The sequence below is a fragment of the Jaculus jaculus genome, chromosome 14, assembly GCF_020740685.1.
Source record: "Jaculus jaculus isolate mJacJac1 chromosome 14, mJacJac1.mat.Y.cur, whole genome shotgun sequence".
NCBI classification, from domain to species: domain Eukaryota; kingdom Metazoa; phylum Chordata; class Mammalia; order Rodentia; family Dipodidae; genus Jaculus; species Jaculus jaculus.
In genome coordinates, this window is record NC_059115.1 from 71,316,668 (window position 1) to 71,388,756 (window position 72,089).

The 72,089-nt window shown below is 40.5% G+C and overlaps 1 long non-coding RNA gene across 1 annotated transcript; it reads right to left on the reverse strand.

The window, feature by feature from the left end:
• Positions 1-8,025: 8,025 nt before the first annotated feature.
• LOC123454869 lies at positions 8,026-35,046 on the reverse strand. Its single transcript, XR_006633531.1, has 3 exons — positions 34,999-35,046; positions 31,929-31,989; positions 8,026-8,500 (listed from the first exon to the last, which is right to left on the reverse strand). It is a non-coding gene; the product is annotated as an uncharacterized LOC123454869 (long non-coding RNA).
• Between the last annotated feature and the right edge of the window lie 37,043 nt (positions 35,047-72,089).

A 72,089-nucleotide genomic window follows, 5' to 3' on the forward strand; every position in this document is an offset into this window, starting at 1 on the left:
TTCACCTAAATATGATACATTTCACTGGAGGAGTTCTATGTCTATGTTTCTCTGTCTAGTTTTCAGAGAATTAAACATAAATGCGATTTTTATTTGTTTGAGACAAGGCCTCATTGTATCCCAGGCTAGCCTGGAGTCTCCTATGTAGCCTAGACAGTGTTCAACTTCTGATCCTTCTGCCTCTATTGCCTGAATGCTGGCATTACAAGTATTTGCCACCTTGACCAGTTTTATGAGATGCTGGCAAGAGAATTGCACAGTAGGAAAGATCTGAGCCTGAGAAAGTCTTCTAGAAAACAAAAATGAAACAAACAAATGGGAGAATGAAGGACAATCATGACACCCACTGGCAACTTCTGGCTTCCATTAATGTGCCCTTGCACTCACGTGCTTGTGACCCTGTATACCAGCTGAACGTTACACCCAGCCTTGGACATGTGTGGCCTCTGCCCAGATAGTTCATCCCTGAAGAGTTTACTATATAGTTCATATATTCCCAGCTTGTGGGTGAGGTCAGAAGATAGCAAGATACCGGGATCTTTTGTTTCTCTGGGGTTTTCTTGGTTCTATCATACATATATGACTTTACGTTTTACTTTTTCCTGTATTGTTCGTATTGAAGAACTTTCTGGCAGCTAGTAAAAATTAAAGCATTCTTCCTGTTACCTCTGGTTGATCATATCATCATTTTTATAAGAGTTCAATCTCTGCCATTTCTCCCTCCTTTTTCTCCGTACTCATGTCTGCAGAAGAGGTCTTTGTTTGGGGCTCTCAAGTAGTTGGGGTGTGTCGGGGAGGAGCAAGAGAAGAAGCACTGTGTGGTCAGAGTGGCTGTTCACTCCCAGGGGCCCGGCTGCTCTGCCAGGCTGACCTCATTCCATGGTGTGAAGATCAGTTCCATGGAAGCCATGTGTAGCCAAGCATTTTCAAAGGCCTGGACGACAGTGCTTGCTCATTATAGCTCTTCATTGTCTCAGCTGCTCCCCTCCCTTCAACCCTCCCTTCCTCCTTCTCTTCCTTCCTTCCTTTCTTTTCTCTTCACGTTTTTTACAAGATCTCCTCAAGCTCAGATCTCTGACCACCCGAGAGAGCATTATCCCAAGAGCTTAACCTCACTTAGCCATTTAACCAATTTTCTCCTTAGAACTGCAAGTGCTCCCATTTGGTAGGCAGAAAATCTCAGAAATTTATTTAAGGTTAAGCAACTGGGAAGTGATAGAGCCAGGGCTGGAAACTATCATTATTCACATCCTATGAAATAAAAAAAACAAAACAAAACAAAACTATATGTCGTGGAACATAGTTCTTGCTTTGAGCTGCACCCGCAGTAGGAGCAGAACTTGGAGTCAAGCCCAGATCCATGATTCCAGTCCTCTAGCTGTTCTTACTTACCGTACTCCATATGCAAGATCAGTCTTACAGGAAGACCATGGCCAGTTGACAGGGGTGTGGCCTCATCGTCTGTTAACTGTGATTCTCCTTGAAGCCATCTCTTCTGGCCCCAACACTAGGTGGGAAATGCTGCTTTACCTCAACTGAGCAGAAAAGCCAGCTGTTGCACATATGCCCAAGCAGAAGGCGCTACGAAGGCATTACCTATATTTCATATCCCCGTTCAAATCTCCACTCTCCCATTCACCTGCCACCATATGGAGTGCAGTTTTCTTTGCAAAAGGGTAATCTGACTGCTACTTTTGCATTAGAAAAACTAAGAGGTTCATATATTCCGCTGGATGGGAACATTTCTCAGCCTCAGAGCCTAGAAAAATATTGCGGCATGAATGGTTCAGCTGAAACAACAGAATGCAGGGAAAATGAGTCTGCAAAACGCGTTTGAGGTATTAGTCGTCAACATGGTATAAAACACCCTTTTTCCACAGAGCAAAGCTTGCACCTGAGAGCCAAGTACACGCTCTCCTGCAGGACCAGGTGGGGACTGTCAGTTTCTGTTCTGCAAACTCTTAGCCACCCAAACCTGTCTACTGATATGAAGATTAAAGACCAAGGAGCGTATCTTATTCCACTGCACTTCCTGATGTTTTCTTAGAGGAACAGGAGACATAGAACTGCCCTTATACTATAAAGACATTCGAGTGCATGTGCACACAATTTCTGTATGAAAACATTGCACGTGAAGACAAGATATATTTTATGCTTATCATTTCATGATGTAGACGTTTTCTTTAAATTAACATGCAAATAGTTTCTTTGATTCCTCCTTGACTCAATAAAAATAAGAACTAAACATGTAAATGAAAGGAGAGAGATAGTAACACTTTAAAACCACCTTGGCGGTCTTACTTTGGGTGTTATGTAGTAAGGTGGATTTCAGGTCAGGAGATGTGGCTTTCATTTAAGACGATGACTAAAAATCTTTTAAAAATAAAATTAAAAAAAATCCCCTTGGGGCTTTTTGTTGAATTCAGCTTCAAATTGCCCAGTAGTTTTACCATCAGGATGATTTCTCATCCTAATCTGTTTAGGTATGTAGTGGTACGGTTTCCAAACCTTCCGCGTGTTTGGTAGGAGACTTCAGGTTTTATAAGCCAGTGTGTCTAATAGGCGGTGGCCCCACTTGTATTTTAGGAGAGCTACTCGCTGTGAGGGCCAGGCTGGACAAGCTATAGTGCTGAGAACCTCCAGGGCTATTGTCTGTCTCCCATGAAGCTCCCAGCAATGGCTTTGAGGCCCAGTCAGCCAACATCCACAGCATGACTTGAAATATTTTTGCAATAATGGATTCAGAGAGCTTGAGTGAGCTGACGGGCGTCGGGTTTTCAAAAGCGTGCTAAACACGGGGGATTGGTACTCTGCCTTAATTAGCAGCCTCATTGATCCTCCCACTCCCCCACGTGTTCCCCCGTGGTGGGCGCACACACCTCGTTTAAGGAAACGGCTCCTTTGCAAGTCGCTTGTCAGCGCAGCACATTTCCCCGGATGCCGGCAGGTTGGCCATTCGTCAAGGCGCCAGCATTCGGTGACTGCTGGTAATGGATTTTCATGTTTGTTTTATGAAGAGCTTCATTCAAATACTCTAAGAACTTTGGCAGCACTTAAGTGAACACAGCTCAGCGTGTGACATGAACCTCGGAGCAGCGAGCGAGAGCCCTTGGTGCCAGCAGCCTCTTCCTGGTGGCTGCTGAAATTCCAAGAGAACTAGCTGGCCGAGCCGAACGAGACACCGCCCCGTGCCACCCGGGGCAGGGCTGGCTCCGAGACATTATTCTCGGGCATGTGGGTTCACGTTATTGTACGAGTTTTGGAGATAAGGCCTGGTACAAGTGTAGAGTTGCGGGGGGGGGGGGGCTACATTTTTAACCACAGAGATCCCAGAGCTACTGAGGCCAAAATCATGTCCATCTCCCGGAGGGTTTTCAGTATTTTGAGCTAAGATTTTTATGGCTAAAAACCAGGGCCTTCTGTCTGGTTCCTATGCGTATGCAAGCCTGATTGAGTTGGATGAGCGCTGGACTGGGACTCTTCCCAGGAGATGGGAGGGCCAGCTCTGCTTCTGCCTGGCCCTGTGACCTTGGTTAACCCTCTGCCGGGTAGCACTCCCGTGCGACTTAGACAGAAGCTCCTCAGCCTAGATGACTCGGGGAAGAGGGAATGCAGTCCAGGGATGCGCAGACTTCTCCATCCAGCAGTGCGCAAACCAAGGAGCTGTCCCTCCCGCTGCAGCCCTTGCGGGGAGTGACTTGCGGTGCAGTGGAGGCAGGAGTCTCCTCGCGGAGGGTGACAAATGAAAAATTTTGAAACGACATTTACTTTTACAAGTCAGACATTTAAAGCGGGTCTTTTTATGGGGCATTTTCAATTTTTATGTCACCTAAGAGACTTTTGCATTTCTTACAATTCCTCTGCACATTAAAAATGAATTATAGTCTCATCCATTTTCAGAAAGAATTTTGGGGGAATTTTTTAGAGCAGACAAAGGCCACGCGGGCCCTGAGATACTCCAATTATCTGAATGTTTCTCTCTTTGATTGATAGATGGGTGCTGGCGACAGAGGGAAAGAAATAAAATGACTAAAATTTCATATAAATCTAGTGTTTGGTTCTTTTTGTAAATATTTTTACTGCCCTTCCCACTGGTTAATGTGTTTCCCAATGTTTGTTTGGGGAAAATCATGGGGCTAGGAATAAGTAAACAGTGATAAGCCAACATTCCAAGCCGGAGTGTCCTGGCAGCTGTGGGATGTATCCCGAGGCTGATATCCACTGTGTAGCATGGACCAGGCACGGGGCTAACTTTGCTTATTCCCACTCACTGGACTGTTGCCACAGCCCGGGAGAAGACGATGTTTGGTCACCTGCATTTCTCACAAGGGTATTAGAGTCTCTGAAGGGTGAAAGAGCTTGCCTGAGGAACAAGATTATGAACCCAGGCCTGGTGCAGAGTCTGAAGAAATGGTGTTTTCCTCTTACTGCCCCACGGCACCCAGACTGCTTCGTAGCCTTCTCTTCTGGTTTTTATTATATAGGGTCATGACTGAGCAGGCTCTGTAAACCATGCTATTAAGTTTTCTGAGGACAGGATTCAGATTTTGTTTTATATCTAACAGGGAGTAACTTTCTTTTTGTTGGATGACTGAATTGAGCTTACTTGTTAGGCCACTGTGAATTCTGCATTTGAAGGAAGAATTTGAAAAAAAAACCCCCAAATAATGGCGGGGGGGTGCAAGCCATTCTCCGTTGTTATGACTTTAAAAAATATTTTATCTATTTATTTGAGATATTTGAGAGGGAAAGAGAAACAGCAATATACATGTACACACACACACACACACACACACACACACACACACACACGGAAAGAGAGAGAGAGAATGGGCATGCCAGGACCTCTAGCCATTGAAAGCCAATCCCAGATGCCTGTGCCACCTTGTGCACCTGGCTTGTGTGGGTCCTGGGGAATCAAACCTGTGTCCTTAGGGTTCACAGCAAGTGGCTTCACCACTAAGTCATCTTTCCAGCCCGCCATTCTTCTTTGGCCAAGAGGAGGAGAGCGGATCCCAGGATTTTGTCATTGTATATCTGATCTGGCCCATAGCAATGGCTACAAGCCTCAAGGCTGGATTTATTTGGGTTGGCTCCTACAATAAATGGTTCCTACAACCTGAGGACGAGTTAGTTCATGAACTTAGATAGTCCTAGAGGCTTTCTCTCCCAGAACCACCTGCAAAACATCCGGTGGCTGGAGACTGTGCGGGGGGGGGGGGGGGTGGCGGGGGGGAAGGGGGGACACTGGAAACATGCCCCATGAGGAATAGAGCAAGGGACGGGAACGTACTCCTCAGAAAGAAAGCTGTCATGTTCACGCGTCCGCTTGGTCACCTGTGTGGCCTCTTATGAATGAGAAGATCCACGTGTGGAGTGACTTAGTGAGGAGGCGTCTTCCACATATTCACATGAAGTCCTCAGGCTGCAGCCAAAGCAACCTCAGCACAGACACTTGTAGAAGCTCAGCAGCAAACACCATGGAACCTCTACCAGTTTTCCAGAATGCAGGCAGGAATTTGATGCCCTTACCCATTGCAATTTTGGCAGCCCTCAGCAACAGGCATCATCTCCATGTCATTTGTTAAGTGATTGCGCATGAAGTGTGTAGATCAGCTAAAAATACTTGCGCAATCTCATTACCTTCACCATGGATGCTTTAATCTAGTACTTTGACACCTGCTCTCATTTTTAAAATGTAGTATTTAAAAGTGGGAATTTAGGGCTGGAAGGATTGCTTAGCGGTTAAGGCCCTTGCTGGCAAAGCCAAAGGACCCAGGTTCAATTTCCTAAGACCCATGTAAGCCAGATGCATGAGGTGGTGGTGCATACATCTGTAGTTTGTTTGCAGTGGATGGAGGCCCTGGCACACCCATTCTTTCTCTCTCACTGTCTGAAATAAATAAATTAAAAAAATTTAAAAGTGGAAATATATATGAGATGAACATACAAGTAAAGGATATTATTTATTTGTAGTTTTAAAAATAAAATTTAAGGCAGCCTTGTGCTAGGCTAGGCTGTCTTTGAACTCATAGTTGTTTTATAATTAGTCAATGGTAACAATGAACAAACAAACAAATTTTTCAAAATCTAAGCCTAGCATTAACAGTGGCAGCCATATCATAGCCTCAAAGTCCAATTTATGACTTTTATTTTGATGTCCCATACAGTATCAGGAAAATGTGGCTTTAGGTAGATTGTCTGTAGTTTAAAGGCACTCTTCAATGCATCTGACTCAGGAGATTGAGAAAACTAATAGAAAATGTTTTCCAATTGAATCATTAACAATAATATCTATTTACTCGCAAAGAACATTGTCAATGTCAGATCAGAATTGCTGCAAATGTTTGACGAGCCCTCAGAGGATCCACAGAATGGGCATGCTAGGAGTTCATCTGTTACTGACCCTTAGTCATAAGCTAAAGAGGGATGGGGCTTTGCCTGATTCTTGTCCAAGTCCTTACTATGAACCATGTTTGATTTCTACACCTCTTTAAATGTCCTCTTGTGCTCTGAATTCCAGCAAACATTGGTAGGAAAGTGGCAGGAAAACCTCATCAGTGAGTGAGACTTTGTCTGAACTATGCACTTACTGATTTGTCCATTTGCTTCACCTCAAAGATCTGTCGTGGGATATCTATTGTCAATAAGGGTACCCCTTTAAAGTGGAAACTTAAATCCGGTGGCAGATGTAAAATTTATGTTGAGCAAAAGGGTGAATCCTAGGAGCTGGGTATAAATCATTTTGAAGAAATTGAAAGCACCTGACTGGTGTGGGGAGGTGGTGGTGGCGGTTTCTGTAGATGCCCAGTCTGTGAGTTCAAAAGCAGGAACACGATTGGCATCCATCACTTGGCTGTGGGCACATGTACCTCATGAAGACAGTGTTTTCCAGGGAGGATTTGGTTTTGCCCATTCACACAGAAGGCAAGACTAACATGAAAAAACAACAACAACAATAGAACATTTCTTGGTTCAATTCTTTTGGGTTGGCCTTAACAGCTAACTGTGACTCAACTCAACCCTGAGTCAAAGAGGAAGCGTCAATGGGCTTGGTTGCTCTTGCAAACTTTCCACTTATTGCGAGTACTTGCAGTTATGGGCATATTTTTTTAAAAGTTTTTTAAGGTTTTTTTTTACTTATTTATTTGAGAGCAACAGACAGAGAGGGAGAGGGAGAGGGAGGGAAGGAGGTAGAGAGAGAGAAAGAGAGAGAGAGAGAGAGAGAGAGAGAGAGAGAGAGAGAGAGAATGAGCACACCAGGGCTTCCAGCCACTGCAAATGAACTCCAGATGTGTGTGCCCCCTTGTGCATCTGGCTAACATGGGTCCTGGGGAATTGAACATCCAACCGGGGTCCTTAGGCTTCACAGGCAAGCACTTAACCGCTAAGCCATCTCTCCAGCCCAATAGGGCATATTTTATTGTATCTAGTAACTGCAGGTTTATTTGAACTTGAACCGGCTGCCTAGTAAATACGTAAAACTGAAGTTGCGGGCCAGCAATGCTCCCTGTGGCTTGCATGCAGCAGCAGTGTCCTTTGCTTCCTCCCTTGAGGAAGTGGACATTACAGGAAACAAGAAAGAAACAATAGCCCGAAATGTTTACAGTTTCGAGACCACAAACAACAACCTCTTCTATTTGCGGGTGTTATCATGTTCCCACAGGACAGAAAACACTAGAACACAGCTTCTGCCTGACCCCATTCCCTCACAGGCTACGATGGTATCACTATAGCTCAGGGTATCGTTGATTTCCAGGCTTTAGAAAAAAAAAAAAAATCCACAATCATTTAATTATTAACAACCCGAAACTGGAGCTGCAGATGATAAAATGTCAAGGATGAGGAGTGAGATGAGCTGTTCTGACATCAACTCTTTCACAAAGCAACGGCTTCAAGCTACCTTCACAGCTGTGGCTCTGCACGTGACTCTCCTGGTGCCCCTGGGCGGGCAGGAGGGCAGAAGTCCAGGTCAGCCTCATTCAGAACAGGGCCTGTGCTTCCTGGTCTAGCTGCAGGCCCGACTCCAGCATCAGGTAAAAGGTCATGTAAGGTCAATACAAACCAGCCTGGAGCAACGGCAGCTGCTCCATCGCCTCGAGTGCTTTTCGGTTTGGAAGACAGGAGAAGAGCTGTGTCTCTCGCAGTCGTTGCTTTCCCAGGCGTATGACTCTCAGAAGCTCTCGTACTTTCCATTGCTTTCCAAATATGGCCTTGTTGCGGGCTTCCGTGAACACAGATTGCAGCAATGTGGGCAAACAATTTTGACAGGACAGGGCAGATTTGAGGAAAAGTACTTCAGCCATACGTGGCCGTGCACTGGTGATGGTGTCTGGGAGGGTCGTAGTCCGAGCCATGATTTTCAGCCCCTGTGAGGGAAACCCAGCAGGGAGTACCTCCCAAGCTGTGGGCCCTGAAGGTCACCGAGCACACAGCTGGGTCCTCTGCAGAGGTGGGCCTTGTATTCGTGATCAACAGTTGGTCATTTTTAGTCCCAACTCTAGGAAAAACGAAACAAAACAAAAACTCATTCAAAGCTTTAAAAAAAAAACTTATGATTATTGTATTTGAGTTCCAACAACATTGATTAAAACACACGCAGAGTCTTGCAGAGGGATGAGGCAGAAGGGGAAGATGCTCATTTTGTCTGTGAGGAGCCACCATCTACACTGGAGGTGAAAGCCTGGGGAAATGGATACTGCTGATGAGATTGCAAAGAAAGGATTGATGCAGCATTAATGAAAAGGGATGAAGCCCGGTGTGATGGCACAAACCTTTAATCCCAGTACCTGGGAGGCAGAGCTAGGAGGTGAAGGACCCAGAAACTAAATGACACCATGACAGGCTTCAGTAGAGCGCTGCCCTGGTTAGGCCTAAATTACAAGTTTCACTTTGAACAGAGAAACAAAGGGGCAGCTGCCCTGCCCCCTGCCCAGGACACCTGAGACTGGCCAAAGACTTGTCCCTCCTGCCTCCCTGTCTCGGCCATTCAAAGTACCTACAAATGTTATTTACTGCTTGTTGCTTAGTTACCTAGCTCCCGCCCACCAACCCTGCCACCGATGAAATCAACCCATCATGTACCCATTCCCTACTTCTTTCTTCAAATCCCTATAAAAAACCTGCCCCCCTGCTGCTCGGGGCTCTTGTAAGGACCCGCTGAGTTGGTGAAGACAAGAGACCGGAGGAGCTTAAGCCCAAAAATAAAGCCCCTTGCCCTTGCATACGCGTTTGGTCCTCCTTGGTGGTTACTGGGGGTGCCGAGAACTGGGCATAACAGACGATCAAGGAGTTTGAGGCCAGTTTGAGATTACATAGTGAATTCTATCTAGGTCAGCCTGGGCTAGAGTGAGACCTACATGGAAAAAAACAAAAATAAAACAAACAAACAAACAAACCAAAGCAAAAGAAAGAAAGGAAGGAAGGGAAGAAGAAAAGCGATAAGAAGGACCTTTCTCTTCCATACCACTCATTTTGGAGGGGATTGCATTCTATAGCAAGCGCCTCTGATGCTTTATTCTTAAATAAACCTTTTGGCTACCTATTAATTTCATTTCTTTTTTACACTTGATCTTAGCCAAAAGGCTGAGAAGTGATCTTTTTTGTTTGTTTTTTTTAAATTTTATTTATATATTTGCAAGGAGAGCGTGAGAATGGCCATGCCAGGGCCTGCAGCCACTGCAAAGGAACCTCAGATGCATGTGCATTTGGCTTTAGGTGGGTACTGGGGAATTGGACTTAGGTTTTTAGTCTTTGAGGGCAAGTGCCTTAACTGCAGAGCCATCTCTCTAGCCCTAATTTCATTTCTTTATGGGCAAAGATGTGGGTCTGATCACTATCTCTTAGACTCCAATTTTGTAGACTTCAGAGATTAATGCTTGCCACTCAGGTGGGGAAAGAAATCAAACATTATGAAAGAATGCAAAAGTAGTGATGAAATTGAATTCAGGCCTTTGGAATTAAAAAAAAAAACATGATTGTTATAAAAGTTCTGCTGTATGCGTTTATCATTAAGGCTCTACAAATAGACACAGGAGTTTACCGAGGACATGTGACCAATGACAGGACCAACTATCAGGCCTACATTTTGGCCTGCGAAAGAAGAGAAAGCTTAGATAGAGGAAGACCTCGTATTCAGTTCTGAATGTTTCCCACAACTTTGAGCCACTCTGATGTCTATGGATGGACCATGGGCTCAGGGGCTCAAGAGAGCTGCGGTTAGCCTTAGGTGTTTCGGGTAAGTTCTAGCAAGTTATGTAGCTACTTTCAATTCTGGTTACTTTGCCTGGTTATCTACAAGCAACGAGAAAAATGTGCGTAGAGATTTCGACACAAAATTAACTCTAAAGGTAGCTTAAAAACAGTCTTATTTGCTTTATTTTAATGTTAATAAGCATGTCAAGGGTGAAAATTGCAAGACCTTAAAAGATTACTTTCTTACATAACATCACCATTTAAAATAATCTTGCAGGTTATCTTGCAGACATTTTTCACTCATTCCCTCTCTCTTTTTCTTTCTCTCCCTCATTCTCTTCCTCCCTCTCTCTTTGTGCTTCTGGGGACTGAACCTCCAGGCTCAGTCATGCTGGTCAAGCTCTCTCTCACACTGAGTTATATCGCCAGCATGGAATCCATTTTTGACTAAAGGAATGAGGTCGACCTGGACAGGGACTAAGTTGGGTTCCCTCAGGCCTCTGCTTGTGGTTGCTGAAGGTCCAAGAAGCCTAAGCTTTGGAGTTAGACCCACAGGCGTGTTCTGCCTGCCTACACTGCTTTCCTAGTTGGTAAAGTAGGCTACCATCTCCAGCTTTCATGGTGTCTGTAGAAAGACCGATGATAGAAAAATTTCAAAACTGTGTTTTGGCGTATCCTAAATGAAAACACTCTGTAGCTCTGATCACATGACTTCTTTCTTGTTGCTTCCAAGAATAGGAACTTGGCATTCCAAGGGCGAGAGCACCAACTTTGCAGAGTCAGTGCTGACGTTACTGGTGAACATGAGATAATGCCAGAAGGGATTCCATTCTGCAAGCAGCGTCCACTATTTTGTCATATGGAGCCCGTTCCTGTACAGGAGCGTCTCTGGCTATGGGGATGTGGGGGCTGACTATCTTCGAAGGCGGTGAATTTCAGTGTTAGGATCACTTTCACCGTGGGGTATTGCCTCCCAGATTTTCCTTCATGTGAACTCGGCTGTGAGGATGTTGGGAAGGAGGGAAAACCAGGACTGTAAGATGCATGTCTGCAGGAGAAGTATTTTAGCTGTGAAACTCGGCTGTAATGAAGAATGGGAGCTGAACGCCTGTTAGCCGTTGTGAGACTGTTGTTGTTCCGCTAATTGCTCCAGTGTTGGCGAGGGGGATGCTGGGCTGTAAGGTTCTGGCCCGTCAGGTGTTCAGCCTGCGCATGGCTTCATTTACAACACTTTGGTTCCCACCAATATTCTTCTGTTTTGTGTACTCCATCTTATTCTTCCTTTCATGTCTTTTGTGCGTGTTTCATTTGATGCCTACGACCACACCTATTCCTGGCCCGCAGTTAGAGGGTATTCTTTCTTCCTCTTAGGCCCTGACCTCATGAAAATGTAGTAATCTGAGCAGGGGGTGTGGCTCATTTGCGAGGGACTTGACTACATGCAAGTTTCTGTGGGTTTGATTCTAAAGTACTGAAAGAAAGATCTGAGATTATTCTCTGCATTAGGGTCTTAACCCTTCTGGGTTTCATTTCTGTCATTTTTCAGGCATCATTGAGGCATCTTACCTACACAGGGGTCCAGAGAAATGTTCTCCTTTTACTTGGCCTAAAGGCTTACAGATTCCCAGCGCTCAAATGGACCTTACAGTTTGTATGTGTATGACTGCATTTCAGAGTGTGGTAACTAAGACCGATGTTTTAATTTTATTTTCTGTCACAATAGCAAAATTTCCAGACTGGGCAATTAACGGGAAGTAGATGTTTATTTGGCTCACAGTTTTGGAGGCTGGAAAGTTCAAGAGTATAGGGCTGACATCTGCTTAGCATCTGGCGAGGGCCTTCTTGCTACATCGTACCACGGCAGTGAGCTTGGCCTGGGGAAAGAGCAAGTATGTGTCTTAGGTCTCTGTCCTCCTCGGTACATACGTCCACCAATGTCATCACGGAGACCCCACCCTCGCAGACTCATCCACTCTCATTGCCTTCCCAAGGCCCTGCCTTCACATGTGTATCGTTTGAGGGATTAAGCTCCCAGTGCATGAATCTTGGTGATTATATATCAACCATCATGGCCAGTGTTGTTTAATGAGGTACCTGAGCCCTTTGCTTACTTTCTTCTGCTAGGCCCTTTTCACAGCATGAGTCCTGACTGGAAAGGGACAACCTTTTCTTTCCAGTCTCTTTAGGTGTCACTGATGCGCTGTGGTCACCACACGATGTACATCTCAGTTCTCTTTCACTCTATCACTTGCTCCTCAAAAACTTCAGATACTGATGTGGGGCCCATCGTTCCAGCAGCTTCTCACTCATGTGCAATCAAAGTGTGTCTTCCAGTGATCGTCGTGCCTTCCCTGAGGCAGGGGCACTGCCACACCTGCAGACATAGTCCTCCTTCTTTTTCATACTTGCCAATCACATGACGTTCATTTTTTCCCTCGTATCTATTTTCTCTGTTTTCTGAGGTATATTTCCCCCAGAGTACTTTCCTTCTGTCTAATAAGCTAAAGGTAGAGAGGGAGGTTTAAGTTAACCACGTTCCATTATAAATACTTGTGAGCTGCGTGCTTCTGGAGGTTGACCACGTCCACTGTGGGGTTGCTCCACTTGTTGAGGTACGGCAGTGGCAGCCAGAAGGCTCGGACTCAGGTGGCATGCATCTCTGCGCTGATTATAATGCTCGCGATAGGTGCCAGAGTTAGGTGTTCTGTGTTTTCTAGGAAGCATAAGAGCGGGCAGTATCAAAAATAATGGGAGGATGCTGGGCGCGGCAGTGCACGCCTTTAATCTCAGCACTTGGCTGGCAGAGGTAGGAGTATCGCTGTGAGTTCGAGGTCACCCTGAGACTCCATAGTGAATTCCAGGTCAGCCTGGGTTAGAGTGAGACCCTACCTCAAACACACACACACACACACGCACACACACAAAATAATGGGAGGTAACAGTTGCTGTTTATGGAAGGCAGAACAGTGGCTCCCCAAAAATGTTCATATCTGAACCTCCAGAATATATGAACAAAGTAGGTTACATGGCTACTTTGCTCTAGAACTTGGTGTTTTCTAGGTAAAAAACAAAAACAAAAACAAAACGAAAAACAATAATCTACCCAGCGAAACCTAACTCTTAAGATAATGATAGTAACAGGTCAGGCCTTGGGCTTTGATGGTTGCTGGCCCTTAAATCTGGACTTTCCATTGTTTGAATAATAAATTATTTATGTTACCCAATTTTAGGTAATCTTGTAGCAGAGCAAAAGGACTAAAACCAGCAAAGGAAGATTATGTTTGCTGTTGGTAACCAACTCATCTTAAAATGGAGAGATTATTCTTTATCATCCAGGTGAGCCGGCTGTAATAAGTTCTTAAAAGCAGAAGCAGGAATTGGCGATAATCAGGGAAAGGACATTATGAGAAAAAATTGGCCTGATGTTTCTGACTTCAAAGATGGAGAAAGGAAGTCATGAACTAAAGAAAGGGAGTGGTTTCTAGGAGCTCAAAAGGAAGGAACCAGATTCTTCCTCTAGTCTGTGGAAAGAAGCCAGCCCCACTGGAACATTCGTTGTAACCCAGGTAGCCTCACTGTGGATTTATGGCTCCCAGCACTATCCAACAATAGCTGTGTATTTCGTTAAGTCACTAAGTTCGTGGAAATTTGTTACAGCAGCCATAGAAACGTAGATATTCTGTCCTAATAGTTAGCAGGGGGGATTGTTGGTTCTTAGGCACAGAACACTCAGATGTTGACAATTTTCTGAAGGTAAGTTTGGAAAAGAGGTCAAAATAAAAGAGACAGGTCGTAACTGTTCTGAAACAACAGTGTCCCAGCTCTAACTCCATTGTTACAAATAATTGCAAATATAGCTGTCTTCCTGACTCCTGCTTCTTCCTCTTTATTCATTCTGCCCTTTCCTATTTTGAGAGTGAATCATAAAGCTTTAATCGCTGTGACCTGTTTGCAAACTCATTTATACAAGCATTTGGACAAAAAAGGAGGGGGTTGAGAGTCATTGAAATATTATGGAAAATTATTATAGCAGAGGTTACTACACAAAATAAACCGTGAATAAGTCACTTACTATAAGAACACAACTAAAACAATAGAAAAAAATGTCAGGTAATAGGCTTAACTTCCAAACACAATCATTTAAATGTATTTATGTCATTAAAATCATATACATGGAACAAAAAAAGAAATCAACTATTGAGTTATGAAAAAACATACACATAAAGACTGCTAATTTGAGCATCTTATTTGCATGTTTGTGTCACAAAGTTAAGTTTATTCCTGATTTAGTAGTGAATGTTTAAATGTATAATATGATATCTGTTAATTTTTAGTGCTAAAATAGATGCTTGATTCAAAGCATAGCTTCTATTGGCTAAGGTTGCTCTTATATCTTAAAACTTCAGTGTTTAGGGAAGCATAAGAAATGAAATAGCATCACTTGCTTTTTTTAAGTCTTTTTTAAAAATTTTTATTTCTTTTATTTTTATTTTCAAGGAAAGAGGAGAGAGAGAGAGAGAGAATGGGTCTGCCAAAGCCTCTACCCAGTGTATATGAACTTCAGATGCATGCACCACTGTGTATCTGTCTATACATGGGCACATGGGCACTGGGGAGTTGAACCTGGGTCCTTAGGCTTTGCAAGCAAGTTCTTTAACCACTAAGCAATCTCTTCAGCCCCCAGTTTTTTAAATTTTCTTGGTATTTTTATTTATTTGAGAGTGACAGAGAGAGAAAGAAGCAGATAGAGAGAGAGAGAGAGAGAGAGAGAGAGAGAGAGAGAGAGAGAGAGAGAGAGAGAGAGAACGGGTGCGCCAGGGCCTCCAGCCACTGTAAATGAACTCCAGATGCATGCACCCCCTTATGCACCTGGCTAAAGTGGGTCCTGGGGAATCAAGCCTTGAACCAGGGTCCTTAGGTTTCACAGGCAAATGCTTAACTGCTAAGCCATCTCTTCAGCCCCCCACCCCCCGGGTTTTTCTAAGTGTCAGACCTTTTAGAAACTAGATAATCACTGAGGTTATTACATTGTTAAAAGAATCAAATGAGAAATGCATAAAAACATAAGTGGTTCTAAATATCTTGGGAATGAAGTTCAGAATTTCAGTCAGAGATGTGTGTTCAAGAATAATACTAGTAAAATCTAACACCTTCTCTGAAAATTTTATAGCAGCTTAAAACAAAGCTATTTTTGTTGTACGAAATGAAACACGATTATTCTGAACATCTTCTCATAGAATGCTGTGCTTCACAAGTGCAATAGTGGCACACAGCCATGGTGGGGAGCCAACTGCTCTTGATTTGGCTAACTGATCCCCTCAGTGGTACAGGACCCATAGCTGGAGCTGAAAAACAAGTCAGAATCATATCCAAACATAAACCCTCTCTCCAATATCAAGCTACCATCAATCATGGACTACAAGAGGGCCTACACTATTAAACTCTCTATTAAAAAAAAGTAAGGGTTAGTTCATTTGTCCTGAAACTAACTTACTCTCCGTTGGAGAATCTGCTTCTCTTTTTCAGACAGATGCAGATCCTAAGGAGAGAGCCACCCCATCATACCTCAAAAGGCCCTGGCTGCAACTAAGGAAAAGTAGCAAAACAAGCAAGAGTGCTGATTTCCTGATAAACCAGATACTAGCACAAAGGGGAAGGAGACCAACGCAGAGAAAAATCAACTCCTACCAAATCAGAGAGCCAGAGCCTCAGAGGCCCCCAACACCTCAGCACTGAAGCAGACCAAAAATGAATCCAACATGGCTCAGGGAAATTTTACGGAAGAGGGGGCGGAAAGAATGTCAGAGCCACATGTTGGGTCATGATATGCAGAGACATTGATCGTACCAATAACTGTGGGCTAACTCCACAAGGCATGACCCATACACCTCAACAAGGAGGGGCCATTGGGGAGGGGGTAAGTCATGGATGAGCCTAATAATGGTACCAAACTGCCTGTATTTGCTGAATAGAAAACTAATTAAAAAAAAAAGAAAAAAAAATGAATGCTGTGCTTAATGACAATAGACAATAGGCACAACTTTAGGTTTTCCAGGGTATGGAGTCTTCCCACCTCTGCCCACACTGCAGGAAAAGAAATGGAGAGATAAATGACAAGCACACATTTTGTAAAAAGTACTGTACTTAGGATAGTAAAAAAAAAAGATGATGCCTAATGTAAGAAAGCATGAAGGGAATCATCTATGGCAGTTCAAGACATACTGTTTGTTTCAGAGACATAGCAAAAGCAAGAAATCCCCAAATTCTCAGTTCTGTGATTGTTTTAAACAAGAGCTCATTTTGAATTGGTGGCAGCTTTCTCATTTATCTGTGATATCAATTGAATTATGTCTGATTTCCACATTTCTAGGAATAAATAAATTTTCCCAGGTCAGGGAGACAATGATCTTCTACATGGGATACTGGAGTCTGGAAAGCTAGAGTTGCTTCCCATGCTCCTTTGATCTCTGCTACAGCAGTTAATCTGGGGTTCATGGAGGGATATGGGGTGGCCTTAAAACCACCATTGCATTATTTCCATCAGCCTAGAATATTAAACTGAACTTTTCCAGGACATTTAGGATACTCTTTATATGATTATGGTTTCTAAGAAAGGATTTATATTCCATAGATTATCCACTGTAAGAGTTTTTTTTCCTGTCTATTTTATATATAAATAGCAATAAGAAAACATTCACTGGAGACATAAAGGATAGGCAAAATTATTTAAACTTTAAAAGGATATCTTTCCAAATCAGACTTCCCAAGCTCATTTCTTTACTATTTCTGTTTAAGTATCATGACTATTTCTTTCTTTTTTTAAAAAAGTTCTTCATTTATTTATTTATGACAGAAAGAAGGAGAGAGAGAGAGACAGAGAGAGAGAGGGAAAGAAAGAATGAGAATGGAGCATGCCAGGGCCTCCAGCCACTGCAAATGAACTCCAGATGCATGTGCCATGTGCATCTGGCTTACATGGATCCTGGGGAACTGAACTTGGTTCCTTTGGCTTTGCAGGAAAGCACCATAACCACTAAGCCATCTCTCCAACCCACTGCAACTATTTCTAATGATTAAATTTTAGCAGTAATGTATTTTACAGAGTTGTTTCTGTCTATATGCATGCATGCACGTATGTGTTTACATGTTCATGTATATACACTTGTACGTAGAAGCCAGGGGACAACACTGGGTATCATGGCCAGGAACACCATCTATTTTCTTTGAGATAGGGTCTCTCATTGGCCTGGAGCTAAGCAACTGAGCTAGAGTAGCTGGCCAGTGAACTCCAGAGGTCTTCCTGTTCCCACCTCAGCAGCACTGTGATTGCAGGTATACATGCCTCCATGTCTGGCATGTTACATGGGTACTGTAATGGAACTCAGTTCCTCATGTATATGAGTCACCCACTTTACTGACTGAGCTGTCTCCCCAGACAAAACTTCTTTTACTCAGGCAGTGAACAATAGCCTTACTGGGTCTTCTGCTAGGATTCTCATAGGGATTTCAACCACCCTGTTTTACATGCTGGTTCTCAGTAGATCTGGTTCACCTTCATGCACTGACCTTGCTGGGTCGCCACCCAGGGATTTCAACCCTACTTCATTTTTCCCACCCAGGGATTTCAACCCTACTTCATTTTTCCATTTCCCAAATAAAAACAACATTGTGTTGCACATCCAATAACCCTTTCTTTCCAGCCTTGTTCTACTTCCAAAACCAATATCATGTAGATAGCCTAGCCAAATTTTCAACTCCAGGGGAAAATAAATCTTGACCTTGAAGAGCAACATACCTCTTAGCCAGTCTTCCTTCAAGCCCCATCCTTTCCAAAGAATTTTTATTTGTATTCACTTGAGTGATCTGTGACTCATGCTCAGGGAATCATTTCCAATGTTTCCATGCAAAACAGTTGGTCCACTCTTGGTGGTGGCAATCTGCTCAACTGTCACACCTTCAGTAACCTAAAACCAGTGTCTGTGCCAGCAACTTTAAACTTTCTATAATTTTTCCTGTCATAAACAATGCACCATTCACATCTTCCTTTTCTGCGGGGCTCCTTCCTGCACAGGTAGTGCCAAGGGAAGGACCAGGCCTGCTGGTTCCTCCCTAGGGGTTGAGGGGATGATGAGCGTCGGATGACTCAGAAACCTCTCCTGGCCACCGGAGAAAAACCACACTGAGTCGGGAGTCTTTGCAATGCAGGAACAACTCGCTTTATTACTCTGCGTAGTTGCTTATATCATGTTGGGGATGAAGGCGGGGATTTTAGGGTGGGAGAAGAGGTAAGGGCCAATAGTAAACTTTAACTATTGAAATGGTAATTACAATTACCACGAGGAAGTACCAGGCCAGAAGCCCTTAGGCATCCTGCTGAATCATAGCTGGCCAGAGACAGGTCGCCAAACTTTAGCTAGGCTCAGGAAGTTCCACTAGGCCTCACGCCTGGGCCTTTCAGGGCCCAACACTTTTCTAATACCTCTGCCAAGCACACCAGTCCATTATTTTTAAATTTAAATTCAATCTTGATAAAACTCTTTTGTCATGAGCAGAAGAATGTAGTCAGTCTTTACACCAATAACAACAAAGGTCTCTCTTTCCTCTTCAACAGATCATTCAGGCAAGCCTTCACAGTCCACACTTCTCTCTGCATTTAGTTTTTCCAGATTCTCACTAGAATAGTCCACCAAGCTCTGTTTACAATAATGCAAGACAACTCCATTCCACAGTACCCAATTCTTCCACATTCTTCTGGCACACAAGTTCCAAAAGACAAAATCCCACATGGTGAGATTCATGACAGCAGTGACTCCACTCTACTGCAGCAGTTACCTCCAGGTTCCTAGACAAACATCCAATGAGAAACAGCTTATCGGGAAAAGGGTTTATTTCAAGCTTACAAATTCCAGAGGAACACCATTAATGGTGAAAGAAGCTGACTTACTCCATCATACATCAGAATAATACAGAGAGGAAAAGCAATGTCCAGGAAATACCAACAGTTAGGGCTCAAACTTTCTTTAGGGCCGGACTTAAGATCTGCCCCTAGTGACACACCTCTTCCCCAGAGGGCTCTGCCTATTGGGGTCTCAAGACTCAATTCGTAAGCTTAATCTATTTTTAACAGTTTAAAAATATTTATTTATAATTGAAAGAGAGAGAGAGAGAGAGAGAGAGAGAGAGAGAGAGAGAGGGAGAGAGAAAGAGAGATTGAGAATGGGTGCAACAGGGCCTCTAGCCACTGCAAATGAACTACAGACGCATGCATCCACTTGTGCATCTGGTTTATGTGAGCCCTGGGGAATCCAACCAGGATCCTTTAGTTTTGCAGGCAACTGCCTTAATGGTTAAGCCATCACTCCAGCCCTGTAAATTCAATCTTAATTAAAGAAATGCTTGAGTCCATGGGACCATACCTGCACACACACACACACACACACACACATGTGTGTGTGCACACCAAGACATCTGTCCAGCCACATATATATTTTAATTTTGAAATGTCATCTTTCTAAATTAACCAGTTTGGTCTTTAACTCTGTAGTTAAGTCTTGCCTGGAATTTGTGATGCTCCTGCCTCAGCCCTTTGTGCACCTGGTATTGCAGGCCTGCCCCACCTGGCTTAGCTTCAGTGCATGGTTTTGCATCTCCGTCCATTTGGCTACCCAGCCTGAAGCCAGCAAGCCTTCCTTGTGCCCCTGCTTCTTTCCATGCCAGCGGATTGCAACGCCATCTTATTTCCCATTTTTTTCTCCCTTTCTACCCTTGCTTGACTAGCTTCTTTGTGCTTTTTGACGCAAGTTAGCATTTGTCATGCCTATGTTCAATTCCTGGCCTTCTTATTTGTCTAGTTTCAATTTAACTCCCATCTATGAAGTCATATCACTTCAATTTAAAATTCCTCAGTAACTCACTATTGCCTATATGACTCTACCAATTCTTTTACAGAGTAAACAAGGCTCTTTAGGATTTTTGTTTCTATTTTTCCAGCTTAGTACCAGCAATTACTGCTCTTTAATTCTAAGGAAGCCATTCACTGCATCAACAAAGCCATCACCCCACTCTTAGACTTGGCTAACCTTAACACTGCTTTTCTATGTGAGTTTAGAATCACCTTTTAAGTTTTACCAAACCAAAACTCAAAACAAAAACCTTTAGGGAGGTCATTATAGTTTCTCTCAGTTTATAGGTTAGTTTATGGAGAATTGGCATCTGTGTAATATTGAGTCATTTCTTCCATGAATATGGAATACCTTTCAGTACTTGAGATCTTATTTTTTATCTTCTGACAAAGCTTTATTGTCTTCCTCATAAGAATTTTATGCATCTTTATTTAAAATTGAGGTTGCATTTTCTATAGTATTTGGGTTACCTTTTCACCTAATTATCTTTCTTCTCATGAAATTTTTTATTATTACACTAGTTTTTTCATTTTCTGTCTGTTCATGTGTGTGGTTTCATGTGTGTGGTTTATATTTGTGTGTTTATATGAGCGTAGGCACACATGTATGTAAGGGTGTGTCTATCCATGTGTCTGTGCATGTGTAGACCAAAGGTTGATCAGGTGTCTTGTCTTTTGCATTGCCCCCCATCACTGTTGTTGGGACAACATCTCTCACCGACTAGGCTAGACTAAGCCAGCCAATAAGCCTTCAGGATCCTCCTGTCTCTGCCACCCAGTGCTAAGAGTACAGGTGTATGCCACCAGACCTGGCTTTTACATAGTTGCTGGGCTTTTAAATTCAGGTTGTCATGCTTGTGTGGAAAGGGTGTTACCCACTAATCCATCGTTTCAACTCCCAGAGACTTTTAATAATAGTTTTAGTGTCCCTACGTATTGGGGAGAAATTTTCCATACTCTTCTGCCCTCTCTTTGGATGTATAGCACTGACCATTATGGACATCCTCCACCAAAGCAGTGCATTTGATGCACTTGATAAAATTAAACTGTTATAGAATTTTCACACAATGGCTATAGTTTACTCTTGGTGTAGCATATTGTATGGGTTTAAATACATGTATCGTGACAAGTAGCCACAATTATTACATAGCACAGAGTATTTTCACTGCCCTGAAAATTCTCTACATTTGTTATCGTTTATGACCTGAGATGCAGTGGTAAGTGGAAGTGGAAGTTTTCAAACTGGGAAACCTTATCATATTCTTCATCTTCTGACTCTGTCAAGATTTTCTGTCCTTGGATTTTTTTTTTTTTTGTAATTTGAATATAGTACGCTTCAGTGGTTGATAATGTCCCGTTTAATGTAAAAAGAAAATATTGCTTAATATTTTTTGAGTGTACTGGCTCTGTGATTTCATTTCTGTCCATTTAAAAAAGGTTTGGGCTATTATTGGTTTAAATATTTCTTTTGCTTCATTCTTTGTTTTCCTTCTGGTATTCTTATTATGCATTTTAAAAATAATATTTGAAATGGTCTCACAATTTTTGAATTCTTTTGGTTGTTTCACTGCTCTGTCTTTATTTTAGTATGATGAATTTCTGTTGACCTATTTTTCTCATTTTTGATTGTTTCCTCATCCATGTCCAATTTATTGAGAAATTAATCAAAGGCAATCTTCCTTCCTTTTGCTTTGCTTTATAATTTCTAGCCTTTCCTTTTTATTCTTCCCTATGGTTTCATATCTTAGCTTATATTACCTATCTCAGTATGCATGTCTACTTCTACATTAGAGCTACTGACATGTCAGTCATAGTCACTTTAGATCCTGTGACTAGAAATTCCATCTATGTGATTCTGGTCTTATTCTGATGACTGAGCTATTTCTTCATCTTCTGAGTGTTTCTTTTCTATCATCTTAGCAGGTTTTCCTCCTGAAAGCTGGATATATTGCATTAGGTAATAGAAACTTGTTTACTAGAAATTTAGTGTGAGGGTTTGTGGTAATCTTGCTAGATGATGCCTGTGCTTATGACTGTGGTGTTTGTAATTTCAGATGCTTCAGGTGCTCCTTGTTTCCTTGTTATTTTTTCTTTTATTTATTTATTTATTTGAGAGGGAAGGGGGCAGATAAGAGAGAGAATGGGCATGCCAGGGCCTTTAGCTGCTGCAAATGAATTCCAGACTCGTGTGCCACCTTGTGTAGTTGGCTTACTTGGATCCTGGGGAATCAAACCTGGGTCCTTCAGCTTTGCAGGCAACTGCCTTAACCACTAAGCCATCTCTCTAGCCTTCCTTGATGTTGTGTTTCCCATATTTCCTTTGGGAGCTTAGTATACTCTGCTCCACAGAGAGCCTGTGTCCCACAGCTCGCTTAGTTGTAACCCGCTGTCACACTGATAGCCTGTTGGTGTGGTGGCACCGGTCAGGGACTGAAGCATGCTGCCGTCTTCTGATCAAATCTCAGACTTTAGCGGGCCTGTTTCTAAGCCTTGTGGGCTTCACAAGTGCTTCAGTCCTCCCGTGGCTTGCTTTAATTTCCTCTGCCTCCCCCTAACGTAGTTTCCGTGCTTCACATCTATTTCCTGTTCCCTGGTGGTGTTTTTCCTTTTAGGTGAAACAGGAAGGCGGGGGGGAGCTCAAGCAGGGAGAAATTCCTTCCTCCAGCTCGGATAAGGTCATATATTTCAGTCAGACACAGTTTGTTGCCCTGAAGAGCAAAACTTTGTTCAATACAGATGTCTCAGGATGTGTTTTAGAAGAGTTTACTCTTCCATTCTGCTTGCCAGAGCCGCAAGGAAACCTTTCCATGATCTCTAACATTACCGTGTCTTGTGTTTTGCTTGTAGTTTCTAAGAGGGTAGTGGGAAGGAAGGAAAATCAGTCAATCAATCATCAATCTGTGGTGCCTGGGTTTCTCACACTAATGTTAATTCACACTTAGTCTTGCAAAATTATTAAAATTACTGTTTAATCTTTCCCACAGAGCATGGCTCCAAGAACTTCTGCTCTAGCTAAGCAATTCTTAGTTGCCCCGTCTTTCTGGATGTGCCTTTCTCTTGATTTTCTGTTTTTCATTTGCCAACAACCTTAGTTATCTGATAGGCATGAGAAAATGTTTTAATTTTTCATCTGTTCAGCTTTGTACTGTTGTAAAAAGTAATAACCTGCAAACTTAAAAAAAATATTTTATTTTTATTTATTTATTTGACAGAGAAAGAGGGAGAGAGCAAGAGAGAGAAGATGGGTGCACCAGGACCTCTAGCCACTGCAAATGAGCTACAGATGCGTGCGCCCCCTTGTGCATCTGGCTAACGTGGGTCCTGGGGAACTGAATCTGGGTTCCTTTGGCACTGCAGGCAAATGCCTTAACTGCTAAGCTATCCTTCCAGCCCAAACTTTTTAAAAATAATGTTTGAGATGAAACTGCATTCTTGATTAAAACTTAAGTGATGATAATGCATTTTACATGTAGTGAGGGGTTAAATTTGATAATGTTTTATTTAGCCATTCTGAATTTGTGAACATGAATTGGATTGGCATGTATTTTTTTTTTTTCTTACAGTTTTTGTTTGGCCTTAACATCGACATTTAATATAATCACATAAAATTAGCTGTTCTTCCTCTTCCTACATACCTTGTTCTCTGTAATAGTTGGTATAAGATTGGAATTACTCATTCCCAGAAAGTTTGTACAATTCCTTGTACAACTGCTGGGGGCGGGGAGGGTCATTGTTTTTGCTGGGGGAAGGTGTCCCTCGGTGTCTGCCATTACGATGGAGCTGCTCACACGCTGAACACTTTCCAGAATCTTTTAGTAAGGTGCTGTTTCTACAGCTTTACTTAGTCAACATTTTACAGTGATGGACATAAAACCATCCGTCACATTTTCCTCTTGTTTTTTACTCTGGTGTCTTTTCTCTACAGAGAAGATTATAGCCAGGGAGGAGATCATTGTTTTCAGGAAACTGCTTCAGAAACCCAACATGGGGTGAGGTCAGGGTTACTTTCCAAAGCATTGTCTCCCCGCTGCACTGTAATCCGTGGTGTCTGTCACTGACTCCAAGGGTTCCGCGAACCTCCAAATATCCTGTCATTCTCTAGCATATGTTGGGTGTTGTCCTAGACTATGGCTGGGTATATATGTTTGAAAAGGCTTTAATAATTGGACGTTTATGGTATCTCACCGCTTGATGAAGATTTCTGCAACCAATATGGCTGGATTCTGTCTGCAGCCATCCAATTCTGAGGCTGCATTTAGACACAGCCTGTGAATCTGAAGTAACACGAGCAAAGTCCCAGTCACGCCACCGTGCATGACTGCCAAGATGTGGACACGGAAGCAGTTATTTTAAAACTTGATAAGCAACACAGCGTTTTACAGAACTGTGGAATAAAAAGAATACTTCCACTTGACCAGTTAGAAAAACATTTGCAGGATTATCGACGTTTTGTCATTGAATGCTTTTTACCTGGGCATGGGATTCTTGTTCTAGGTTAGAATGATTTTTAGGGCATAATTTATATTTTAGGTAAGATTTTTTTTTCTCAAGCATAATTTATGTTCTAGAGACTTCTATGCTTGGTATTTTATTCTGGTGAGATTTAGTAACCTTCTTGTTAAAAATGAGGATATATTTAACTTTTATTCATTTTAAGTATAATTTATACTCAAATATAGAACTATCTATCAATCAATCATATATTTAGATTTCTAGATGCCTTAATATAATATTCCTGTGTTACATTTTTTTGGTCTTTTTGAGGGGGGTATAATTTATACACAAGTTAAATTGGGAAGTTGGAAACTTCTTCAGTGTTCATGTAATGTTTAATTTAAATTATTTCCAACCACAGCCCAAGTCTCATGCTGCTATGGACAATCTGTGTTTCTTGGTATATGTCCCAACATTTTATTTAACAAAATAGAAATAGAAGAACAAATATAAAAGCGCCAAATGTGAAGCATAGCTGGAAGGCTTTGACAGACATAACAGCAAAAGCGTCTTCGTCTTTACAGCATTGGATTCAGGGACATTGCAACTCAAAAGTTTTCATCTTTGAGCGTTTAATTATCTAATTTAAAGAACAACTTGATACAACATAAAATGGAGAAATGTCCAGTTCAGTCTTCATGACCATAAATCTGACAGTATGAAATGACAGTGACTCTGGCAAGTTCAATCTTGATTTGATTCTAATTATTGCAGAGGAACCTCCTCTTGACCTCCTCATCTTCCTCATATAGTGATATTCAGGAATACCAACTCAGGTCAGAGGAGCAATCATTAATAACTAAACATATATACCGCATGGATAAAATATGATGTTGAGATTTTGACAAACACCTTTGTAAATGAAGTGAACCATGCAGAAAGCTAACATTGCCCTCCATTCAGAGGATAAACTTTAGACAATAAGCATTAGGAAAAAAGCTACCTGAGTAATGGGAAGAACTTGACCATGGTATAGATTTCTTTAACATCCTCTCTCATAGTCTCAACCACTTATAAGGAAAAAAAATGTGTCTACAGGATGTACTGGGTAAACATATTTCAAAAAAGATTTATTTTTATGCACTTATGAGAGAGAGAGAGAATTGGTGCACTAGGGCCTCTAGCCACTGAAAAGGAATTCCAGACATGTGTGTCACCATGTGCATTTGGCTTATGCGGGAACTGGAGAATCAAACCTGGGTTCTTAGGCTTTGCAAGCATGTACCTTTCTTTAACAGTTAAGCCATCTCTCCAGCCCCGCTCAACAAATTTCTATTTGCTTCTATCTATCTATCTATTTATCTATCTATCTATCTTTCATGATCATAGCTCCTGAGGCATTTAATTAAGATTTAATGAAATAATCTCCCAATCTACCTTTATTCATATATGTGGCACAAAGTTAGAGGGGATCATTTGAGCCGGTGCATAGCACAGTTAAGAGTAGAATCTTGGGGCTAGGCGTGGTGACACACTTCTTTAATCCCAGCAATCAGGTGGCAGAAGTCAGAGGATCAATGTGAGTTCAAGGCCAGGCTCAAATTACAGAGTGAGTTCCAGATCAGCCTGGGCTAGAGTGAGATACCACGTCAAATGTAAACAAACAAGCAGGCAAACAAAAACAGAAAGAGTAAAAACTTGGGCAAATCAGACTACAGAACTCCAGTTTTTCAGTATACCTACCAAAGCAAAGCACAATTAAACACGGAAGTAGCTTATTAATTATGATAGGTCTCTAGGAGACCATTTATTACTGAAGTGGGAATGAAGAAGGCTTTGTGATATATTCAGCTAAGCCTAAATGGGCGATCTATGACAAAGGGACCCCACTTAAGGACAAAGTAGCTGTACTAGATGATTCTTGAAAGCCGAGTGTTCTCTGGATATAAAGGATGACATGCTTTATTTCCACTGTTTTTGTACAGATTTCCTAGAAAACAAAGCTCACTGCTCATGGTTTGTGGAAAGGCACAGTCAGAGAAGTAATAGTGAAGAAAAAAGTGGGAAGTGGTCAGGGAAGGCAAAATGAAAGAGGGCACTTTACCACGGCAGCAGTCAAAGCAGCCCTGATCACCAGGTCCCACGCACGTGTCCATGGAAGCTCCACGAAGGAGCACTACAGAAGTCCTGCACTCCTCTGCTTCTTCCTTCCCACTTTCTGATCCCATTAGTCTGAATCAAGGGAATTACTGCCGGGGAACTTCTGGAGCACATAATCTGGGCCTTCTGGATAGCTGTTGGGAAAATGAAGGTTTCTCCCTGCCCACTGGTGATGTGGGAGGTCCCCGCACTACCTAACCTGTGAAGAGACTATGGGTGAGTGTGCACACATTTGTGCAAGTGATAAATTCCAGGATGGATGCATGGACGTGATACTCCAGCACACTGTTATTGTAGAGAAGGTCATTACCAAGTGTGAAAGAAAAACTCGACTTATGCCAAAGCCAAGGCACATCTAATTGAATGGGAGCTAAAGAGGTTCAGTATGTGTGAGGCTGGAGTTGATAGGAGGCACTGACTGTGCTGGCATGAATTGAAGAGTAAAGCTCACATATGGTTGTAGCACTGAGATTTTTTTTTTCTTTTCTAGAAATGGACATTGTAAAGAGAACATGTGGCAGTAGTGTAAGGAACTGAATCCAATATTGAAATTCCAACAAGCTGTGGCAAAGTCCCAAAACCCTAAGGTCTTACTGGGTTGCAGTGTAGACCACATTGTGATTTATTTTTTTAATCGTTTCTGATGGCTGGCTTTTCAGTTCGGCATCTATTCTTATTCATCTCCCCTGTAGAAATTACAATCCAGTGAAAACTTTGAAAAGATGGAAGAATTTCTGATGGACCATCGGTGGGTAAAAACAAAGCCTACCTGAAGGGTTCAGGCACGGAGGGACCGTGGCATGAGAGAGGCGGGATTAGCAAACTGTTAGTGTGGCTTTAGAAAGGCCACCTACAGACTGACCAAATCAACAGCTTCTCCTGTTTCTTCTATCTGGTCTTTGTCACGAAGACATATTTGACACCAAGAATGTTATGAGGAACTATTATTGCACATACTGACTTTGGAAACTTCCCAAATGTTATGCCTGGCTGTCCATTTTCCTTTGCAGCGATCAGACCAGACAAGCAGATGTTGCTATTTAAGCCACTGAAGGGCCACCCTCCTCCATGCCATTTCAGAATTAACTCTTTAGGCATTCTTTTATAATTTCAGCACATACTATGTGCTGATTTATATGCAAGCCATCATTAATTATCATCTGAGATGCTCATTAATTGCTAATTTACAGTATATTGAGAAGCTGTTTTACTCTACTGAGTCTCCTTGTGCCAGATAACTTAGAATGTAGTTTATTCCAGTGCCTATCAGCAAATTTTTTTTTTTTAATTTATTTGAGAGCAACAGGCACAGAAAGAAAGACAGATAGAGGAAGAGAGAGAGAATGGGCGCGCCAGGGCTTCCAGCCTCTGCAAATGAACTCCAGATGCGTGCGCCCCCTTGTGCATCTGGCTAACGTGGGACCTGGGGAACCGAGCCTCGAACCGGGGTCCTTAGGCTTCACAGGCAAGCGCTTAACCGCTAAGCCATCTCTCCAGCCCCCTACCAGCAAATTTAAAGCATCCCATTACGCTAAAAAAATTAATTCACATAGTAAAGTGCTTTAGTAAAAAAACTTTTGGAAGGAAGTAATTTGTATTATTGCAAAATAGTTTTTCAAAGTAAGATAAAGAATTTTATGTATGAACGTGACGACATTGTCATCAGTGGTGATGCCTCCATTTCTGAAAGACTGAGCGTTTCAAATTGAAATTTTGTATAGTGTGAAGCTGAGCACTTGTTTTTTATTTTTCAGAGAAAAAATTTCAAGAACCCAATTACAATTACTGGTTACAGAGGCTACCACTTTCACCTTCTGAGGATAGATTTGGAATATAATGGTAATTGCTCCTTGAGACAACAGGAGACCACAGGAAGCCTGGTGAAGGTAGATGGTGCTCTCTGTCCCTCTGTTTGGTCAAAACTTCATTGGGTGATGGTGTTTTTTTTTTTTTTTTTTTTTTTTTCCCCATGTGAATCAATTGCTAGGTCACTGGATCCCTGACCTCACTGGGCCATGCCTCTTTCTTCCCCATCTAAGTTGAAGTGAGGAGAAAGATATCTTTTCCCTTTCTCCAGGCAACAAGATAAAAATCCCACCATACTTCAACACCTTCAAAGATATTCTCTTTAATGGCTTCTTCGATCTCAAATCTTTTGCTAGTCACAAACTTGGCTTTAATTACATTTTTGGCATATCAGATGTAAATAGTACAAGACTTCAACATAAAAAGGAACTTATGGCATTCCTCTTGCTTCCACCTCCATCTCCTGAATATTGGATGTGAGCCATCAGGCCTAGTTTGAGAAGGCTCATTTGTGGTCTAGTTTGGAGTTTCAAATCCCATCTGCCCTTGCCCTGGTTGCAAAAATGGGGCTGGTCCTGGAGTCTGAAAAGATGAGTGCATTAGATATACTCTGAAACCAGCAACTTGTTAAACTGAAATGTCTGCGACAGAAGGCGTCTTTCTGGGTCACATTGTCTACTGTGCTCACTGAGGACACTGGAGAGAGCAGACGAGCCGGAGTCCCCGGGGTTGTGTGGGAGTGTGTGATGTAGGGAGATTGTGTGTGTGCGTGCGCGTGTGTGGATCTGTGTGCTGAAGACTGTCCATAGTAGAAGTTTATGCGCTTTTGCCTTCCAAATCCTGTGATAGTTTTTGTGATTAATGATTTTTTCCCCCACATATGTACATAGAGAAGTTTTGAGCAAACCTTTAGAAGGTTTCTGAAGTTCATGAAGCTCATCTATAGACCTTTCACTATATTATAAAAAGAAAACATTCAAACTGTTCTTATAAAAGAAAGCTTATATAACTATATCTGAGGGAAATATACTAGAAAATGTAAAGGATAAAAATTTAACTATATAAATACATGTGTGTGGGTGTGTCCAAAACATATAGTTCAAACATAGAACATGGGAGTGATGTATGAAAAAGGACTAGAGGAAAAAGATAATTAATTTAAAAGTAGCACTGTGAGGAAAAATAAGTCTACTTGCAGATGATGTGTTTAAAATGAGAAAAATTGACTCTTAAATGTATGTCTCTAATGAGAAAAATAAAGGACAGGAATGCATATAATAATAGTAACAGAAATTTCTGTGGTTATAAAGACAAGTTTTTAAATGTATTTATTTGTGTGTGTGTGTGTGTGTGTGTGTGTGTGTGTGTGTGAATGTACCAAGAGGGACTCTTTCCTCTGTGCAAATGAACACCAGATGGTTGTGCCACTTTTTGATTCGGCTTACATAGGTAGCTTAGGAATTGAACCAAGACTGTCAGGCTTTGCAAGCAAGTGCCTTTCTCTGCTGAGCACTCTTCCTAACCTGAAACAATTTTCTAGAAATTAAAAATCCAAATTAGCAGGTCTGAATTAGAGAGTAAGATGATTGGGCATTATTTTTACAGAAACACTAAGAATTGTTTTAGACATCATTTTTAAATGCTAGACAAGTGAGACTTGTGCAAATGATTTCATTATATGGGGAAATATATACATATACACACACACACATATATATATAATATATAATATGGCATTTTTTCTAGAGCTATATCATATTTTTGTGTATCCTTATGGAAAACTGTGACATAGTTAACATTGTTAGTAAGCATACTTAAATCCTGGCAGTATGATTGGAAAAATGAGGTGGTTGATTTAAAAATTTAGAAGTTTAATTAAATTAGGTATATGATATGTACATCAAGTTAGTGCAAGTATTTATGCACTTCTCTTTACAGTGTGGGTCCCAATGAATAAAGAAAGCATAAGTAATGTTGAAAATAGGCTATAGAGGGATTGCTGCCCGGTTATGGATTTATAGGAGACACCAGACATCTTCAGAAGGAATACTAAAATGTGGCCAGTTTGGCAGAGAAGCATAGTCAAGTGCCCCTCTATAATATAATTTCATCACTGCTATGTAATATGACATGTAATATTGAAACCTGGAGTGATCAGGAAGGGCTAACTTGATAGGAACTTACATAGTTTTTATAGATCTGAGTGTTTTTGGAGAGTTGTTTCAGTTGAACGTTGAGGAGTTATTGGAGGTTAAGTTTTTACAAAGCAACATGCCTAGGTGTAGGTAGGACTGTCCATCATGGGGAAGTACGTTGGGAAGAGGATAATGGCAGAATTGATACTCCTTAGTAGGGATAAAACTGGAGTTAAATCTGTTACCAACCATTATTTGCCATGAAGTAGAAAGAATAAACAAATATGTTTTCAGTCTGATTGGTACTAAAAGATCTAGTCACATTTCTGAAAAATCTTAAATACCAGAGTTTTGTGTTTAAAGCAACATGTCCTGATATTTCTCAAACATGATAAGACAGATTATGAATGTTTATCTTTAGTGCCAACTGTCCAACCTCGAACTATAAACATCTGCCACATGATTTCATTTTACATTTTAATATTATTTTTAATCTTTTAGTTTTGTTTCCACCAAATACAATATGACAGTGGTTCTGAAGGTCAATAAGAAAATTCTTGACCAGGATCATCGGACTTCTTGAAGCAGCTATTAAGCATACAATCAGTTTTTTTTTTTTTTACAAGTGTTATGGTTGGTGAGTTACATATAGTAGCTTTTGTTCCAAACATTCTAAAATATCTTAATATTAAAAAATTTATTGATTTATTTGACATAGAGAAAGAAATAGGTAAACATATACAGAGAGAGAGAGAGAGAGAGAGAGAGAGAGAGAGAGAGAGAGAGAGAAAAGAAAGAAGAAAGAAAAGAAAAAGAAAAAATGAAGAAAGAAAGAAAAAGAAAGAAAGAGTGAGTATGGGCATGCCAAGGTATCCTGCCCTTGCAAACAAACTCCAGGTGCATATACCTCCCTCTGCTCCAGCTTATGTATGAACTGAGAAGTTGAACCCAGGCCATCAAGTTTTGCAAGCACATGCCTTTAACTGCTGAGCCATCTCTCTAGCCCATGTCCTCATATTTTTTATGATTGACATAGTAAATGAAGCTTAACATGTTGACCTGGAAAGCTATTTTATCTAATAAGCAAATTACAACACCTCAAGGAACTTGGTAAGTTGAAGTCTGTATTCTATTTAAGCTTAAGTATATCTATGAATTAAAAATATGACAACTAGTGCTTTGAAAGTATATGTTTGATTACTTATTGAATATAAAATGTTCCACACAGTGGATAAATATTGAACATAATAAATTTTTAAATTGGACATGTGAAGCTTTTCTTGAGCTTAAAAACTTACAACTTGGTTGATTAGGATGTTTAAATCTTTTTCTTAAGTAGAATTGCTTCCACAAGAATCTCTGAAAAGAAAAAAAACCTCTAATTAATGTAACATCCAAAGATCTGTTCCCTTTAAATTGAATACTTCTTGTCAAATATGAAAAAGCGAACTCCATCCAACACATCTAATTAGTAAACACTTTGTTTTTTTGGCTTCTAGATCAGTGAGATTAAGAATCAGTACAAACCTGCCCAAAATCCAGAAAAAGCATAGAGCAAAATGTGTTTCTTCATAAGGAACCAGGCCCAGATTTTCCACTGCATGGGTAACCTCACCTCTTTTGCTGTGGCATTTCCTTTTTCTTTTTAAAAGAAACCTACTATTCTGGACAATTTCCATGCACGCACATAATGTATTTTCATCATCATGCCCTCCCCTGACTTCTTTTGTCCCCTCCCATACTCCCCTTCCACGGACCTCCTCCTTCCTTCCAACCAGTCTCTTTTCTATTTTGATGTGATTTCTCCCATGGAGCCTTAAAAATATTGTTTCGGCACAGACATAAGTAAGATGTAGAAACAATCAAAATCTATTAATGGGTGGTATTCCAAGCTGATCTAAGACTGACTGAGGTAAAGTGGCAACTCTTTAGCTTCAGGTTGACTTGTTTCTGTTTCTCCATTTTTCAATATTTAAAATGGGGCTTTCAAACACTCTTGTCTATAAGCATTTTCAGTCTCCTGCATATACTAATGGTATCTGTTACGAAAGCCCCTCAAAGCAACCAGCATTTTTCTTGCTGTAACTATGATTAGGTCTCTTTCTTTCTTTCTTTCTTTCTTTCTTTCTTTCTTTCTTTCTTTCTTTCTTTCTTTCTTTCTTTCTTTCTTCCTTCCTTCCTTCCTTCCTTCCTTCCTTCCTTCCTTCCTTCCTTCCTTCCTTCCTTTCTTCCTCCTTCCTTCCTTCCTTCCTTCCTTCCTTCCTTCCTTCCTTCCTTTCTTCCTCCTTCCTTCCTTCCTTCCTTCCTTCCTTCCTTTCTTCTTCCTTCCTTCCTTCCTTCCTTCCTTCCTTCCTTCCTTCCTTCCTTCCTTCCTTTCTTCTTCCTTCCTTCCTTCCTTCCTTCCTTCCTTCCTTCCTTCCCTTCTTCCTTCCTTCCTTCCTTCCTTCCTTCCTTCCTTCCTTCCTTCCTTCCTTCCTTCCTTCCTTTCTTTCTTTCTTTCTTTCTTTCTTTCTTTCTTTCTTTCTTTCTTTCTTTTTCTTTCTTATAGAGAGGAGAAAGATTACCTGACAAGATAAAAGAAATTACAAATTCTTTCCATGATGCTATTTGTATACTTTTTAGGAGTAACACTAGGTAGTTAATTCTGAATATTTGTCTGAAACTTTGTATCAGCTTTGCCTCGGGTGGGCTTGTAGGTTTATTTTCTGCCATTAAGTTAGACTGAGGTGCCCCCTTTGCAGAACCAAAAAGTGCTATGACTGGTTCTTGGAGTTTCCCTGGCAACAACCTCCCGGCCTTCTTCCCAGCCACATTTGTGCTTTGCCGGGGAGAGGGGCAATATGGAGGAAACTAATGTGACATGAAGAAAGAAAAAAAAAAAGTGGGGAGAAAAGGTTACAGTCGGGAGAGCCAATTTCATGAACATTACTTCAGGAAGATTGTTAAAATCAGGTGATCTGAGCAGAAATGGAGCAATATTCACTGTTCTAGAAATAGAATAATAGAATTTAAATATGGAAGGCTCAGGATAAGCAGTGTACCCAGCAGAGAAACCCAGGTTCTCCTTGTTTTAAAGGCTCCACCATCTAGGAATGGCAATAACAAGTTAAGCCATGAAAGTCATGTGTAAAATGCCTTAAGAAATAGTTTTAAATTATTCATGGCACTCCCATGACACTCCTGTGCTGTTCTTTTCTTTCTTTTTCTTTTTCTTTCTTTCTTTCTTTCTTTCTTTTTTTTTTTTTTTTGAGGCAAGCCCAACAGACTGGCCTTTTATATGAGAAAGAGAGAGAGAGAGAGAGAGAGGGAGAGAGAGAAGGAGGTGGTGGATTGGTGTGTCAGGGCCTCCAGCCACTGTAATCAAACTCCAGATGCGTGCTTAACCTTGTACGTGTGTGCGACCTTGCACACTTGTGTCACCTTGTGTGTCTGGCTTATGTGGGGTCTGGGAAGTCAAACATAGGTCCTTAGGCTTTGCAGGCAAGTACCTTAAACACTAAATCACTTCTTTAGCCCAACACTCCTGTTTTGATGTGTTTTTAAAAATTATATTTTATTTATTTACTTGAAAGAGAGAAAGAGAGAGAGAGAGAGAGAGAGAGAGAGAGAGAGAATGGGAATGCCAGGGCCTTCAGCCATTGCAAATGAACGCCCCCTTGTGCATCTGGCTTACGTGGGTACTGGAGAATCAAACCTGGATCCTCTGGCTTTGCAGGCCAATGCCTTAACTGCTAAGCCATCTCCCCAGCCCCTGTTTTGATATGATTTTATTCACTTCACACTCTCTTATCTCACATGCATGCACCTATTATGTATGCCTCACCTTCCTCAGTAGATGAAACTGCAAATACCGAACGAGGAAATAAATCGTGAACACTTACAAGTTGATAGGGAAAACCCACAAAATATCATCTATAAAATGAAAGTAGTTTTATTTTTCTCATTGTAGTGCATTTTTGATGCTGAGGAAAAACTGTTTTACCTCTTGCCTTGGCATTTTGCCTTGTTAATACAAAATAGCACCCCTCCAAGAACCTAGCTCCAATTCAGCATCCCATTAATCACCGAGCAGGAGCCCTTTTTGCAGTACAAGGATGAAATAGTTGGTATTCCTGATTTTACAAAGAGAAAAAACATCTTTTGTAGACCCTAAAAGATTTTCTGAATAAAAACAAACAAACAAACAAACAAACAAACAAATAAACAAGCAAACACACACATGCTATGGGAGTCTGTGCTTGCATCAAACAGCAGCTTAAAAACTAGCGTCAGCATTTAGATAGAGTTTCGGGTCTGCAAACAATTACATTAGACCTGTCAGTCAAATGTTTATTTTAAAAGAAAATAATGTAAAATATTTTTACTCACCCAGATGTAGGCTTCACTTTTTGTACTACCAAAAACTCAGCAGTATTCTGTCAGGAGAATAGTTGAAAACACATAGGATTGTTTGCAATGTTTACTCATATTTAGCACTGAACTAATATTGTTGGTAATGCTAACAATAAATTGAGTTTGAAAAGGTTGTATTTCAGTGTCTTTTGTTCTGGTTGAACTAACAGAAGGAAGTAAATTGTTTTTAATTTCTTGCATGGCATTAGGATTTAAACTCTTAAACAAGTTAAGGTGTATCTATTCCCAAACAGTATTCCCATCAAGTCTCCTTTTCCTTACTTTGACCTTGTCTCTTGACCTTCAGCATCTGGAGAAGGTATGAAAGGTGATGAATGTAAACTAGCAAATGTACGGTTTTGTAAAGATGACGAGGAAAGGCCATGATAGGAAGTAAAGCAAGGGTAGAGGGGAGAAGCAGTAGACAGGATTTAAGTCTACCCATGTTTACAACTTCGATTTTACCATCCACTATCAACCTCATCAACCAATACCAATCAGACTCAAAGAGACAAGGTAAAATACATAAATAAAAAAACAAACAAACAAATAAAAGAATACCAAGAAACAAAACCCAGAAAGGTCACAGAATTGTGTGTGGCCTATGTGTATTAGGAATGACCTAAATTTTGGTTCCTGTACAAGTCAGAAAAGCTCTTATAACCCACAATTCTTCACGTGAAATTCCTTGACAGTTGCTACTGCAAATCTTAGAGGCTTTTCCTCTCTGACAAATAATACTGTAAGTGCCAGTGCTATCAAACAGGCCCTGCTTCCGGGATATGCCAGGTCAGGTCTGGAAACCCAAAGACCTGTGAGTGAGGTGGTGATGGTGACGGTGGGTGGCAAACGTGAATGGAGAGATTTCGAAACTTACAGGCTACGGTCACAGGAAGATTAGTTCTACAAGAAGGCACAACTTTGAAAGAGAGAAAGAGAACTAAGGGATAGCAGGAAGTAAAGCAAAAAATATACAAAATAACATGACCAAATACTATTCTATCTTCTTATAGAATTTCTCCCAAAACTTATGCAAACTATTAATTTCTCACATAGTCCTATGCTTTTCCTGAATTGACCAGTTTCTGGATTATTTTAACTCTTTCAATTTTTTTTTAATTTGAAAGAAGTTCCTTGTTTATCTCAATAGATGATGTGTTATTAAAATGATGTTACTCAACGCAACCATAATATATGCTGTTGTGAGGTCATAGTGAGCTAAGGACTGCATAATGTTAAAAGAGAAGAAACAAGGTCAGCCAAGGCAAGGTGGCTGGCTCAGTATTTCTTGTTTTCCTGTATCTCTTCCCATTTCTGGTGAAGTGCTCTGAATGCTCAGATACCATTACAAGCTACCGAGCATGCTCTTCTAACAACCTGTTACCAAGTTTTCAACATAAATTTAGAGTGAACTCTTTCAATGTTCTTTACCTGAATAAGATCAGTGTTTTGTTCTATAAATTTACAAAATGTAGAGCCAGGTGTGGTGGTACACACCTTTTATCATAGCATCTGGGAGGCAGAGGTAGAAGGATTGCCATGAGTTCAAGGCCACCCTGAGACTACAGAGTGAATTCCAGGTCAGCCTGAGCTAGAGTGAGACCCTAGCTCGAACCCCCTCCCCCCAAATTACCAAATACAAATAAATATTAGTAGTTGTTTCTAATATTTTCAATATTTCTAGTAAGCAAAATAAAAGACATGAATCATCTCTCTTCTTTCATGATGGAACAGCCACCAGGGTTCTTCAACAGTAATTGAGAATGGGTGTGCATAATTGATACTGTTTGATATTTCTATTTTTAGTGTATAGTGTACTTCAAAAGAATGTCTTAATGCTCAGTAATTTAATGGCAGAATTGTCGAGGTCCCTCTACATCTAGCTATAGTTCCTCCATTTAAAACAGATTTGAAAGGAGTAAAGATTTGATTTCCGTAACTAAACCTATTCAGTAATCCTTTGGGACTAAAATAGATGATATTGATAATAGAATGAAAAAGTCTAAAAACTATATCATTAATTATGTCACCATTCTTATCTATACATACATGCCATATTATTATGTATAGTTGAAGTATATAGCATGTCATTCAGATCATTTCTTACATGTCTTTGATATTAAAACTATGTCCCATAAAAATTATCTGTTTTCACATCTATTGAATGTCTGTGACAATGAGGAAGAGTTAAATCTATTAGTAAAAGAGGATGTATGCATCACAACTAAGGATCTAGGAGCATCTTCTTAAAGCCAAAAATCTCTTGAGTTGCCCAATAAATGTAATTTTATAATATCTGACAAAAGTATAAGTAAAAAATGCATCAACATCAATAAAATATTTTAAGCTTATAGATTCTGTGAGTTCTGAGCATGAAGAATTTTCTTTAGTGGAAGAAAAGGACATTATAGCCAGGTTTGATGACAGATGCCTGCAATCCCCAAATCTTAGAAGGGAGAGGCAGGAGGACATGAACTTGAGAGCAGCCTGGGCCCATTGTGAAACCCAGAATAAAGAATATATATTATCTACTTGAGTCCATTGTTTGTTTCCCCTGGGCCCTCTACCATCAGGTTCTGTGACCACACATTTGGTGACCTTTTCTGATGTCTTTCTGATGATGGATTCTCACATCAGTTGTGAATGCCCCTGTTGTCCCATGACTTTTAAAAGTGGGTCACTGTGTTCCGTTTTAGGTACTCCTTTTTCCTTACCATACCCACTCTTGCTGGGCCTATTGACTCATAACCTTGGCCAGAAAGAACAATAATCCACCAATCAGCATTATGAAGACCAGTTCTTTCTCCTGAGGTTCAGATCTGAAGACTTACTGAACCATCCCAGTTGGCTCCCCTGTCACCACTCAGAGTAAGTATAATCCCAGCAGGTCTCATGAGCTTCTTTCTTTCTCTCTGCCCTGTGCCCTTTGGCTAAAAGATATAGTAGGACCATCCCTCCCACCTCTCACTTACTGTCCACAAAAATTAACCATCAGTTTTCAGCCATTCATACGTTTAGTATGGTCACATTTGGTACTCTTTTCAATACCACTTATTTATTTATTAATTTCTGATTTATTTATGAAAGAGAGGGAGAGAGACAATGAGCACACCAGGTCCTCTAGGCACTATAAACGAGCTCCAGACACATGTTCCACTTTGCACATCTGGCTTATGTGGGTACTGGGGAATCAAACCTGGGTCCTTAGGCTTTACAGGCAAGCACCTTAACCACTAAGCAATATCTTCAGCCCCAATACCATTCTTTATTTAGGTTATTGTGTCTCATAAATTAGTGTGAACATGTCTAAGTGGGTCTTCCTCCTTCCCGTTTTCTTGTCTCCCTTAAATCCATGGATCAAGAACCACTCATAGCCCGATAATCTAGAATCTGAATCTGGCCTTATAATCTTCCTCTAGAAAGACCCCAAATGCCTTTAAGTTAAGTAGTTTCTTCTGAGAGGTTTAGATGGCCTCTCATTCCTTGACTCTTGTTGGATTCCCAGTGTTCTCTTTTCTCCTAATTAGATATGTACACTTTGCTGAGCCTCATGTACTTTCAACATCTCAAGTCCTCAAATGGAACATGCTTTGTCCTTCCTCTGGGCTTTTGGTTTTGTGACTCCACTTCATCACCTACAAAGAAACTCTTTTGCATTTTAGTTATTAGCAATTATTAGTTATTGCAATCCTTCGTCACCCATCATTTCCTAGAGCTCAATCTTCCCGACAGTGATGGCGATGGTCATACCAACCACGCTGACAAGGATGTACTTCATGGGATTATTATGAAGATCTGCTAAGTGGGTTCTGGGCGTACACCTGAGAGAGTCAACTTGGCATACGTGCCCATCTGTATATACTATATACTTTAAACGGCCGAGGTACGGATCAGCCTAGACAGCTACCAGCAGGCCAGTGCATATACCTCTGCATACACACAACAGGGCTTTCTTAAACATGAAGAATGAAATTATGTCATTTTCCAGAAAATGGATGGAACTGGAAATCATCATGTTAAATAAGCCAGACTCAGACAATTATTGCATATTTTCTCTCCTGTGCAGAATCTAGATTTGTGTGTGTGTGTTTGTGTGTGTGTGCACATGCGTACACACCATAACAAAAGCCATTAATTTGTACAATGAATATATACCAGTTAAAAATCTCCACTGAGTGGTATCTAGTAAGCACTCAATGAATATGAGTGGCCACAATTATTCATCAGTTGTTCTATAGCACAACATAGTTTTCTGGAAATCTTTCCACAGGTCCCTGAAGTTGATTCCTCTTAAACTTTTCTTTTTAGATTTACTTATTGGAGAGTGAGAGAGAATACTGACATGCCAGGGCCTCTAGCTACTGCAAGCAAATTCCAGATGCGTGCACTGTCACATGTACCTGGCTTATGTGAGTTCTGGGAAGTCTAGCCTGGGTCCTTACTCATCGTAGACAAGGGCCTTAACTATTGAGCCATCTCTCCAGCCCCTCTTTATGCTTTTAAAAAATATTTACTTAGTTAATTGAGAGAGAAAGAGAGTGAGAAGGTGGGGGGGGGGCGCGGAAGAAGAATAGGCATGCCAGGGCCTCTAATCACTGCAAACAAACTACAGACGCATGTGCCACCTTGTGCATCTGGTTTCTGTGGCTACTGGGGAATCGAACCTTGGTCCTTTGGCTTTGCTAGGCCATCTCCAGCCCCTGTTTATGTTTTCTATAGCTCTCTGCATGCATACTTGTCACAAGATATCGTAGTACATGGAAACTGACGGTCTTTTTTGTGCTTGATTGTAAATTTCTTTGTTTGTCATGTTTCTGCTGGAATATTGTGCCTGGCTCATAATAAGTGCTCAGCAAAGAGAATTCAGATTGATAGCCATAGGGAGCTCAGTTTCCTTACAGAAAACCTTTGTTTTTCAAGAATAAAATCACAAGGAAGAGATAATATACAATGACTCCATATTTACATGTTCTGTCCTGACAGTGTGTTTTAAGGGATTATTGATATTAACTGGGTGTGCAGTAGCGCTGAGAAGACGTAACAACTAGTTAGGCTCTTCTATAAACAACAAAACCCAAAAGCAGACAATTACAAATAGCTGCCTTAACATAACAAAATCAGCCTGAGGTAGCTGCGGTGTTCTCAGTATTCCCAAGTGTTTCCGAACCTTCTTTGGCGCTTAATAGAGAAGGAAAATGGAAAGTGAGAATAAGAACAAGTTTTCTAAAATGTGAGAGACCTTGAGCTTAAAAGGGGGGGCAAGATTTGGTTATGAACCAGGAAAAGCCTCACCGGTATGAATCTGATTCTCCTTGTTTTTCTTTCATGTTCTTGTTGAGACTAATCTCTGAGCTCTGTCATTCTATCAATCTTGATTTCTGCTTCCATCTGTCTTCCAGTGTCTGCCACTGCTACTTCTCCTACTGACGTCGATCGTCTTCCTGAATTTTAAAAGGTTTTGGTTGGAAGGAGGTTTCTGCAGGATTGTTTCTACTACTGTGGGAAATAAAAATATTCTGTAAAGTGTCATTTTAAAATCTTTCATTTTTCTTTCCTTTTCCAATACATGTTAGGATGGAAAGTACCTGTCAAGGAAAAAAAATAAAACTAGTTTTGTATAAAATTGGGAAAATTTTCCTTAAAGACATAATGCTATGATCCATGTTTGCCACTGACTGAAGGGCAAAAGAAGAGTTGTTGACCTCCTTCAAAATGCTGCTAAGGCAGAATGCTGACAATCACCAGGGAGGTGTATTTTTTTTTTTTTTTTGATTTAGCAATTCTTTTTTTTTAATTTTTAATATTTTTATTAGCATTTTCCATGATTAAAATAAAAATAAAAATAAAAATAAAAAAATCCCATGCTAATTCCCTCCCTCCCCACCCCCCACACTTTCCCCTTTGAAATTCTATTCTCCATCATATTACCTCCTCATCACAATCATTGTACTTACATATATACAATATCAACCTATTAAGTACCCTCCTCCCTTCCTTTCTCTTCCCTTTATGTCTCCTTTTTAACTTACTGGCCTCTGCTACTAAGTATTTTCATTCTCACGCAGAAGCCCAGTCACCTGTAGCTAGGATCCACATATGAGAGAGAACATGTGGCGCTTGGCTTTCTGGGCCTGGGTTACCTCACTTGGTATAATCCTTTCCAGGTCCATCCATTTTTCTGCAAATTTCATAACTTCATTTTTCTTTACTGCTGAGTAGAACTCCATTGTATAAATGTGCCACATCTTCATTATCCACTCATCAGTTGAGGGACATCTAGGCTGGTTCCATTTCCCAGCTATTATAAATTGAGCAGCAATAAACATGGTTGAGCACGTAGTTCTAGGGAAATGAGATGATTCCTTTGGATATATGCCTAGGAGTGCTATAGCTGGGTCATATGGTAGATCAATCTTTAGCTGTTTTAGGAACCTCAGGGAGGTGTATTTTATAGATCAGGAAAATAATAAAAGCTGGCTAGATGAGATAATATAAACTGCTAGTATATTTAGGAAAAATAAAAAAAAAAACTAAGTGAAATATAGAGAAACACATAAAAAAAATAAGAAAATACAAATGGCATTGCAAAATGTCTGTGATTTTGTGAGCACAGGCTAGCATCAAGTCCAGTGACCCAAGGGAGAGTCAAGATCTTCGTGAAGCATGAACCGTGTCATCTCTACTTCTGGGTACTTCGTCATGAATCATCCATCATCTCATATGTCGTCTCAGTGTCTTCCCACTACGGCTGCGTTTTGTAAATGTTCACACATAGAGGTAGGCACAGAGGATAGTATCAGATGCCTCTAGTGTCTATCAGCCAGCGTCAACAATGAAGTCAGTCTAGATGATACAACAAATATTTGTATGCCTTACTTAATCTCATCACAGCTTAGAAAGAAGCTCTTGAAGATGCAGTGTGAATTCTTAAAATATCTAATAGTAGAGATATCAACTTCTCTAGTCTTTCTTGGAAGGTTTGGCATTGATCCTGTAAAGTAAAGGTTATTTCTATTTTCTTTTTTTAATTTTTATTTTTTTATTGACAACTTCTATACTTACAGACAATAAACCATGGCATTTCCCTCCCCCCTACTTTGCCCTTCACAACTTTGCTCTCATTATATCCCTCCCCTTCCTTTCTCCATTAGTCTCTCTTTGAATTTGATATCATGATCTTTTTCTCCTATTATGAAGGTCTTCTGCAGGTTTTGCTAGGCACTGTGAGGTCATGGATATTCAGGCCAATTTCTGTCTGGACAGTTGCATTGTAAGGAGTGGCACCCTTCCTTTGGCTCTTATAATCGTTCCACCACCTTTCTATTTGCTATGAGGACTTTAAGCTTGAAACATATGGCATTGTTTAACTGTCTGTGTCTCACAACTTATGTAGCTCACATATAACAATGCTCAAAGCCCAGGAAGACAACATGAGAGTGTCCAATAGAACACAATTGTGTGGATTTGTATGCGTCTCCCTAAAGGTCAGGGTTCAAGACTTAATCCCCAAAGCCACATGTTAATAAATTGGGATGGAGTCTTTGGGAGGTAGTTAGGATTATATGAGTTCATGAAGGTGGGGACCCCATGATGTATTAGTGACTTTATGGGAAAGAAGAGAGGGATGGACCTGTTAGCACTTTTGTCTGTCTCACTGTGTTATGTCTTCACCCCAATACCTCTACTCCAGCAAGGAACGAATTTGCTTTCTGCTATGAGATGTAAAATTATTTTCCCTCTGAAATTTCACCTAAGTAAGACTACATGTTTGCAGAGGCTTTAAAGGGGGGAGGGATATGATAAAGGGTATATTCCTTAAGAATATTTTTGAGATTCACTAAAATTTAGTCAATAGTTTCTTTCCCTTTCAATTTCTTTATTGGTAGCAGTGTACTGCATGGAAATGTCATAATTTGTTTACTTAATAATTTATGGAGAAATATTTCTTTTCCCCATATATGCAAATTTTGGCTAGTATAAATAAAATAACTAACTTTGGACATTCAATTGCAATTGTTCGTATGAACACATGTTTCCATTTCTCTTGGGTAATTACCTGGATATGGGATTACTGAGTTGTTTATGAATGGCTAACTTCATAAGAAACCGTGAAATTGTTTTACAAAGAGGTACCATCTTATACTCCTATCAGTAATTTTCAAAAGTTCAGTTTCCTACATTCTTTCTGACACTTGGCATTGATTGCCCCTTTTAAGTTTTACCATTCTAGTATGGATATAGCAGTGTTGCATTGTGGATTTAATTTATGTATCTTTGCTGAGAAACTATATTGAACATATTTTCATATGCTATTGGCTGTTTATCATGTGTGTGCATGAGTGTGTGTGACATAATGCATAGGTATGTGGGTATGTGCATGCCATCGCACATATATGGAAATTGGAGGACAACTTTTGGGTGTCCATCCTCACCTTCCATGTTGTTTGAAGCAGGGTCCCTTGCTCTTGTTCATCACAAGGCTAGCTCATCTGGGAGCTTCTGACACATTCTACTTCTGCCTCCCATCTCACTGTCAGCCTGCTTGGGTTACAAAAGCCTGCCATAGCTTGCAGTGTCTACGTGGAGTTTGGGGATCCTAACATAGGTACTCAGACTTGAGTGGTGAGTGCTTTATCCATTGAGCCACCTTGTATATTTTCTTTAGTAAAGTGTGTGTCCATTTTTCCCTTACATTTAATTAGCTTGCTTTACTATTGGATGATAAGAAATTTGGGGCTGGAGAGATGGCTTGGCAGTTAAGCGCTTGCCTGTGAAGCCTAAGGACCCCGGTTCGAGGCTCGGTTCCCCAGGTCCCACGTTAGCCAGATGCACAAGGGGGCACACACGTCTGGAGTTCGTTTGCAGAGGCTGGAAGCCCTGGCACGCCCATTCTCTCTCTCTCCCTCTATCTGTCTTTCTCTCTGTGTCTGTCGCTCTCAAATAAATAAATAAATAATTAAAAAAAAAAAGAAATTTGTATGGTTTGGACTCAGCACACTGTCAGACATGTGCAGTCGGTGACTTGCCTTTCTATTTTATAATTGGTATCTTTTTATTTATTTGCTTGTTTGTTTATTTATTTATTTGTTGAGGTAGGGTTTCACTCTAGCTCAGGCTGACCTGGAATTTATTATGGAGTCTCATGGTGGCCTCGAGCTCATGTGATCCTCGTACCTTTGCCTCCCAAATGCTGGGTTTAAAGGCGTGCACCACCACACCTGGCCAAAATAACTGGTGTCTTTTATACAATGTTTAATTTTAGTAAAGTCTGATTTTATTTTTAAAAATTTATTTATTTATTTAACAGAGAAAAGGGGAGAGAGGAGAGAGAGAGAGAGAGAGAGAGAGAGAGAGAGAAAGGAGAGAAAATGGATGTGCCAGGGCCTCTGGCCCCTGTAAATGAACTCCAGACACATGGGCCCCCTAGTGCATCTGGCTTACATGGGTCCTGGGGAATCAAACCTGGGTCCTTCAGCATTGCAGGCAAATGCCTTAACCACTAAGCCATCCTTCCAGCCCTAATTATATTTTTTTAATTTTAGTTTGTGGTTGTTGATTTTTTTTGCCCATTGACAATTACCTTTTCCAAAATTATGAAAATTTTCCTTCTTAGAAATTTTGAAGCAGGTATTCTAAAGTAGGCATTTATTCTGAAACAGGATTATGTAAGTTTGAAAATGAATAACTACTATAGGAATAGTAATAGCAAGATTTACAATCATGGCTAATGCCTGTATGTTGAAAACAATGACTTGGACAATTTTAATATTGAACACAGAAGCTCCCAGAATTGACATGTTCAGTGATGTGCAGCATCTCGATCTTCTGTGAATGCAAGAGGGTAGCAGACTTGGTACATCAAGAAGACAGCATTCGGCTGCCTCACATACCATTTTCCTGCTTTTTACATTCTTCCCACAACCATATTTAGGGTTGAGCATAAGCTAGTCACTTATTCTGGGGGGTATTTGTCACTGTGAATCTCCATAATCACCTCTACCTTTTGCATAAAGAAATTTCCGTGTTCCAGGTTGCCAGCTGTACCAATCCATGGGAATCCATATATTTGTACAGATCTGTAGAAGATAGTTTGCATGCTATCCAATTAGCGTAAGCACGGTACTCGGTCCCTCCCCATGCCCCTCACCCCACTATGGCCTAGGTCTCTGGCAGCAAGGAAAAGGGATGATGTTTGGGGAGGGGAAGACATGTCCTTTAGGAGATAGCTGTTGGAAGAGTACTCTTTCTCCAGTAAATAACCTCCCACCTCAGATTATGCACATAACTCTAGTTTAAATCAGTGGGCCAAAACAAAACAAACAAACAAACCAGGGCTGGAGAGGTGGGCTAGCTGTTAAGGCATTTGCCTGTGAAGCCACAGGACCCATGTAAGCCAGATGCACAAGGTGGCACATGCACCTGGGGTTCTTTTACAGTGCCTGAAGGCTCTAGTGTGCCCTTTCTCTCTCTTGCTCTCTATGTGCCTCTTTCTATCTCTCTATCTCAAATAAATACAGTAAAATAAATTCAAAGCTAATAAACAAACAAAACCAACCATAGCATGAAAGTGGGATGTGAATTCTAAGGGAAGAAGGGTTTTAGTGGAGAGGAAGAGGGGAGTGAAAGGGAGAGTAGTAGGGATCAAAGCACATTGTATACATGTATAAAAGTTTCAAAAATTAAAAAAAACAAACAAACAAACTAAAATTCCCTACCTGTCTTGGGGCACTGTAGGCAGTTGCTGGACCTGAACTTTCAAGTCTTGCACATATGCACGTATAAAACCAGAATGAGAACAGAAGAAAATCAAAACTATAGTTAGAATAGAGAGCACACCAACCTGAGAAAGAGTTCTGCATAGTTAAGAATGAGTACAGGTTATGTGGACGTATAATTAAAAATGTTCGCTCTTCATGGATATCTTTAGTCAAGATTGGAAGTCAAGACCCCTGACTCGGATGCCACAGCCGGCGCCCCAGCCCTTCACCCATGTCCCAAAGCAGTCCTTTGCAAAGGCTGAATGTGCTACTTACGTGGAAGCCGCAGCAGACAGTTTTGAAGGCAGAGGGTAAATCATTGCACTTCCTTGCCATCCGGGCCCTGGACGAGGTGAACAAAAGAACCCCTTGTCCATCTGAGAGCTAAACTTGAACTGAACATTTCTTTACCTTGTGAAATGTTCAGTTAAGTGCTTTTGCACTTTAATTTTCCAGCCTGGACCCAAACCAGAAATGCCAAAATGATATGGGAAAGGCTGTTCTTACTGTTTTTCTGGCTGGGATTGGAAGAGAAAGTGCCAGCAATCCTGTGAGAAAGCCTGTTCTGTAAAGATCTGCAACCCAGTTTGCAGAATCAAGGGGTTTGGATAGTTCAGATGAGTTTGGCTGAGTGTCCTGGTGTGTTCTTCGGAATCACACCCTGCAGATAGCGTTTTGCCTCATGGAAGGCAACCGCAGAACACTCCGTGTACTTCTTTAGACATCTTAACCACTATGTGTGCCCTTCCAGATTCACCGCTAAAGGCTAGCTGAACACTGCCAAATTGAAATGTTTGTGTGTATGATCCCTACAACTAGGTTTCAGTTTCAAACTGCAATAATGAAAATAGTAATCACAGTGATAATTTTACAGGATGTTTGTAGAAGAGCCTTCAAATTACATCAGTCTTTAAACTACAGATGACATTAGAAATGATTTCGCTTAACTCTTGAATTTATACTTTTGACAGTTAAGGTTCAGAGCGATGTTATTTATTCAATATCATGTTGACAGGTTGAAGCAGAGTCCAGCCTGGACATCAGATGCCCTTGTTGCTACAGGACATCATAATATAGGCTGAGCGATTTCTCTTCAAACATATGAGCCTGATAAAAAAATGAAGTAGGGGGCTGGAGAGATGGCTTAGCGGTTAAGCGCTTGCCTGTGAAGCCTAAGGAACCCGGTTCGAGGCTCGGTTCCCCAGGTCCCACGTTAGCCAGATGCACAAGGGGGCACACGCGTCTGGAGTTCGTTTGCAGAGGCTGGAAGCCCTGGCGCGCCCATTCTCTCTCTCTCCCTCTATCTGTCTTTCTCTCTGTGTCTGTCGCTCTCAAATAAAAAAAAAAATGAAGTAGGTAGAATGCATATGCTTCAGATACTGAGATGGAATAGGTCATGGCTGAGCACAGAAATGGAAGACTGTCATTTCAACGTTTAGGTCTGGAGTGCCAAACAATATTTCCATGCCTAATAAAAACTATCACTGGGGGGCTGGAGAGATGGCTTAGCGGTTGAGGTGCATGCCTGTGAAGCCTAAGGACTCGGGTTCGGTTCTGTGGGTCCCTCGTAAGCCAGATGCACAATGTTGGCGCATGCACGTGGAGTTCGTTGGCAGTGGCTAGAGGCCCTGGTGTGCCCATTCTCTCTCTCCCCTCTCTGTCTCTAATAAATAAATAAATAAAAATAAAATCTTAAAAACTCCTTCATTGGTATAGTTTTAATGTGCATTCAAGTTTTTTTTTAAGTAATATATGTTAAGCGTTTTTCTTTCAGTGGCTTTTGAAAACTCCTGCAAGGAAGAAAGATATTTTACTCAGAGAGCATAGATTTGGCGCACACTCCTACACACCTACTCAAGAGTCAGTGCAGGTTCATCTTGCCTGTCCTATCTGGAATGTCGTGCAGGCAGGGCCACCTGGCTGAAGTCGGGCTGTGAAGCGAACATCATCTGCAAACTCACAGAAAGGGTCATTCTCGGCAACCCCCCCCCCCCCCCGCCCCGGTGCCTTGGCTATAGTCCTCCTGGCTGGATCACTGCCTCCTTCACCAGGCACGGCAGTGATTCCTCAGTGGTGGTTTAGGTCTGCAAGAACAACTGACGTCTGCTTACTCTAAACATGAAGACTGGGCGTCTTCCACTGTCAAAACCCTCTCGCCCTCACTTTGTGGGACAGCCGTCCTTGAATCTGTTTTCCTCTCATTCCTGTAGCCATAGGCTATTTTTTAAAAATTTATCTATTTATTTAATTTTGATTAATTATTTTTCCAGGACAGAATTCAATCTAGCCCATGCTGGCTTCTAACTCGATACACAGCTAGCTGAAGGTGATCTTGAACTTTTGATGTGTCTTTCCTCGCCTCACCCAGTGCTGGGGTCACAGGTGTGTGCCCCCATGCCTGGTTGATGTAGTGCTAGGATCAGTCCCAGGGCTTCATATGTGCGAGGCAAGCCCTCAACCCTCATGACATCCATCTCTATCCTCCCCCCGCCTTTTTTTATTTTTTACTTTTGTACTTTAAAAAAGCTTTGCTTAGTGGTTTAAAGTTAGAGTTCAGACATAGCATCGTAAATGCAATTATTTAGCTTTCTCATCAGCAAAATCAAATCAAATTGGTTTCGGCCCCTGTGTTGCCTCAGTTCCCTCGCCTCTCACATGCAAATGGAGGCTCTCCATCACACACCCCTCCTGCTTTCCAGCCAGGCAGCAGCCAACCAGCTATCCTGTACTGGAGACCATATATATTTGTTTATTTGTTTATCATTTTTATTTATTTATTTGAGAGGAACAGAGCAGAAAGAGGCAGATAGAGACAGAGAGAGAAAGAATGGGCCCGCCAGGGCCTCCAGCCACTGCAAATGAACTCGAGATGCGTGTGCCCCCTTGTGCATCTGGCTAATGTGGGTCCTGGGGAATGGGGCCTTGAACCGGGGTCCTTAGGCTTCACAGGCAAGTGCTTAACCACTAAGCTATCTCTCCAGCCCACATATATTTGTTTATAGCAACAATATTATGGGAACCTGGCATTAAGAATGTAAATATATTTCTAACATGACCTCACCATATTCTCTTATCAACTAGAAAAAAATATTTATATATGTCTAGCACATATACTGTAGGGTTTCTATAATATTAAACATTTAAAGGTTATTCTGGAATCAGTGCTATGAAAGACACAAAAGACATGGGTGACCACTGCAAGGGGAGCCTTGTTTCTTCCAGAACCATATAGATTCTCTACTACTGGTGATAAATATTTACTTGCTAGGGGCATAAAGAGGAACCTGTGTATCACATCTTATAATTTGAAGTATTTAAATAATATTTAAATAAAGTATTTAAATAATAGTTTCTTCACAACTATTGGTTTTGATGGAAGAGGCACAATGAACCTTTTAGAATTCTGTCGTGAGGCATACTATTAATGATAGGATTATAGTTAATTTTTACTCATTTTATTTACTATCATTGCTTTTATTTAGCAGATGTCACAGTGTAGGCAGTTTCTATTAATGGGGGTATTAAAGAGTTTGAAACTGGGCTTTCAAGTGAACCAGCTGGTTCAGAAATGATTTTTATGTACACATACATTCTATGAGACAACAAACCTAGTACCAAATTCATGTTTTTTTTCTTCTTTGTTTCTTTGGTTTTTCGAGGTAGGGTCTCACTCTAGTCCAGGCTGACCTGGAACCCACTATGTAGTATCAGGGTGGCCTTGAACTCATGGTGATACACCTACCTCTGCCTCCAAGTGCTGGGATTAAAGGCGTGTGCCACCACAACCTGCTCCCAAATCCATGTTTTTCATAATGTAAGATCACACCTATATGTCTACTCTTTAAATAGTTACTCATCTTATTGTTGTCAAAACAAACAACACAAACACAAAACAACTCCTAAACAGTTGATCTTACTATGAAATGAAGAACAGGATCCCATCAGGCTATGCAGGAACTAACTCTGTTGAATCAATAAGGCAGAGGCAGCTCAATAATCTTGGACATTTGCAAACCAGTATCTGTGTATCTAAGACATTCAGGAGCCAAGATACTCTGGGAAATCAATGTGGTGTCTGCCTTCAAGGTGCAAGGTGCTGGGTGGGCCTCTTCATCTTCTCAAGTCATTTACGCCCAGACCTGTTTCCTCCTAGCCTGCATACTCACGACTAATTCTCTATAGCCCTTTCTATGGGTTTGGGTTCCCTGTCCTCTTCCCTTTCTTCCACTTGAACACACACACTGTCCTTCTTCAGATAATGGCTATTCCATATGAGGTGTTAAGATAAACTCAGTAAGTGCTGAGTATTATGATACTCACCTTGAAATTTCACAAACAAAGAAACTATTATGGCAGTGTTTCTAATTATGAAGATTTATCATAGCTTCCTCTGCTTATTCTAGCTTACTATTGAGATGTTTTAAAAATAAAGGGCTGGGGAGATGGCTGGCTTAGTGGTTAAGGCATTTGCCTGCAAAGCCAAAGGATCTTGGTTCGACTCTCCAGGACCCATGTAAGCCAGATGCACAAGGGGATGCATGCGTCTGGAGTTCATTTGCAGTGGCTGGAGGCTCTGGCACACCCATTCTTCCTCTCTGTTTCTCAAATAAATAAATAAAATATACACTAAAAAAAAAAACCACCTGCAGCCAAGTGTGGTGGTGCACGCCTTTAATCCCAGCACTCAGGAGGCAGAGTTAGGAGGATCGCCATGTGTTCGAGGCCACTCTGAGACTCCATAGTGAATTCCAGGTCAGCCTGGGCCAGAGTGAGACCCTACCTTGAAAACACACACACACACACACACACAAACAAACAAACAAACAAACAAACAAAAAACAAAAACAGAAAAAACCCCCACCAAAACCAGTGGTTAGTCAGGCGTGGTGGCAGATGCCTTTAATTCCAGCACTCATGAGGCAGAGGTAGGAGGATCGCTGTGAGTTCAAGGCCAGCCTGAGACTACACAGTGAATTCCAGGTCAGCTTGGCCTAGAGTGAGACCCTACCTTGAAAAACAAAGCAAAACAAAACAACAGCGTTCACTACGCACTCACTTTGTCAAGCTTGGGAAAATCTCTCTGATGGGCACGCAAGTGAAGACAATTCAGATGCCAGCAATTGACTACTGCACATACGAAACAGGGGTAGCTCCTCTTTTCCTCCCTTAATAGTTTTGTCTTAAGATTTGTTTAATTCTTAATGACTAATAGATTCACGTGGTTCATAAATTTAGCAAGGGTAAAAATAAACACAAAGTTTTCTCATCATTTTCCCATCTGCTGGTTTCTGTGCCTACACTAAAATAGATAACCTATGTTATTGGCTTCTATGGATTTCCAGAGATTAAAGAAATGTTTATAAAGCAAATGCTACACATATTCCTTTCCCCAGTTTTAAGACCAATTTAGCATACTATGCAGACTTTAATCTCCTTGACAATGCATCCCGTATATTTTTATATAATAGTAGCCCAGGACTTCCTTATTTCTTGATTTTTTTTTTTTTGGTTGAAGTGTCCTATTACACAGATATGCAATAGTTTATTTACATAGTTCTTTATCGATGGACTTTTAGATCACTTTACTCCTTTGATCAAAGAATTATGGCAGTAGACAACCTCACACATTCATGATATTTCCCGTGTGTGATTGATTATATCTGTAAAGTATATTCCTAAAACTGAAACTGCTGAATCAGAATACATGCACTTGTGATTTCAATAGTTACTGCCAAATTGCCTTCCAGAATGATTATACCTGTTTACACTCCCACCACCAAGGAATCTTCACTGTTCTGATTTCTCTATGTCATGACAACCCTAAGGGGTTGTCAAATTTTTGGATTTTTACCAATCTCATAGTGGACTATGGTATCTTGATATAGTTTTAATTTTCATTTCCCTGTAGAACTGATTTGAACCTCTTTTCATGTATTTATGAGTCATTTATGCCTCCCTTGCTATGAGCTATTGTTCTCTTCCTAATATTTTTTTCTCTTTTAATTCTATTGCTTATTTTAAATTTGTGCATGTGTGTGTGTGTGAAACAGAGTCTTGTGTTGGTGCAAATGAACACCGTTTACCTTGACATGGGTAGGTGGGGAATTGAACCCTGGACTACAGGCTTTGCCAACAAGCACCTTTAACTATTGAGCAACCACCCAATCTCTTCTGTTTTCTTTTTATATATTTGAAAGTTCAGTTGTTTGTCTGTGTTATAAAGTAAAATATTTTTCCCAGTCTGCTGTTTGCCTCTTCACTTATGGAAGTTACTATAATGAATAATGGAGAACTTTTCTTTAATGTTTTTTAAATCATTTTGCCCAAACACACAGTCGTAGATGAATATAGATGTGTGTGTGTGTGTGTTTGTGTGTGTTATTTTTTTTTTCTAAATACACAACCCCCTTTGAGTACACATAACACCATGAAAAGACAGACACATACCTATTTGGAGTGACAGCCCTTCCTGCAGGCAAAGAAGCAATGTAAATGCGCTATACAAAGGAAGTTCAATGTGTTTATTGAATTGCCTACTATGTACAATGTGTGTAAAACTATGATAGAACTACAAAGCTGTGACTACAAATCATACTGGTAGTAAAGGTTATTATTCTTTTATAAACAAGGAAACAGGGTTGGAAGATTTAGTTATTTGTTCACGTTCATTTACTGTGTATTAAAACTTGAATGGAATCTTACTTTCTTCCTCCTTTTCATTCACACTTCCCTTTTTCCTTTGCTCCTTCTTTCTTGTAACTTCTGAGCCTCTGCTGTTTGCTAGCCAGCTGCCTTGATGGTTGAGATGAAACCATTTCTCTCTAATTTGATGATAATTCAGAGTATTTTCCATTGCATAACACTCATCCTTCAGAATTATTAGTATCACTGGACTCTGTTAAGAGGCTACCCTCTTTTAAAGAATATTTTTATTTTTATTAATTTACTTGAGAAGAAGGGGTGTGTGTGTGTTTGTCTGTTTGTGTGTGTGTGTGTGTGTGTGTGTGTGTGTGTGTGAGAGAGAGAGAGAGAGAGAGAGAGAGAGAGAGAGAAAGAAAGGAAAGAAGGAAGAAAGAAAGAGAGAGAATGGGCATACCAAGGCTTCTAACTGCTGTAAACAAACTCCAAATGCATGTTCCATCTTGTGTATCTGGCTTACATAGTTCCTAGGGAATCAAACCTGTGTCCTTTGGTTTTGCAGGTAAGTACCTTATCTGCTAAGCCATCTCTCCAGCCCAAGAAGCTACCTACCCACTTTTATCCCTATTAGTATACAAAAAATTAGACCTAGTTTTACCCATGATGCTGAAGAAAATTTGACCTTTAGAAGTCAGTAGTAGCAGTAAGCATCTTGCTGGTAAATGGACTGAATGCATTTTATATAAAATGGTCTACACGTGTACAGGCTGTAGGATTTAATTCTTGGGTAAAAAATTAAATGTAAGACTACAAATGCCTTCAAAATCTCTCTAAGATAATAAAGTGGAGCAAACCCCAGGAAAGCACATGACATTTGCCTGTGAATAGATAGACAAAGCATTTTGGTTCTTATGTTTGCTCATATTTGCCAGTGATTCTTGTGGCACTGATCCAAGTTTTCAGGACACTACCACATTTTTAAGTTCTTCTAATGAATTATAATAACGTTTCTGTAGTTTACATCAAAGTGTGTTGAATGGCATTTTTTAGCAAATTGTGTCACTTTGTGATTTTCCAAATTTTACAAAATGTTTTGTGCCAAAAAATAATCAGGGAAAATGATTTTGTGTGAAACTTTTTTGAAAGCCAAGTTTAGCTGATTTTGCTAAACAGTACAAGCAAACAATTTGTTCAATCTTTCTCTAAGCTCCCCCACTCCCTTTTTGTGCCTTGTTCTCTCTTTCCAGTCCTCCCCCTCCATTTTCCATTTATGAAGCTTCGTTCACTGTGTTTACAGGCTTTTGTTCCTGCTCCTAGTTCATCTTTCTCCAACATTATCAGCCCTCCTTACAACCCCAAACCCTTAACGTACCAAGCCTTGGGCTATGGTTTTGGGTTGAGGGTCACAAAGGTCATGGACTTTTCACTGAAAGAAAGAAAAAGGATAAAAAAAGGGGGAGGGAGTAATGATTTTTGCTCTCTCTCCAGCCCTTAGTGCTGAGAAATTCATTTGCAAGTACCCTAGCAAGTATTATTACTGTGGGATTGAGACAGACAAGGAATTTGCCACAAGAGAGACATAACAGTGTTCCTTGGAATAAAAGAACATAGTTATACTTTTGTTTTGAGATCTTTGCACGTGGGTGGGTAGTCAACCTCAGTAGATTTTTAAGATTGTTCTTCTGCACTGATTTATTTCCCAAATGGAAGACAGTAAAGAGGAGTACAAACAGTGTATGTTCTAGAAACAGGATTCCTAGACTTAAAACCTGGCTCCCAGCCATTTAATCTTTTAAAGTATAGATATTCTATTAACAAATGAAGAAAATAGTATCTGACGTAGCAATAAATAGAATGATAACTATTGTTGACAATTAGTACATTTTGGGCATTCAGCTAGAATCTGTGTGCCTCATCTCAAATCCTGTGCAACCTTTGATAGTAACATTATTAAAACCATCTTGTGGATGAGGAAATTGAGGAAAGGAAATAGTAAATTGTTCTAAGCCAGTGGGTTAAGAAGTAGGGCAAAGAGGCTTTCAAAAATTTCAATTTTGGGGCTGGAGAGATAGCTTAATGGTTAAGCGCTTGCCTGGGAAGCCTGAGGACCCTGGTTCGAGGCTCGACTCCCCAGGACCCATGTTAGCCAGATGTACAAATGGGTGCACGCGTCTGGAGTTCTTTTGCAGTGGCTGGAGGTCCTGGCACACCCATTCTCTCTCTCTCTCTCTGTCTGTCTCCCTCTTTCTCTCTCTGTCTGTTGCTCTCAAATAAATAAATAAAAATAATTTTAAAAAAATCATTTTTTTTAAATTTGGTGTGTGTGTGTGTGTGTGTGTGTGTGTGTGTGTGTGTTTGTCTGTCTTCATGTGTGTATGTACAGTGGCACACACATGGTGACCAGATGACAGCTTACAGAAGCAAGCACCTTCAGCCCCTGAGCCATCTCCCCAGCTCCAAACAGGATAATTTTTGGGCCAGTTCTTACCTTCCACTTGTTTGAGGCAGGTTCTTTCATTTGTTTTTCACAGCCAGTTTCTGAGAAATTCTCTCTCCATCTCCCTTCTCACTGTCAGTACACTTAGATACCACAGGCATTCTGGTATTTGCACCTGGTCTAATGATGCGAACTTGTATACTTGGAACAGCGGCTTTCTCCACTGATCATCCCCATAGTCCCAGAGCTAAATTTCGTCTAATGCCAAAGCCCCTTGTTTGAATCATCATACCAGGAATACATGATTTAACACACAGAACCAAATATAAAGAGCATTCATCCTTCTTTCTTTGATTTAGAAATCCCAAGAAGCAGACAAACAATCCCAGTTCCTTCTCTGACATCTTCACAAGCTCCTCTACGTAGTTACCTTTATTTGAGCAAACACCACACCACAAGATGGTGAATGAAGCCTATGATTTAAGCCCTAGGAGATATGTAGTCACCATTGGTCCTTTTTTTTTTTTTCCTTATTGAAGATTGGTAAACAGTGGAAAATGCCAGAACAGACTGGTATAATCTGGTTTTCGATTATAGGAGGTTGTCATGCACACTAGGAATGGGTTGTAGGAGAGAGAGAGAGAGAGAGAGAGAGAGAGAGAGAGAGAGAGAGAGGAAAGACCAGAATTATCTCTACCACCAATTACTCCTTGTGGTACTCCTAACACAAGCCACAACAGCTTACAGTGACTCTTGCAGAAAAGCCACATGATTATAGGGCAGCATTCTTGTGGCTTCCATGTGTGTTTTTGTGATCCTGGGATGCATCTAGACCACATGCCAATTCCTACCTGCTGAATACAATTTGATTTGCAGTAGGTGATGTTTTCAAGAGCTTTCTCAGCAGCTCATTTGGGGCTGGGCTTTTTGGTACACTGTGTGAAGCTAGAGAATCCTCATGGTCATCTGATTGATATATTACCCTTTGTTTTAGAGTATCATATATAATTCATTCCACACTTCAAATTCTTCCCTTCCATTACTCGCAATCACACTATGATATTTTGATTTTGCTGTTTCTGACTGGTATATTCTGCTTAAGGAGGACAGTGAATCTTTTGCTAGAGAGATCATAAATTCCTGAAATGGTGACAAATGCTTTAGGTATGTCTGTGAATTTGGGCTTCTATGAATTTAGATCACAGTTTGTGAAATCAGTGTTATTTTTGAGGTTTCAAGAGGGTTTTGATTATTTTGTGACCTTTCCCTAAATAGCACCGATTACTTTGATACAAGAATGTCTGAAGTGCTTCATGATCTCTTGCTATTCCCTGGTGCCTGGGTCAACCTTCTCGTGGTCTCTATTTTAAGATGAAACACAGAGAGTTTAAGTGACTTGCCTATGGGCTCCCAGCAAGCCAGTGTCTGTGCCAGACACACACTTCTTAAGCTTTGGGCTGTAGATTAGCTCACCGAGCCACGTGTTCCCCTGTAGCAATTATTTATACACATTATGCATCTGACCTGGATATGCTAGCACTTATTTCCCATTTGCATAATGAGGAATGTGTCAAGCTTCCAAGAAGAAAGATTTCCTTAATACAAAGAGCTGAGTCTTAGCGTGGCCTTGGCCTTATATAGGTTCAGAAAGGTCAGAGAACAGAGTGACCCTGTTCTTGGATAAGGCATGGAAGTGAGCATTCTTGGTAGAGGCCTGTCAGAATGGAGAGGAGCCTAGGACTGTCTCATGGAAGAAAGACAAGAGTAAACATTTTCTTACTTGGGTCTTTCTAAAATACAGTTTAACTATGAGATGCTGGAAACCTTTTAGGCAACTAGAGAGGATCATTAGGAAATACTGTGGGTAACGAAGCTTATGTTAGGCACAATAATAAATGTGAGTTCATGGTACGAGAGAAACCTCCTCTCCTTTTACACTCAGGGGGACAGAGCATAAAGTGGATGTGGAGAATTAAACCGTGTGCATAAGTAAATATTGTTTGTTGAGCTACTTCTTTTACAATGACTATTATTAATAGTAAAAACAAAGTGATGTGGTCCCATTATAAGCTTATTATGTAAGTTTTAGAAAATACACACACCCACACAAAAAGACAAAATAAAGTCATTCTGAATTATACCTCTTAGGGAGAATATTTTGTGACATCTTGGTATGCTTTTCCAACTTCAAATGATGGGCTATTTAAAAATATCAATGCATTATATAATTTAGTACTATTTATTTTCATTTATATGTAAAATACATACATTGGTACAGAATTCTCTCTCTCTTTACACACACATGTATGCACGTGCATGCACGCGCACACGCACACACACACACACACACACACCTGGTGATTGAAACCAGTGTCTTGAGCATGCTAAGCAAGCATTCTACCACTGAGCTCGACCTAATCCCAGCTTCCTTTTTATTTTGTATACACAGAATTATACAAGGACTGTTGCCTTACAACCCGCTTTTTGAATTTAATATATTTAAAAAAATCTTCTCTGGTCATTAGTTTTTCTCGACTATGATCTTTAGTGGTTACACAGCATTTTATTTTATGGTTGTATCATTGCTTATTTAGCCAATCCCTCACTGCCAGACATTTGTGTTGCTTCCAACTTTCAGTTATAAATAGGCTGTGATGAAGATTTAAATCTTATTTATAAGAACCTCAAATCCTATATTTTATTTGTATCTTCTGGAATGCTGGAAACACAAGGGCATCACTCAATATTACTGCTGTGTTAATCTTTTAATGGGAAAACTTGATACTAAAGCACTGCTGTGAGTCTGTCCAGGGTTAAGGTGATAATATGTCAAGCTGTAACGTGGCGGTGCACTAGAACGGAGATAAGAATAGTATTCAAAGAGCTGTGTGTGGCTGAGGAAATATAAACCTCATAGAGCACATCATGGTAGTCTAGCACTTCATTAAGATGCTGAGTACAACGCTTAGTAGGTAACAAAAGATAGGGAACTCATTTGTAAACTTTAAGTTTGCTGAAGTAGTTGTCCAGGGACATAAATGTATTTATCTTCTAGTCCTTGAAATGACCTTTCAAAGGTATGTATTTAAAACGTAAACAAACAGAAATACTCCAATCCCCTAACAATGCATTCTGTCTCCAAAATGCCCTTCACCTTCCATTACATATTTTACATCATGTATCTGATGCCACTTTTTCAAAGGGCATGCTTTTAGTAAGAACAAGTTGCCTCACCTTTTTTTTTTTTTCTTGTGTAGACTTGTAATTAATGCTCAGGAAGTAAGCCTATTATTATTATTTTTTTTGTTTTACTTATGTTGCAATTTAAAAAAGTACAAAGAAAACTCTGTGGGCATTAAGAAAGGACCATATACATTCTATCGATTCTTTCCTCAGCTCCCTTATACCAACTATTTTTTTTTTTAAATCTTCACTTTTTCATGTTATGCTCAAGCCAGCACTAATAACTTGAGTGGCAGACAAGGATGTCTAGGTTAAAGGAGCACGTGGATCTTAGCAATTTGCAGCATTTCCATAGACAGAAGTAATCAGAAACATACATTTTTTGGCAACTCAAACGTTTATGTTTTGTATGTTCTATGCCAGAATCTAGACATGGCGTAATGATGTTAGCTTCTCCTCCCACCCTGGATAGTGTGGATGGCTCTGTGAACATGGTTAGAGAATAATATGTTTTGTTTTCCTTCTCTTTGGGGTGACCATTGTCTCCTGTTAGTGCTATGCTCAGTGAGTCATTAATTAAACCCAGAATCTTTATAAGTGACCTGTTGCGGCATTGAGGTTTATTCCCAACTTATTCTGCTTCAGTGCATAATATTTGCCTAATGGGCCTTGTTTGTATTTAAAATTTTTTTTTTCCTCTCATCCTTCATCAAACCATGAGGATTCATTTTTGAGCAGAAGAGCAAAAGGCTAGGTTAAGAAAAACACAGGCACCTCCAGAGTGCAAAAACTGCAATAAACCCATCACCTCTAACAACAGCAGAGCATGAAAAGATAAAAAACAGCCTGCCAAGAATGGAGTAACCACCCATTCACTTTTAAATGCTCGCCACACTTCAGTGCACAGACCTAATTACTTTTCTGCATTCCCCAATCCACTTTGCCTGGACTGCAATCAGAAACCTGGCGTTAAAATATTTTAGACTTGGAGGATCAAGACTAATTATGGGCCTTAGCTGCACCTTTTGGTTTTTCTCCCCTCTGTCCCCTCCTTCTCTTCTCTGGGTTACTTTAAAGCACACTCCACTGGAAGAAAGGCTGCCCGGTCGGTCCCAGTCGGGGGTGAGGCAGTGAGAGAATAAGACAAAGAGCAACTCAACTCAATTCAGTAAGCTTCAATGAGGCTGGTATATTTAATGTGAGCCCAGGGTTAGCCCACAGAATTGTGGCGGAATGCAATATTCTCAACAACAACAACAAAAAAAAGATGTGTTTAAGGTCGGGTAAGGCCCCATAAGGCTGTTGTTGGTGTTTAAGCAGTCCACTGAGGTATTTAGCACCAAGGGTTTCTAAACATTCCAGCTGAGAATTAAACCTCAGCTTTACAGTAGCTGCTTAAAGGTTGGGGTGTGTGCTGGGAGGGGACCCTCCCCTTGGTAATGAAAGGTCAACAAACAGTAGGAAAGATCATGTCATAACAAAGATGAAGTCACCTATTATGGAGTATAGTGACAGCTAATGGCGCTATCAGAGAAACTAATCCGAGGTATTAAATGGTGTAATTGTTAAAATAATATCATGGTTATTAAGACGCCTGAGCATGAGATGTTCTTCCTTTTAAGTAACCAGAAAGTATTGCAGGTGAGCTTCATCTTGCCATGACAGGCACTTGTTAGAAATATGTAAATATTAGAAAATTGGCTTGGTATTACAATTTTCCTGAAGCATAAAGAATGCATTTTTGATACACAGATGTTATGTTTCATACATTTACTAAACTACTTTTGGGTAATTTCGCTGAGAGATACACTCTTGAAAAGCTTTCATTCACATAAAGCAATTTACTGTGAAAGTCGGTGCTAACGTTTGGCTTAGTTGAGACATTTTTTAGTTTCATGGACTTAATAAGACAAATCCTAACACACACAAAAAAGCAGTTTCTAAAAGATGAATTCCTGGAACAGCTAAAGAAGGCTGAATGTTGAGAGAATTTTAGCTTCATAAAACTTCAGGTTTAAGTTTGAATCATGGTGTCATGAGATTGTATCTGGGCCTATGTATCTTAGGTTGACAGATTCTTTTTTTCCATATTTTTATTAGTTTTGTACACAGTGTATATTCAGTTATGTTGGTACCATCGTTAGCCTCCCCCCTGCCCACCCCACTCCACTGGGACCCTCCTCATTGGGGAATGTGGGTCGAGCATTGTGGGGGGTAGCCATCAGTTATGGGGGAGAGGCAATGTCTCTGTGCATGATGTCCCAACATGAGGCGCTTACACTCTTTCTACTGTACTCTTTTGAAAATTTCCCTGAGCCATGTTGGATACGTTTTAGGTCTATGTCAGTGATGAGGTTTTGGGAGCCTCTGTGTCTCTGGATATCTGGTTTGGTAGGAGTTGAGTGTTCCCTGTGCATTATTCATGATACTATGCACTGTTACAAATGTGATCATCTTAAAGGGTTATAAGTGTTACAGAAACAGAAGGACCTTCCATAAGAATGCACAAACCACTAGAATTCTTTCCTATTTCTTTCCACTTTAATACCAAGAATGCAAACCACAAACTGTGCTATAAGACATGGGTTAAAAAATAAGATGTTTCAGATGGTCACAATTTGCTGGATGCATGCAATGATAACACAAGGATCACGTACATTGGCTCACAGCTACCAATTAACCTACCTTCTTAGAGAGGAAATTTATTCTACTCAGAGGCATCAAATATCAGAGAAATTATGGGCCAAAACAGTAATTATGCACAGGGAATTAAAAGGCTTGAAAGCCAATAATTCCAAAGAAATAAAAACAGAGTTCTTCTCATTATACGGAGTTCATCTTGAAACCTCTAATAAGAGCCAAACCCTGGCTGGGAACCTTTTTACCTCAAGGTGAAACCAGGCAGCTTCAGAAAGCAGAGAAAACCACCACCAGACTTTTCCGCCCCATGAGACTCTCCAGAAGAGGAGGTCAAGGAGCCAACTTCGTGGGCACTCTCTGTTAAGTTCTTATCCAACATGGGAGGGAAAGGCTGGACTAGAGGCGAGGTGAGCAATCTCAAAGCTGAGAACTAAGGAGCCTAACGGTTTCATGTGATTTTTCATAGCTCTAGTGACATGAAGTAATCATTTTCCAGAACAAAAAAGTAATCACAAAATTTCTGAAGGTTCATGGAAAGTTCTTAAGAAGAGCATTTATTCTTAAAAATTCATTTCCTTCCCAGTACATTCGTATTTTATAAGGGATAATCTTTGAAATCTATAGTAGTTAAGTTGGTTGTGGAATACAGGAATTTGTTAACAAACTCGTCCCCAGTGGTGCTTTTTTTTTTTTTTTTTTGTTGTTGTTTTTGTTTTTTCAAGGTAGGGTCTCACTCTAGCCCAGGCTGACCTGGAATTAACTATGTAGTCTCAGGGTGGCCTCAAACTCATGGTGATCCACCTACCTCTGCTTCCCGAGTGCTAGGATTAAAGGCGTGTGCCACCACGCCCGGTTCTTATTCTTCTTCTTCTTTCTTTTAAATAATATTTTATTATGTTTTTGCTATGCTAAAAAGAATGAAGATGATCTAACTCAAAGCTGTAATAAGTCTTCTATGTTGTTTCCATATACTAGCATTTAGTGTCTCTAGCCTTTGAAACATGGGGCTTCTTAATATTCTTTAGGGAGGCCATGAGTTTTACACATTTACTACCAATTCCATAGAAATTCATGGGGTAGCACCTACTTCTTACTTCACAAGGTCAGGACATACTTCACATGCCCAGTTTGAATGGCTCCCTCCTTCCCTACTTCACATCATCATAAATCTATGCTAGATGTTAAGGAGTGAGCGACACATCTCCCCATCACTCACTGTCTATGACTATCTCTTTCGATTCTTCTGGACTTCGAAGAACACGTTTGCACATGCTGGAGCTAATTTCCCAATGAGACAGCTTCCAAAGATTTCCGTTCCTGTTCTGAGTCAGGCTAATATGACAATTAGGCCGTGCAGCAGTGTGTGACAATCTAAGGTTCGGAATCTGCTCACTTTGCGGATTGATACAGTTGTTGGTGACACTTGAGGCCTGTTGATAACGTGTGTGCAGGCCAGTGTTTAGCTCAGCTGTCCTTCAACAGTGGCCTGCTGAAAAATCTCTAGGTGTGTTCAAGGGGTTCGAGTTCCAAGAGCTTGGTCTAGATATGCCCTCCAGTGCTAAAAGTGTCCACTTTTGACAATGGTATTTTATTATGCTTAAAAGAGCACTTTTATTTTCCAATTTTATTTTTTTTAAAACAACATTTATTTAGAAACTACTTATAAAATTGCCTGTAGATGAGCTGGCAGGAATATTGAAATACTTATACAGCCAATGCTAGCATGCCATTTTTAGCATTTCAAATTACTTAGCACATTTTAATTCTCTCTTGTTTCTTTTGCAGGGGTTTCAATAAGGAAATAGTGGTGACTCCTTTCCAAAAGTAGAAAGCATGTGTATGGATTCTGAACATGCCCTCCCCTCCTGCCTGCAGTTCAGAAGTGAGGGGTTGAGCTGGCTTGCGTTGTGTAACCTCACTGTGTCATAAGGAACAGAAGAACAAGAGGTAAGAAAAATGTAAACTCCTCATGGTGACTCAGATAGGTCAGAACATTCAGATAACTCTCTTTCTACACATTTCCTTAAATTGGTGACTCTCATGCCTAACTCCGAAAGTTGAAATTCTATTGTACAACTTCCTACAGTCCATTGGTATTTGATTTGTGTTTCTTCAACTCATTTGACTTCCCACAGTCTTCTGCTTTTGGTACTTATTTTAATATACCCCCAAAGGCTTTGGCCATGTCTTTCCCAAACCTGGATGTCCCTCAGTCTCCCTGGTTCACTGTTCCTGTTATTATCAACAATCTCACAAGTGTCCACAATTCTCTGGATTTAAAGCCCTGAAGGCATTTCTAACCCATTGCTTTTCTTCACTCTTCATAATTAAGCACTCAGAATTTTCTCTTGTGAGTGCAGTGATGTTCTGTTTTTTGTTTTGTTTTGTTTTTGTTTTCTAGAGCATCTGACAGATCTAGACACTAGGCATCCCTCACCTGTCTACCTCCTCTTTCTGTAATTTTAGGACTGACCAAGTGTTTATGGTATTCAGTCTCCTGTTAAAAGGCCTCTGCATTTCCTGTCAACATGCAGAAACTGTTTCTACCTCCATTTGAATAGCAGAATCATTTTGCCATCACTGTAAGTCTTACAGCTGCCCAGGCTGGCCTGACTTTGCAATCTTGCTGTACTACAAGAGCATTCTTAGCTTTGGACTGCGGCTCTTTCTCTTGATCGTCACCTTCTAAATCTTTCAGCCTTTTATCCATGAGATCTTGTTTTTATATGCATCAGGCCCTGTCCCCCTCTCAAGCACAGCTTGTCTTTGTACTTCATGGACACTGTGGCAGTTCTGATAGGATGTATTAGAGTAATGAGAACTTGGTGCCAAAGTAAGTTTCTACAACATATCAATGCTGGAGCAAGCCATTTTCCATCTCCAAATCTTTGCTGCCTCTCCTAAAAAATAAGAATAACACATAGGATAGGAAATGACAACATTCGAAGGTGCTATCATGTAATAATATCCTGCTGGTGGAATTTGATTCTTCACCATTGTTTGTTTTACAATTGTCTTTTTATCTGTTGTTGTCTTCTGATTTTGACTACTTTAGAGCTAGTTCTGTGCTTTATATTCCTTTACCATCCCAATGACCTAGATATTATGATGCAAAAATTTGCTGCCAGTAAACAGATCTGGACTAAAACTTGCATTAGGGAGACTTGGCCTATGGGATTCTAAGAAGACAGGTTGAAGTTAGTTTAATCTCAGACTTCACAACTACCAAAAGAAGAAATGAATGAACAAATTATTACCTGTGCTATGTATTTTTTAAAAAAGTACTTTTATTATTTATTTATTTGACAGAGAAAAAGTGAGAGAGAGAGAGAGAGAGAGAGAGAGAGAGAGAGAGAGGGAGAATGGGCACACCAGGGCTTCCAGCTACTGCAAATGAACTCCAGATGAGTGCGCCCTTGTGCATCTGGTTTATGCGGTTCCTGGGGAATTGATCCTGGGTTCTTTGGCTTTGAAGGCAAATGCCTTAACCACTAAGCAATCCCTCCAGTTCCCAAGTTATGTCTTATATAGAGAAATTTCACTGGTTTTAAATTCTTTCACCAAAATTTCTCTGTACCTAACTATCTAACTCTTCTATACCAGTCACTTGTTAGTTTACCCATTTTCTTATAAATAAATATTTCAGTTTGAGAGGAAAAAAAGATTTAAAGATACCCTAACTCAATTCAACCCAAGGATAGTTTCTCATGAATACTAATTATTAATCCATTATTTGAATTTAGTTAATTTAGCAACCCACCATTTGTAGGTGTTACTCAGTAAGGGCAGATATTGTATTAATACTTAAAAATAATAATTTACTCCATTTTCTTTACTTCCTATGAGGTAGGTAGTGTATTATGGTTTTTACTGATAAGGAACCTAATGCATTGAAGGCTGGACAACATGTCCAAGATTTTACAGCTAGGGAGGTTGGAGCAAGATTTGAATTTAGGGAGAGAGGCAGACAGTCGGCTCCTACAGTCTTACCCTCTTACCGACCAAATAATGGTGATTGTTTTGAACCTGCTATATTTTCATACTGCTTTTTTTTTTGTGTTCTCATTTTCACTGACCCCTGAATGATATCTGGAGAAAACCTTGAGGATACATGAGACATTCATCATATATTCATATTGTACTCCGTGCTTTGATCTGCTTGGCTGAGGTGGGGCTGTTAATCTCTGAGAGATTATGGGGCTGCAGTGTTAATTTCTCTCTAGGGGCGGGTAGAGGTTACCTGTTTTATATACAGATGCTATTGTACCTTACCCTAGAGATTAAGAAAAGGACAATTAACACAATGGAGAGTGCTTTTGGTTGCCACCAAGAATTTCAAAGTGTGCCTAAATGTAAGATCAATAGAATTGCCTCAGACTGTGGATGCCATATTAGCAAATTGTAATGAGTGGGCCAAATCACTTAATAATTTACCAATATCATTCTGTATTTGCTGAATTAGAGCCTAGATTTAATGCAATTAATGATTCTTGGGGGAAAGACTTTAAGTGGCCAATGTGTTAAAAGAGCTAATTTTTCTACAACTGTATCATCTTTAGATCATTTCCTACCAAGCCATTGATACAGATTATAACAATTTTTTAATGTTGGGCTATTTCTATTTGCTTTATTTCACAGTAATATGGACATTATAATTTATGATTCCTGTTCTCAAACAAGTATGGTCTCTTCTGATACAGTTTCAGCATAGCATGTTTCTTAAACTACTCTTAATGATTTGTATCTCTCATGGTGGAGTTGATTAATTTCATTTGATTGTTCTTGGTCTGCCACATTTATGCATTTATGGCATAACCTAACTCAATAATGAACCATTTGGTATACAAGGAATTTGATAAGAAAATAGAATTAATTATAATTGTGAGAAGAGTTCTAAGTTCTTGAATTTTGTTTTAGTAAGTATAGACTCAGATGTGGTTTAAGAGGTCACTAGTTGATACTTGCTAGAGCCTCCCATATGAGTTTTTGGATTTTAAGTCAAAGCTCTCATTTTACTCTCCTTCCTAAAGGGGAAGGCTGACACTTCCTGTTCTCCTGCACATTTGTTTTCATTGCTTCAAATAGGAGCTGTCTGTATAATTCTGAAGAAGGTATGATGGCCATTAGATAAGCACTGCCGAAGGTACACTTTTTAGCTCACAAATCCAGATGTACAAGAAACATTTGGTTTTTTTATTTCTTTTGGCCAGCTGAATTATATCACAAAGCCACCATGAAGGTTTGGTGAGAAGTTTGGCTCAGATTTAGAGTTCCTTCTCTTTCAAGAGTGTGCAGACCCCAAGGACTTACATAGAAGGGATTCCTTCCCACCACCAGCCTCAGAGGTAATTAATTACCTTTTAAGTACCCTTTTTTCAGTCTGGGTGTTCATTTCTAGTCAGGAGGTTCTGTCGTGTTGCTTTTATGCCAGGAATATTTGCCAAGCTGTGAGTCCCTTGCTTGCAATTCAGTGTTCCTATACATCATACCGATCCTTTCCTAGCTTGGCCAACTCCTAAACTGGTGATGTTTGGTCTACTATCTGCTATGGGTTGAATTGTGTTCCCTTTGCATTTGTACATTGAATTCATAATCCTGAGTATCTTAGACACTGACTGCATTTGGAGATGTGCTCTTTGATGAAGTTATTAGGTTAATGAGATCATAAGGATGTCCCTAACCCATCTTGCTGGTATCCTTACAAGAAAAGATTAAGACAGACACATATAGAGAAAGACAGTGTAGAGACTCAGGGAGAACATGCATAGTGCAGTTAGAGAGGCTTTAGGATAAAACCAGCCCTGCCAACAACTTGATCTCAGACTTCTTCCTTTTGAGCTGTTGGAAAACAGCTTAGTTTTAGTTAAACTAGCCAGCCTGTGGGACTTTGTTACAGAGGCCCCAGCAAGCCAACACAGCATGCCCATCCTCTACAGCCTGAGGATGCGCAGGAGAATGCTTCTGGAGGTTTTCTCTGTCTTGATTTTCTCCTGTTCTCAGTTGCTGGGGCTGCTTTGGATCTTAGTTCTTTGGTCTCTGGCTCATCTTTTCCATTCACCCTGAATCCAGTCCAGGGCCTGAGAGAAGTCCATAAACAGACAACTTTTCCTCAGCGTTTAGACAATGTGAAATTAATGAACCCCAAGGTTGGGAAAAATTCCAAAGGTCAAGGCCTAGCTAACATCGGACGAAACTGGACGACCGAGACCCTGACGCAAAGCGGTTGTGGCCCAGTGCAAGCGGTGTACTGAGAAGCAGAAGCTGCACCCATTTCTCTCCCTCATTCTCTGCATTACCATTGTTGTACACGCTCTTACTGTATGGACTTTAAGTTCTACAATGTCACTATAGCTGTAAGGTATCTCATAAAAATATTACATATTTGCTTACATGTGCATATTGGGGGTCACTTTTTATTGCTTTCTTTAGGTCTATGGCTTTATTGGAGACAGATTCTACAAAACAACAACAACAACAAAACAGAATATACAAGACTGGCCTTAAACTTTCTATGAGGCAGAGGATGGCATTGAACTTATCTTCTTGCCTCTACCTCTTGACTGCTGGGATTACAGGTACATGCCAATGTGTTCAGTGTTTATGAGAGAGAGAGAGAGAGAGACAGACAGAGAGAGAGAGAGAGAGAGAGAGAGAGAGAGACAGAATGGGTGCACCAGGGCTTCAGCCACTGCAAATGAACTCCAGACACATGTGCCACCTTGTGCATCTGGCTTATGTGGGTACTGGGGAATTGAACCTGGGTCCTTAGGCTTCACAGGCAAGCATCTTAACTGCTAAGCCACCTCTCCAGCACCTAGAACTCTTTTTAAAGATATTTATTGGAGTGTGGGCTAGTTGTTATTAAAGCTTATCTGTTTTTTAATATGTGAAGGGCTCTCATTATTTTTTCATCTTTGAAAGACATTTTTTTTTCCTGGTTATACAATCTGGGTTCGTGGGGGCGGGAGAGATGGCTGAGCAGTTAAAGACACTTGCTTGCAAAGCCTGACAGCCTGGGTTCAACTTCCTAATACTCACACAAAGCAGTACATGCATCTGGAGTTTGTTTACACTGACAAGAGGCCCTGAAGTAATCATTATCTCTCCTTCTCTCTTCCTTTCTCTCTTGTAAGTCCCTATAGTATTTTATCAATATCAATGCTGTTTAAAAGCCAAAGTCCAACTCTCTTCTGGAACTCAAAATATTCTCTGCACTGTGACTCTGTAAATCCAAACACAGGTTAAAAAAAAAAAAAACACACCAAAACAAAACCCCACAAGTTACATGCTCATAATTACCCAGAGTAAACATTTCCATTGCAAAAACAAAAGGCATTGCACATAGCAAGAAAAGACTTAACCGAAACAAGCCTGGCAGATATCAAATCCTGCAGCTCCATATTTGGCTTCTAGGACCTGTGACAAAATTCCCCAAGAGCTTCGAATTGTACCCTTCTTGCCTGAGCCACTGGCTTTCCAGGTAGATTGAACCAAACTACTGTGAACAGCTCTCCTTAGTGACCAACCTATCATCCTGGGATCTCCAAAATCTTGGGGTCTCCACTGCAACCCATAGTTTATCTTCATGGCTGCGTGCTCCTCATGGCTCTTCTTCAGGTACTGTGACCCAACTCCATATTGTCTAGAGACCATCTCTAAGAAATATTGTTGAAAATCCAATAACCCAGCCTGGGATGGTGGTACATGCCTTTAATCCCAGCACTTGGGAGGCAGAGGTAGGAGGATTGTCATGAGTCTGAGACCATCCTGAGACTACATAGTGAATTCCACGTCAGCCTGGGCCAGAGTGAGAACCTATCTTGAACACCTCCCCCACACAAAAAAAGAAAATCCAGTAACCCTCTCTTTCCTGCACTTGTCATACTTGCCAAAGCAGTACCAGGTAGGCCATTAATTTGTTAATCCAGGGGTATTAAGCCAATTTTGAGGAACAGGACACCCCTTCAGCATTCTTCTTCAGGCCTCCTCACTTTAAAAGACTATTATTACTTCTGCTGTCCCAATGCAGAACCGATGGCCCAATCTCAATGGTAGTAATGTCTCAAGCAATCACCGTTGTCCTAGGCTGCAGTCCTTGCTGTGAAACATTTATTTCTTTTTGTGCCAAATTATATTTTATATTTTGTGCCAGCTTATATTTTTCATAACTTCTGCTTGGTATATTTCTCTGCCAAATACAACAGTACACTACAAATTCAACTTGTTCAAGTTCTCAGGATACAGGCAGAATACAGCCAGTCTCTCATACAAACTGCTTAGACCAGTACCAACAATGTTCTTTTTCCATTTCACAGGACAAGTCTATACAGTCCATAGTTCTTTCTGTATTTAGGTCTTTCAACTCTCACCAGAATGTTCCATAAAGCTCTGCTTATAACACTGAGAGGCTTATTTTAGTCCAACGTTTAAAATCCTTTCATATTTCTCCCACAAATAAGTTCCAAAATATCCAAGGCTGCACAGTCAGGTTACTAGGGCAACAACCCTAGTCCTCTGATTGTCCTTGATAGTGACCTTCACATTACCGGGACAGAATACCTCACCAAAAGCAGCCAGTGAGACACAGGGGCTTATTTTGGCTTATGGTGTTGAGGGAAAGCTTAGCATGTCAGAGAACAGAAGGCAGAGCAGAGGCTGGACATCAGTTCTCAACACAGCAGCGAATTTGTCCTCAGCCTTTGCCAGGCTCTGCACGTCTCCTTCCCTCTCCTTGAAGGTAGAGCACCATTGCTTATTATTTAACATGAGGCTTTTAGTGGGCACAGGGAATTCTTGTTCTTCTGTCCATCCTCATTCTTTTTTTTTTTTTTTCCATCTTCATTCTTAAGTATGGACTTCTTTGCCTGTACTTCAGTGGGCCGTATCACCTTGCCTGTGTCAGTACAGGCTTTGGGAAACAGTGTAGCACAGCTCTGCGTCATTATAGGGACCTGAGCCTGAGTGTGACTTATACTTTCCCTTACATACATGGCTTTACCCAGATATCCTCCTGCAGTAGCAGCGTCCTTTGTGTGGATCTAGGGTCATGGAGGCTTCTCCTCCTCCTAGGCTCCTAAAGGTCTGTGATAATGAGATTTGTGGGGTGATTTTAATGTTTCTTACGTTGAGGCAGACACCTTTTATTCATATCTCTCTGTTGGTAACTTTGGATCTCTGTTCTAGAATCCAGGGGATCTTTGTCTGGTGGGGGGGAGAGAGAGAGAGAAGGGGGGGGAGCTTATTGCCCCTATTCTAGATACTTGAAAGGTTTGCTTTCTCCAAGAGAAGTTGGTGAGCTTTGTTTCTCTACTTTACCAAGGCTGGCCTCATTCAGGCCACCTGCCTTGTCCTCCATCTTACCTGGTGTAATAAGAGCTTCCAAGGGAGGACAGACTCCTCTCCTGTCACAGGCGCCCAGGGATTCTCAACCTTCATGTCAGCCCACACTGGGCTTTTAAAAGTTTTTTTTTTTTTTTTTTTTTCAAATGTTAGCTGTTTTCTTCTTACTCACTTTTATAGCTGCCACCTCTTCCTCTCATGTTCTGTCAAGGTGTCCTATTTATAGGGCTTGTTACTGTTTGGAAGCCCACTAGCAAATTTGTCTTTCTACTTCAGCTTTCTGGTGAGAGGTAGAATGTTCAGCCTTTTCTTACTGTTGGAATAGGAGTCATTTTTTTTCTTGTGGTTTTTCTCTCCTAAAATGTAATCTAGACTGTGGATTGGGATTTTGAAGGCTCAGCAATGGATCACTAAATAAGAATGGTAGGGGAATGTGAAAGCATTCTAAATAGGGGCATCACATGTGAAAGGATATGGGAACTAGCTGAGTGATTATGGAGGACTGAGTTGATTGCTGGATACATTTTATAGAAATAGTCTTGCCAGTCTAAGTGTGTAAATTGTGCTATAAAACCATTTCCCCAATTAAACTTGGTTTTATTGTATTTTATTTATTTATGAGAGAGAAAGAGAAGAGAGAGACAGAGAGAGAAAGAGAGAATGGGTGCACCAGAGCCTCGAGCCAGTGCAAACAAAGTCCAGACACATTCACCACCATGTGCATCTGGCTAACATGGGTTCTAAGGAATTGAGCCTGGGTCCTTAGGCTTTGCGGACAAGTGTTTTAACTGCTAAGCCCAAACTGAAATTTTGATAAGTTATTCCACGAGGGCAAAGTTACAGTATTGTAGATATATATATTTTTCTATTTAATATGCTAGTTTACTAGTCTATTTATCTAAGCCATCTTTCTAACTCACCTTAAACAAATTGAGTAACAATGATAGTCCCTGATTTATGCATTACTATGTTTTTTTTTTTTTTCTGTTTGGTCTACTCTTATATTGGCTATGGCAAGCCATATACACTATGTGACATGCATTCTATTCCTGTATTTGAGATTTCTATGTCTTCTATTATTATTATTATTATTGTATGTTTTATTGAGAGGATTATATTTGATTTAAAAATTAGCAGTTTCCCAATAAGAAAATGGGAGTATAAGGTAGCAAAAGCTATTAAAAATATAGTTCTGAAACAAGATATTAAGCACATTAAAGAATAGCCACAAAAATCTTCAAAATTCTTCCCATGAAGTGGTTCTCCTAGCCATGAAGGGAGATGAGCTCTGAGACTCCTTTAACCAATGGAACACAGTAGAAGCAATGTGATGTCAGTTTCTAGGTGTGCTTTCTACCTCTTAGGCTATCTTTGGAGCCCTGTTCTAGTAAGTAAGAAAAATACTGCCCCCCCCCCCCCCGAGGTTGCTCTGTTGTGAAAGACACTAGGCTAGCTATGTGTAGAAATAGCAAAGAGGGCTGGAAGGATGGCTTATCAGTTAAGGAGTTTGTCTGCAAAACTAAAGGACCCAGGTTTGATTCCCCAGGACCCATGTTAGCCAGATGCACAAGGGGTCACATGTGTCTGGAGTTCATTTTAGGTGGCTGGAGGCCCTGGCATGCCCATGTTTTTCTCTCTCCCCCTCTTTTTCTGTCATAAATAAATACATAAAAATAAAATATAAAAAAAAGAGAAATAGCAAGGAATGAGACTGAATGGCTAGACCCCATCCGTATCAGCTATTCTATTCAAGGCTCCCTGTGTGTGAGAAGTCTAGATCACCTCAGCGCCCAGCTGGCACCTTCAGTGTAACTGCCTGATATGAGCTCTGCTTTAGTCTTTATCCCACAAACCATGGAAAATAGTAAAATGATGTTACAAAATTTTAGTGATAGTGCACCATGAGCAATTTATAGCTGTGACCTTACTCTTAAAAGCTTACATAAATGAGGTAAGCATCTTCAAAACCTTAACCACTAATTTCTGGTAAAGTCTAGAACCTTCTGAGTGACTTGCATATGTTTAATGTTCTGTTAGAATATTTTAAGCCACTCAAGGATACGAATTTCTTT